The sequence below is a fragment of the Pseudoliparis swirei genome, chromosome 23 (assembly GCF_029220125.1).
Source record: "Pseudoliparis swirei isolate HS2019 ecotype Mariana Trench chromosome 23, NWPU_hadal_v1, whole genome shotgun sequence".
In the NCBI taxonomy this organism is placed as follows: domain Eukaryota; kingdom Metazoa; phylum Chordata; class Actinopteri; order Perciformes; family Liparidae; genus Pseudoliparis; species Pseudoliparis swirei.
Window position 1 is genome coordinate 19,254,593 of NC_079410.1, and position 60,948 is coordinate 19,315,540.

General features: G+C 46.8%; 5 protein-coding genes and 1 non-coding gene across 6 annotated transcripts; 2 read left to right on the plus strand and 4 right to left on the minus strand.

Annotated features, from left to right (window-relative positions):
• The first annotated feature begins 19,806 nt into the window (after window positions 1-19,806).
• s1pr5a (sphingosine-1-phosphate receptor 5a) lies at window positions 19,807-22,965 on the plus strand. Its single transcript, XM_056407114.1, has 2 exons — window positions 19,807-20,037; window positions 20,691-22,965. The coding sequence occupies exon 2, from the start codon at window positions 20,985-20,987 to the stop codon at window positions 22,188-22,190; it is 1,206 nt and encodes a 401-aa protein (XP_056263089.1). The 5' UTR covers window positions 19,807-20,037; window positions 20,691-20,984; the 3' UTR covers window positions 22,191-22,965.
• A 2,293-nt stretch (window positions 22,966-25,258) lies between these two features.
• spc24 (SPC24 component of NDC80 kinetochore complex) lies at window positions 25,259-27,520 on the minus strand. The gene is made up of 6 exons (XM_056407533.1): window positions 27,503-27,520; window positions 26,851-27,025; window positions 26,509-26,653; window positions 26,273-26,377; window positions 25,770-25,846; window positions 25,259-25,689 (listed from the first exon to the last, which is right to left on the minus strand). Exons 2-6 carry the CDS (start codon window positions 27,014-27,016, stop codon window positions 25,583-25,585), a joined length of 600 nt encoding a protein of 199 aa, XP_056263508.1. The 5' UTR covers window positions 27,017-27,025; window positions 27,503-27,520; the 3' UTR covers window positions 25,259-25,582.
• A 2,678-nt stretch (window positions 27,521-30,198) lies between these two features.
• LOC130188977 (uncharacterized) lies at window positions 30,199-32,398 on the plus strand. Its single transcript, XM_056407560.1, has 3 exons — window positions 30,199-30,337; window positions 30,670-31,042; window positions 31,182-32,398. Exons 1-3 carry the CDS (start codon window positions 30,233-30,235, stop codon window positions 31,823-31,825), a joined length of 1,122 nt encoding a protein of 373 aa, XP_056263535.1. The 5' UTR covers window positions 30,199-30,232; the 3' UTR covers window positions 31,826-32,398.
• A 475-nt stretch (window positions 32,399-32,873) lies between these two features.
• On the minus strand, window positions 32,874-39,619 carry kri1 (KRI1 homolog). Its single transcript, XM_056407561.1, has 18 exons — window positions 39,443-39,619; window positions 39,233-39,291; window positions 38,761-38,863; window positions 38,574-38,673; window positions 38,313-38,370; window positions 38,178-38,227; window positions 37,990-38,098; window positions 37,839-37,916; window positions 37,635-37,750; window positions 37,311-37,539; window positions 37,037-37,207; window positions 35,787-35,859; window positions 35,445-35,539; window positions 35,157-35,325; window positions 34,932-35,062; window positions 34,134-34,198; window positions 33,951-34,046; window positions 32,874-33,858 (listed from the first exon to the last, which is right to left on the minus strand). The coding sequence occupies exons 1-18, from the start codon at window positions 39,516-39,518 to the stop codon at window positions 33,279-33,281; spliced, it is 2,358 nt and encodes a 785-aa protein (XP_056263536.1). The 5' UTR covers window positions 39,519-39,619; the 3' UTR covers window positions 32,874-33,278.
• Window positions 34,330-34,429, minus strand: LOC130189412 (Z30 small nucleolar RNA). The gene has a single exon (XR_008830792.1). It is a non-coding gene; the product is annotated as a Z30 small nucleolar RNA (small nucleolar RNA).
• Window positions 39,620-44,045: 4,426 nt separating the features above from the next.
• On the minus strand, window positions 44,046-58,994 carry ldlra (low density lipoprotein receptor a). Its single transcript, XM_056407303.1, has 18 exons — window positions 58,762-58,994; window positions 56,228-56,353; window positions 56,011-56,133; window positions 55,543-55,926; window positions 55,321-55,443; window positions 55,093-55,215; window positions 54,859-54,978; window positions 54,494-54,619; window positions 53,003-53,174; window positions 52,682-52,909; window positions 52,440-52,558; window positions 52,192-52,331; window positions 51,964-52,105; window positions 51,078-51,215; window positions 50,643-50,936; window positions 50,430-50,510; window positions 46,271-46,434; window positions 44,046-46,154 (listed from the first exon to the last, which is right to left on the minus strand). Exons 1-18 carry the CDS (start codon window positions 58,817-58,819, stop codon window positions 46,098-46,100), a joined length of 2,718 nt encoding a protein of 905 aa, XP_056263278.1. The 5' UTR covers window positions 58,820-58,994; the 3' UTR covers window positions 44,046-46,097.
• Window positions 58,995-60,948: the final 1,954 nt, after the last annotated feature.

The window sequence follows — 60,948 nt, forward strand, 5'->3', positions numbered from 1 at the left end:
CGAGGCTGAGGAATGAGTTTCACCTCAGAGTGAAAAACCACGTCACACACACGGACATTTCTATTTCTTCTCAGAGGGAGGCGGGGGACCATGAGGGCTGGATCGAGTTTACATCGACAGCAGGGAGGTCAGCGCTCCTCCGGGACAATGTGAGGATATGAGCGCTTGATGACAAGTTGCGATACGGGACTGTGTGTGTGTGTGTGTGTGTGTGTGGTAACAGGAGCCAGGGCAGCCAACCCTTTTCTTCACTCGCCTTTTCTGTTTCACTTCATCCGTGGATCAGATCGTTCTGTTCTGCTAATCACAACTCATGTTCCGATCAGTTATCAGAGGTGAACATGTGACTGTTTCCCTCATTATGTTTTTGTGATTGCGTACAATCCTCGCCGTCAGCCCGCTGAACGAGAGCACGACGTTTATTTTTTGCATTGCGCTCAAGTAAACAGTGAAACGGAGACGGACCATTAGTGTGACTGATGAACCAGATCTGAGTTCATTTTGAAAACTGAAAGTCTTTGCACATGAAACCCATGAATATGCACAAATACCTCGAGAACCCCGGATGATACTGGGGGTCAAAGTTGAACCGGGGGGTCAGTATGTATGATGGACTCACCTGGGCGGCTTTTAACTGCATTGTGAGTCAGTGAGCTGGAGTCTGGATGTCTAGGTGGTCATCAGGGAGCAGCTCAGGGGTTTGTATGTATATATATATATATATATATATATATATGTGTGTGTGTGTGTTGTCGGACGCATTAACTGTCCTGGGGCCCAGACAACGAGCCGCGTGACAGAAATAGTGAAGGACACACGGCTGAGAGGTGAAGCAGCAACAACCCGCCGCTTCCTCCGCTCCTGAGGACACATTCCTTCTGCCCTCCGAGGGCGATGACGAGGGTCAAAGCGCTTTCAGAGGTGACTCATCGTTGGAGCCGCACGGCGCCGTGCGAGTGACCAATCAGAAGCCAGCCTCACACACTGAAAGCTCCTGGTCGACCTCAGTTCACGCTCTCCTGCTCTGGTGGCTTCTGTCCACACGTTCACCCAAAAACAAACACGAAATATAAATGACAGGATAATTCAGACGAATGTGAAACCACAACCTCAGACCTGTTTCCTGTGCTGATCAGAGGAAGCGAAGGGGGCTCATCGGCGGTCGGCCATGTGTTTCCTGGACGGCTTTCTAAATGATGAGCACACACACTTCCTCCTGTTGGCTTTTTATCTGCTCCCAGGGTCCACATCAAGGACTCGGACCCCTCCCCCCCCCCCCCCCCCCAAACAATGGGCTCAGGAATCCCTCTCTGGGCTCGACGAGAGAGCGGGCCGCAATTGAGATAGCCGTATCTCTCTCGTCTAGACACGCGCGGCCCGTCGGCGTGCTATCACCTGGCGGAACAATGCAGCGTTAATTGCTAATCGAGTGACCGCAAGCGAAACAACAGCCCCCCGCAACGGGGACGGGAGTTTAACTTAGTTTAAACGGGATTAAAACCTCTGATTGCTGGTGTTTGCTCTCCACTGTGTCTGAGATCTCAAACCAGGTGAAACATTTACAACTCGTCTTCTAAGGAAAAGACCCGGGGGCGAGAGAGAGAGAGAGAGAGAGGACCAAACTATTCTGGCTTGTGTCATGAGGGGGATTTCTTTTTTTTTTTGGGTGGGGATCAAATGTATCAGCACTAAATAATCTAGCAGGTCAAGAGACACCCACGCCATTCCAGCCCCCCTCACAGGCACGTAGTAAATAACGACTTCCTGTGAAAACACAGCGCTACACCACTTCCTTTCCATTTCTTCCTTTTGCATCTTTCAACTCGATTTGGAAAGAATTCCCAAGTGGACGTTTTTTTCTCTTCTTTTTTTCTTTTTTCTCCGACAAAATTCCCAGAGCCGAAAACCGCGTTTTTCGAGTCGTAATTAGTCGAAGGAGAAGTAGAGAGAAGGGGAGGAGGTGTGTGGTGGGCTGGGGGAGGTCAAAGCGGGGCATGGTGGGTAATTCTATGGTTCTCCGGCTGTAATCTGTTGAGAACCTCTCGCGGTTAACCTCCCTTCACCGACACTAACCAGTCCACGGAGAGAAAGTCTGATCTTCAGGTTTAACTTTATACATCACAAAGATAAATTGCTACCTTCCTATAATAAGCAGGAAAGCGGGGGAGGAAGAGAAAGAGAACTGAAATGATTGTGGCGGTCGAAAAAAAAAAGACAAATGGAGAGTAAAGGGAACCATGAGGGTCCAGGAATAGACCGGCGCTCCCAGGCCTCGGTTCAGGCCTGCGTCGTAAATCTTTGAGTCATAAACAATAGACATAAACAAATATACATGAAGTCTGGGAGGACGGACAGTTATTCCTGCAGCGATGAAACCTGATGTCCAGATGCGGGCGGCCTTTTCATAGCAGAGAGCAGTGGAGTCATGGGAGGAAAAGCAAAGCGACACGCCCACCTCCATGATGCTATTATCAGGCTCCTTCAGGAGAAAGGCATGCTGGGCCACGGGGATCCGCCCACACAAAGAAAACAGCTGTTTGATTTATTTATACAGTATTTATGCTTCGTGAGGAAATGGAGGGAAAGTTGTGCAGGGAAAGGGAGATGTGGGGTAAAAAAATGAAAAAACGGTCGCTCCCGGTGCCCCTCTGGCTGTTGTGTAAATTTATGGAATGTGTTGTTACGCAATGGAGCAACGACATGGAAAGGGTGACATATGCCCCATTTACCGCCACAATGGAGACCGGTTGGACCGCAGTGTCACGACCTATGCCAGTCCTTTAGGGAGGGATGGGGGGGGGGAGGCCAAAGACAGAGTGTTTCCATAATGACTGAGATGTTTTATGAATGAATGAGTTTATTTATTTCAATCAGCAAAATAGGAATTATAAAAAAGAAGAAGAAAGATACATGTGGCCGAAAGGGTTCAGGCTGAAGCTATCTCGCTTATAAGTGCCCTGACTTATGATTGCTTTAAAAACTTGTTCCGAAGAACCTTATAGATATAAAAACAAAACAAACAAAACAAAAAAATCAGAAATTCAAGCATTTGTTCCCATAATCCGTGACTTCTTAATAATGCTTTATCGATCCCGTCAAGTCTACTTCTCCAGTCTTGTTTTTTAACTTTTTTTAAAACTGCACCAGATTTTTACTTTCTTAGATGTCATCAGTTAATTATTCCACTGCTTCACACAGACATACACATGCTTTTTCACTTGTATGAGCAATTGGTTGTTTCAAACTCCACTGAGATGTTTTAGGATTTATATATTTCACAGTTTAAAAGGTAAATCAAACATGTACATTCAAAAAAAAATTCTATATAAAAGATCACAGCTGATTATTTATATTTTGTTCTGGTGTCGCCCCAGTGCAACACGGGGAGACTGCAGGAAGTAACGGTTTCAGGCCAATACATAAACCCCATGATGCATTCAGGGGATCTGGACGTTCAACGGACAGCGTCCCGTTCATTTCTAAAAATTTGCTCAAAAAATCTCTCTGGATTTACTCACGCTTTCAAAATGTGGATTATAAGGGTACACATATATTTGGGTTAATTCGTGACAATATTTCAGCCGCTCCAAAGATTGTATTTTTGAGAAATGTTGAATTATTAAACAAAGCTACGCTTCAGAGGTGCTGGAAGGTGGATTATGTTGTGACGTTTCCCCGTTTCTTTTTATGCTAAACTAAACTAGCTGGCTACTGGCTGCATCTCCATATTTACTGGTTGTAACTCTTATCATCAAACTTTCTCAAGAGAAAGTGAAATGAACACATGAATGTCAAACATTTTACGTGAGCATTTTCCTGTTCCTCATTATGAATTAAGACTCAACGGGAATTACCCGCTCCCACAATTATTTCCTCACTGCCACAACAAAACAGAGAGCAAACTCCAGCTGTTCTTTATAGATCCAGACGTGTGAGGTTTGAGCCACGAGAGCAGTTCACTCACATTTTAGTCGTTAGCTGCCGATCTGCCAGCTCAGCGTCTTTCTTTATTACCTTCTTTGAAACTATTTTCCTTGTTTATGATCCTCTCTTCTTCTTTTCAGTTTTCTGCTCTTGCTTTTTTTTCTTCTTCTCTCATTTGCTTAGTAATTACATTTCAATTCATTTTAAGAATATCTCATGAATTTCCATCTCTTTTTGTGAGCGTTATCTTGATGCACATTTATAATGTGAAATAAAATGTTTTGGGGGGATTGTTCATGGCCTTGAGATGCCATGTATATATTAACTATTCCTATTGGAATAGTTTTACCACAACTTAACTTTGAGAATGACTTTTTTTAGACAATGTATGTCGATTTTTCCCGTGAAAACAACATTGGGGAGGGAATCCCTGTTTTCAAGACGGCTCAGTGAAAACATGCATTGTCTGCAGGAAGTGGTTCTCGTGGGAAAAGTCTGCCACATGATGCACATGGAGGAAATCCATCAAATGGGTGAAATAACAGGAAACTTTGACTTGATAAAGCTGAGTGTATGGTGACCCCCTATATATAGTGAGTATATATATAGTAGGGCTGTCAGCATTAACGCGTTAATCTATGCGATTAATTTGGCCACGTTAACGCACTAAAATATTTTAACGCAATTAACGCAATTTTTTTTTTTTTAAACCGCGGCAGTACGGTTTGACACTGTTTCCGTTTTTAAAACAATTATTTCTCCGCGAAAATAAGGAGCAGTTTAACTCGTGGATGAATCAGTCGGGTTTCCTCCTGCTCCTCCTTCCTCCCGTCTCCCCCTCTGAGACACAGAGGAACGAAGGGGCGACGTGTCGGGTGACGCGGCGCGGAAAGAACTTGACACACGAAACCTTCAACGTGATTTGTCAATCCGTTTGTCTGTCAACATTTCGGGAGAAAAAAAAACCAATTAACACTCAGTAAATCACAAAGGACCTCCCACCTCACAGGTAAGGCTCATTTAGCAGCCTGTCAGTCAGAGAACCAGAGAACAGCCTCAATTCAGAGCTGAGATTGTTCTGGAATGTTTGATGTATAACACGTGGGGGTGTGTCACATGCAAAAGACTTTAAACGGTGAATTTAATTTATTTTGTAAAATGTATCAAATGAGCCCAGCCTCCAGAGGGTTAACGTGACATATGTGAATGTCAGTCAGTTATCAAGGCCACTGGTTCTGCTGTGTTCAATGTTAAAGATGACAGGACCAATGGGGTCTCAATATACTTCTTTTTTTTTACTAATCTGTTTCACTGAAGAAACAATTTATCATCCACGATATTAAATACCTCGCTGGCACTGTATATGTAGGAGCCTCTTTGAAAACACAGCTCTGTGTGAAGTTTAGTCTTTAAAAAGAAGGAAACAACGTTTAAGTGCGATTAATCGCGATTAATTAATCGCAATTTCAAAATGTGCGATTAATTAGTTAATTTTTTTTAATCGATTGACAGCCCTAATATATAGATATATATATCTATATATATATATTACATTCTGGTGGTACAACCTGCTCATATTGGCTTTGTCACGTTTCCGAGGGGAGAGAGGAACGAAAAATGAAAAAATTAAAAAACTCTTGAACTTACAAAAAGTCTAACGAGACACAGGTGGAAACAATGAGGGCGGGGCTTGCAATCAGCGGGAAGCAGAGGAGTAACTGAGGGCAGGTGAAGGGAATGACCAATCAGGGACAAGGCAGACATCACAGGGACAGGAAGTAGAGGGAAACAGACGTCACAGGAGACAAGGACTTCAAAATAAAACAGGAAATAAGACACCAAAACCCAGACCAGAGACATGACCCCTGAGGTAAGGTGGTTTTACAGCTCATACTTATTTAGCTTTACTCAAAACTCTTTAAAACGCACATAACATTGTTCTGTAAAGTGTATTATCTGGTGTGTTTCTTTCTCCGGAGTCGTACGTTTCTTAAAGGCTATTCACACGTTTTTTTATCACGAGCGTAGGGCGAGGACACGAGTGCAGGCTGCGGTGTGATGTGTGTGTTGCGGTGTGCAAACACCCGCTCCACCCAGAGGACCTCAGAAGGGCTCCGGCAAGTTTCATCCTCATCAGCATTGAGCCGTGTGGCCTCAACGAACGTGCAGAACGCACTAATAAAGATCAGTTCTTGCATGCAGTAAAAATGCACGCGCGTTATTTTAAAGGCCGTTGGGGAACGCCATCGACAGCGATGTCATTGACTTCCTTCCTTTTCCAGCCGCGCCGTTAGCTTAAAAGCCTGTGAAGCTAATGCAGAGCACTCTGTTAACACTCATGTGTTTCTGCATCTGTGATTCTGCTGACTCGTGGCTTTCCACCCGCTCAGTGTTACGGCCCACACCTGCACCGTGATCCTACACTTGGATGTCCAGGAGTCCAGAAATCTGCCGGGGAAACCCGGAGCGTGAAGCCAACAGCTCGTCATCCAAATACTATTTTTACTGGCACAAAGACATGTCGAAAGGCTGAAAACAAAATCCTCTCTTTGTTTATTTAGCGCCAGAGGCCCGGTCAGCGCGGCTTTCTGCCTTTTCAGGTCCCAGGTGTGTCTGCCATCAGACATTGCAGCCGCAATGTGTGTCACTGAGCTTTTGTCTGTGCTCAGTGACACCAGTGTGTGACTCAGTGGCAATTAATGGAGTCTGGGACAATGAAGTACCAGCATGCATTTGTGTTTGTATGTGTGTGTGTGTGTGTGTGTGTGTGCCTGTGCAGACACTTTGGTTTTCTTACCCCCCCACCCCGCCTCGCTTGTGCAGCTGACCAATGGCTGTCCGGTGGTGAAGGAGTAGATGATAAAGGCAGGAATGTGTTGACAGTTAGTCGTATTGACCTTAGGGATGTGTGAACACATTTATTTTTGGTATTTTCTAGGAAAGTTTCAACGAAGTTTCACAAGTCTATTATAAATGTGAGAAAGTGATAACAATATGCAACTCCAGAAAGAGTCGCCTTTTTTATGCTTTTTTTTTTTGGCAAAGACTTTCCATTTACAGAAACACACAGAAGAGGGTGAAGACGTGTGAACAGAAGAGAACAGAAGAGGGCAACCCCTCCTTCCTGAGGAAACGCCCACGTCACGGCCTGCAAACTTCCAGAAATGTTTTCTTCCCGTCTGATTCAGACTCCCTGCTTCCCTCACAGCGGCCCTCAGCAGAGGAGCTGCAGGGGGGAGTCCTCCTCCGGCCGAGGCCGAACACTCAGTGCGTTTACATGATGGTATAATTCTAATCTTGCTTTAGTCGGACTATGCTATCTTTTGGGGGATCTGCTGTTATCCCAATATACATGGCAGTGAGTAATTCCAATCATTGGCCGAAAGCATGTCATATCCGATACGATAGGTGGCGCTGTTTTCATTACAACTCGTGGTGATACAGCCATTTCCGCTTGACCTCTTCACCACTACCAACAACAACCAACAACAACAACATCAACATTTCGAGAAAGAACCATGAACTTTAGTATGTTCAACTCCTTCAATACATGAAGCATAAATTCTGTCTGCTCTTCGGTCCAGAAATGTGTGGTGGCTCTTGTGTTCTCCATAGCGTTGTTTGTTTTCTCCCGGCAGTGACAACTTATCGTCTCTTTCGACTTCCGGGTCACGACATGGGAGGGAGGGGGAGGAGGGCGGCGGGATCTCAAGCATGCGCATAGATGCAAAGTCCAGTTCCTAATCCAATTCACCGTTACATGCCGCGATAGTCGAATTATCAACCGGATCGGATCGAGTTATCCAGGGGTGTTAATCTGATCGTAGTCGGACCGCACAGTCGAACAAAGGTGTTTACATGAAACGGATAATTCGATTTCAGTCCGACTAAGCCAGTTATTCAAATGCATGTAAACACGGTCACTGATCCGACCGGTGCATCAGAACTCCATCATTCCTAAAACTACGTCACATATTAATGTTAGTTAGACACTTCCTCTTTAGTAGGAGAGATAAAAGAAGTAATGTGAGCCCAACAAGAGGCTCTCAGTGTCACCAGATCTCATTTCATATCTTTGCACTTTGCCAGCAAATATTTAACTTACATGACCTGTCAAATAATAAATGAGAGTTCATGTGCAACTCTTACGGACATGATAAGTAAACGATGGAGGCTTTACGAGGCTCAACTTTGATAACGCGACACGCTTTAAAACATCCAAAAACATGGCCGCCTCACTCTTAACCCCGTAGTCTGTGCAGAGGAAGGGGGCGTCGTCAACGTGACGCCACCTATCGGTTTTGCAGGACTCTTTTGGAGGCTCGAGTTCGGCCTTCCGTCCGTCGCCATTTTGTTTTCTTGCAACCAGAACTGACACCAGAGGGCGGAGCTTAAGTCGAACTGGATGCTGAAAAAAATAATTTTTTAAGGCAACAAAAAGAACTGAAAACACACTTTCTCTGTGTATACCGCTTGTTTTTCCAGCCTTGAATGGCCCGGCTCCATATCTGTGATCTGTTAAGTCGGAACAAGGCCCTTCTAATGGAACCAAATCCCGACTCGTCCACAAAGTTGATCGGGCTTTTGTTGTCCGAGCCCCTAATCTGTGAACTCGCTGCCTGAGGAGCTGAGGGACGGCTGACCCAGTATCTGCCCTCAAGACTCTTTATCTGACTGCTTTTCCTTCACTGTTGTTTCTTTTTTCATTTGTTTATGTTGATACATGCTTATCTTGTTTGTTTTGTATTCTTGTAAAGCCCTTTGTGACTGTGTTTGAAGGGTTCCCTAGAAATGAAGTTAATATCTGACTATGAAACACTCCCCCACAGTATCCCCCCTCACACTGATTTCGGGATAGAGTGACGACATTAATCATCCAGCTGCTCGTTTCCTCCCACAGATACCGAGTGGCAGGAGGAGCAAACGGAGTGAGCGCTGATACCGGAAGAGGAAGAGCTCGCTGGGGACCGTCTGTTCTGGAGAACCAATGACCGTCAGAGACATGGCGTCCAGGAGGAGCTCCGTGTGGCGCCCTGACGCTCTTCGTTTGTCCGCCACAATACTTAAACCCTAACAACACAAACATGGCAGCGGGGGCTCTGACTGCCTGAGCCGGCTGGAGGCCGGATCATCTCACGAAAGCCGCGGGTTAGCCAAACAGATCGCATACCCACCCCCCCCCTCCCGCTCCGCTCAATCATCTCCCTCGTGGGCTTTCCAAACCAAAATCTTGCATTTAAACAATAAACAAACAAATAAATACCCCCTACTCCATCCGATCGTTGAACCTCATTCGACTTGAACGCAGCTCAACGCGTGACGCGCGGCGAGGACGGCGGGCCGAGGGCTCGGCGGGGGGGTGACGGGATTAAATTGATACAAGACGAGGACACCGTTTCCGTTTCCAGAGGATCAGACTATAAAGGATGTGGAACCTCAAAAAGGATAATCAGGGCGATAGTAACAGCAGCCATGTGTTCAAATAAATGACCTCCTCACAGCTCATCATGATAAACAACGGGGCCAGATGAGACTGTCTCCCCAAGAGTATCACAACAACAACAACAAGAAAGGAAGAGAAGTGTTACGCAATCTGACTGCAAGGAGCCGCGACTCTTCTTCGTGAGAAGGCAGGCGATGAGGAGGGCTTTGGGAGAGTGTCGGTGAAGCTGTTCTCATGTGAGTTTACAGTCACTCGGCCCCCGAGGGCCCCAACAAACGGCTGGAAATAATATACTCCTGGTGTCCTGGTGAAGGTTTTACAGTGGAATACCTCACATAACTCCACAGCCAACAGCAACACAGGCTGGGCTCCAGCCAGCGGGGTGCTGGGGTCCCCCTAGCCGCCATGTGCCTGGGGGGTGGGGGAGGGGCTCACCCCCCCCCCCACACACACACACACACACCCCCGTCACAATTATACGGCCTGGAGTCACACAACAACTGGGGTCCCGCAACTGTTACTTACCTGCTGCGATACATCATGGGACGGCGACAGGCCAGCAGCCGCCGTGCCCTCGCTGCATTCTTCAATTTAAAAAAAGATCTCATAAAACGACGACCTTTGACCTCTCAGTGTTGACCTTTCAGACCATGCGTTAAGGAAGCGATCTCGCTACCTGAGAGTTAGGGAGCTCGTTTTGGAACTCTTTCTAAAATTAAATGATGCGTCCCATGGAAGAACTGCCGGGAGGAAGTAAACAGAAGAGAGAGAGAGAGGCTTCTCAAATTATATTCAATTTCCTCTTATTTTTGTGGTACTGCTGGGATTCCAAAGCCACACTACTTTTTCAGACTCCTGTTCCCCGTGTCCCATCGCCGCACCAGCCGACACCAGTTCCCAGTGTCCCGTCGCTTCTGGGTCCAGATCCCCGCCCTCCGCAGCCTGGTCCCCAAGTACCACGCTCTCCGGAGATGTGTCCCCCGTCCCACCCCCGGAACTGCATCTGCGTGTCCCGCCGACCGCAGTTCCCTGTGTCCCGTCTGGGTCCAGATCCCCGACCTCCGGGGACCTCTGGAGACTTGTCTCCCGTTCCAATCCTCCAGCCCACCCCCGGAACTGCATCTGCATGTCCCGTCGCTGCACCAGCCGACTCCAGATCCCTGTGTCCCGTCGCTTCTGGGTCCAGATCCCCACCCTCCGGAGCCTGGTCCCCAAGTACCACGGTCTCCGGAGACTTGACCCCCGTTCCAATCCTCCGGCCCACCCCCAGAACTGTCACCACACCAGCCACAGCAACTAAGCCAACTAAGCCACAGCAGCTATTTAAAATATCTTTTTCACAGTACTTCAAGTTCTGTTCTTAACCAAAACTACAAAATTCAATTCTACAATCTGATTCTTGAGGCACTGCTGGGATTTGAACCCCAGATCTCCTGTTTAGTAAACATGCATTTTCAACAACTATGCCACCCGTCTAGATAAAATTAACTTTTCACAGTACTTCAAGTTCTGTTCTTTACCAAAACTACAAAACCATAAAATTCGTAATGTGTCCACACATAATTCACTCATGAGTCGGCGTTCGGTTCCCACGTCTCAAAGTCAATGTTTTTCTATTTTATGGGTCTTTGGTTAGATGCCTGAAATAAGAGTCTGTTAGTGACGCTTCGGATATTTTTGTTGTGTTTTGTTTCACAAACAGAAATACGTCCGTAAGATATAACATGTGTGTGCGTTTGGTGCATTTTGAGGCATTCTACAAAACGCGTATTAATTTTTGCCGTGACACTTTCTGGTGTTGGTCGGCTTTAAGGACGCCGGCTTTCTGGTGCTGTTTTATTGTTAAAAAAAAGAAGAAGTACTTTAAAGTTTATGACAATAATGAGTTAGACTTACTGCTTAATGCTTGATGCATTAAGTGTAGTGGTCTTAATGCGTTCAGCACTGAGCCCTCTATACTTAGTGCATTACGTTTTAGTGTCACTGGTTCCTGTTCTCTGAATGAGATTCACCAACAGTTACATCACAAATAAAACAATAGGCTCATTAGTTTCCTATAACATTTAGTTATTTTTGCTTCCTGCAGAAGCGTCAGTGTGAGGCTCACACACCGTGTGTTTGTGTGTTTGTGTACACGTATACAGTAAGTGTGGCGCTGTGAGCATTCACACTTTATGATTATGTGTGTGAGTGAGAGAGTGTGTGTGCATGTGCGAGAGAGCGTGTGAGTATATGTTTGTGTCTCTGTGAGTAAGTGTGTGTGTTTGTGTGTGTGTGTGTGTAAGTGTGTATGCGTTTGTGTGTGCCTCTGTCTGTGAGTGAGTTTGAGTGTGTGCGTGTGTGCCTCTGTGTGTGTGTGTGTGTGTGTGTGGGTGTGTGAATGTGTGTGCGCGCCAGGCTAAGCTGGTTATAATAGGTTCCAGAGTTCGGCCGCGTGTGTCAGCCAATAAAAATACGAGAACCTACAAGATGCGAAGCGTTTCACTTCCTGTAGCAATGGGTTTGTTTATCAGCTCTGCGGGTGCCAGAGGACTGTGTGTATGTGTGTGTGTGTGTGCGTGTGCACCACGTTATTGTGTTCGCCCTCGTCCACATTTCTTAGCCCCGGGAAATGACAGGCGGAAAAGGGAGAGTCGGTGCGACGCAGACGGATGAAAGCGATCCGACCGCAGAGCGAGAGGCCGACTGCTCCCCCGTAATTACGCAGACGTCCTTATCTCCTCCTTATTACGGTGATTGCACCGACCGAACACACTTCACATGCTTCAAAGTGGAGCGTCGAAGCCCAGAGACATTTGAAATGCATCCAATAAGCCTCCACCACCCCCCCTCCCCCCACACCTCTTTCTCTTTCTCTTTCTCTTCTTTTTTTATTGATGACGGCCGTGAAACCAGAGCGGGACTAACAATACTTTTGGTTTCAGTTAAGTACAGGACGAGTGGAACATACCCAGAGGCCTCAGCGGCGGTCCAGGCGAGCCAAACATGTCACATGACATAACGTCTTCTCGTCTTTCGGAAAAGTCACAACAACAACTTTTCTTCCAAATGTGCTTTTTTCTTTCTTTCTTTCTTCTTTTCATTTATTGATTTGAACAGGTACCGTACACGTCGATCATCCCAGGGGTAAAGGTGTCAGTCTCAGGCTACATTTCAACCGTTGTCCCATGGCCAGATATTACAAGAAGAATCGTAAAAAGCAATAAACATAGAGGCTACGATCAAATACAGGCCTCCTGGTAATATCATTTAAAAAAACATAATAAAAAGCAATAAATACACAATCGCTGAGGAGGGAGTCACGATTCATGCTCACACATCACAAGCCAGCTTCAATCCACCAAAGTTTAATCAAATAGTAATACAAGTGTTGCTCTGTCTGCACTGGCATAGAGAATATGTGTGCAGATGGTTTATAGCGTTCCCATCATGTGCAATAAATCACTTTCACGACAGCGTCAGGCAAGCGGCACCAAGTAAATGTCATAATGTACCAAAAATAACCTCCTAAAGACTCTTGAAGAGGTCCGTGGCACTGCGCATCATCTGTGTTTGTTTATGTGCTGCAGAGCGGGGGAGTGATCCCGAAAATACACCATAAATAGACAAAGGAAATGATTTCATCGTGGTATCAGGAAAATGGAGCCTGGGTTCAATCTTGAAAATAAATAACTGAATGAATGAATCATTTAAAATCCTCTCATGCAGACAGGCCCGTGTGGCGTGAGCCAGGAGCGGCCTGTAACCTCGCTACACCTGTCAAACGTTGTGTTCACGACGAGGGCGTGACAGATTTAACCCGCTAAAAGGCTTTTTTCAAACAGTCGGTCTTTGATTTCAGACAAAAGAAGCTTATTTTTTCTAACTGGCGACCATAAATGGACTCTTTGAAACAAACTGTCACTGTCGGGTCTGATCGGCTGTATAGAGCTAACGTTGGCTCTATGGGTCGGGTTTATTTTGGGTCTAAAGTATGAAGAACAAATGTTTTTGTCCCCCCCCCCCCACACACACACACACACAAACATAGACAATTTGGCTTCTTAACTTACACACTTAAATCTCATCGTGTCACAAGAGAAAGAGGCTTGAAGTTTGAGGAGCGACCCGATGTTTTGACTGTAACACTATCTTGTGTATTGTTGCCGATGGTTTGCTGGAGGTTAAACGTGCACACATTTAAAATGTGCCCAGCGGACGCTCAACAGCGTGCCAGCAGGCGGCAACAAATGAAACTAGAATGGGCACTCGGTAGAGTGCATACCTTCGCATATCACAAGATTGGGCATTGAATTATGAACATTTTGGCATTAGTTGCATGCCAATTGGACAAAAATGTATCGTGCTATGGTAAAAAAAGAGTTTGACCTTTCCATGACCTTGACCTTGACCTTTGACCCGATTGATCCTAAAATCTAATCAAATGGTCCCCGGATAATAACCAATCATCCCACCAAATTTCATGCGATTCAAGAACATTTTGACCTGTTCATGACCTTTGACCTTGACCTTTGACCCGATCGATCCCAAAATCTAATCAACTGGTCCCCGGATAATAAACAATCATCCCACCAAATTTTATGCGATTCGGTTCAATACTTTTTGAGTTTTGCGAATAACACGCATACAAATAAATAAAAATAAATATAAATAAATACACGGCGATCAAAACATAACCTTCCGGCATTTTCAATGCGAAGGTAATCACAGCTGAAGTGTCTTAAATAATTGCATTCTTCCTAACGGCCAGTAGGGGGCGACTCCTCCGGTTGCAAACACAAGTCAGATTGCATAGAAGTCGATATAAAATGACTTCTCTCTTGATGTATTTCCTTAGAAAACATTGTAAACTTGAGATTATGTCTCAATCTCTAGTTTCAAGTCTTCTTCAATACAGCGTGATGTTCATGTGATAGATTATGGTCCGTTTATAGTCAAATAAGCCATAACGCAGAGTATGATTCAGGGCGGGGCCACCTAGTGATTGACAGGTGCTTATTAACAAGGCGTTGACCGTGTTTTCATCAGACAACTTTAAGCCGTTTATATGAATTGCTTTTAGCTTGACAGACCTACCGTGCGGTTGCTAAACTACGCTGTGGTTTTGTGAACGCTACATTTTTATGCTACAACCGTCTGAATAAGGCAAAAAAAAATGCTTAATTTTAAGGGATCACAAGACAAAAGTAGTGAAGTGTAATCTCCCCAATGTGGCCCCTTGAAGGTTTATTTCCTTTTTTTCCCTGAAAGGGTTTTATTTTATTTCCTGGGAGTTTTTCCTGATCCGATGTGAGGTCAAAGGTCAGGGATGTCGTATGTGTACAGATTGTAAAGCCCTTTGAGGCAAATTTGTAATTTGTGATATCGGGCTATACAAAATAAACTGAATTGAATTGTTATCAGCCATCTTGCTTTAGCTGCATTTGTCAGAGTAAAGACTTTCCGGTAGGAAGTCGGACTCTCGGGTTCGGCCTGAAATAATTGACAGCCTTATTTTTATTGGAGGTGAAAATGCTTATACAGTCGTCCAAGTGAATAGAAATGTGTGTGAGGCGACTGGCCCATGTGTGTTGGAAGGTAGAAGTTATTGCACTGAGACAATGGAGGCTTGTCATCGGGTATTTTTAACCACAACGCTAAGTGCCCTTAGAATCCCGTTTACCTCATTCGCTATGCGGCAGTGACGTAAACTCCATTTGTAATCCTTCTGTGGGCCTGATATCTGAGACAGTTCCTGAATACGTATCAGAACGGCTATTGTGTTACTAATCTGCCCGGCGACGCAGCCGTTCATTTACTGAGTAACACCCCGGTGAAAGTCATCCATCACTTCATGCTCGGGGAAATAAAACTAGACGAGTAAGGACCACGTGTGAAACGTCCCATGTTTGATCTCCTGTATCCCGAGGTACCTGAAGCTCACACAGCGACCACCGGATCCGTCCCAGAAAGAGATGTGGAATCCCCCACCCCAATTGGCATGCACACACACAAGATGTTTATTACCCCCCACCCCAACATTGGAACATTACAATGACACACAAAGATTACACCCCAAATTGCCGAATGCCCACGCTCCAGCAGCGTGGAAGTGGAGAGAGCTCTTCCGAGAATATGCTGACCCTCGACTGAGAGAGAGAGACAGAGAGAGAGAGATAGATAGAGGGGGGGGGGGGGTTTTGTGTCCGTTATTGAAGCAGTTTGAATAAATCTCACAGAGGCCGGTTACTAATTCTCATGACTCACCCCCACCCGTCACACATCCCGCCCACGCCCCCCCCCCCTCTCTCTTCTTCCCCCTCTTTTTGTGGGAAAGTTTTTTTCCTCTTCTTCCATTCTATCCTCCAAGATGAACTCATCCCAAAACCGCTGCTTATACGAACAAAACAAGTCTTCATGAAAACTGCCCATTCACATCCCCCCCCCTCCTTCATGGCAAATGCGGGAAGAAAAGAAAATAGGTATGAAAGCATGGGCTATACAGTCCGTCATGGCAGCCGATGAATTGTAAATGAGCGTCTCTGTGGAGGATGCTGTCACCGTGGAAACCACTCGCATGCCAACCTTTGAGGAAGCGGCACACGCCCCCAGAGAGGCCATCGTACATGTTTGACGTTGCACACTTTTTGGTTCTGTAACGCGGGGTCGCGATGACGAGGCCCTTTGATGGAGGTCAAGGCATGAAAGCCCCCCACAGAGGTACCGCATTAGGAAAGAATGCCTCTCTATCGAAGGGTGACCCGTCGCCTTTTTGGGGTTTTATCAGTGAATGTCTGGGCCGGGCCGAGGGTAAAGGGTGGAGGGTTAAATGTTAACAATGTGGGAATGTGGAGACAGAGCGAACAACACGTCTGAGAAACGGAGCGAGACAAAGCCTCCATGGTTGACGGACGATAAGAGGAGCGGAGTTGTCACCAGTGTGATCGGCGAAAATGTTGCTTTAAATGTAATTTTTTCTTATCGAGCTTATTTATGTGCAACAGTGTGACGTTTTGAGAAATAAATACTCTCTTTGCTTTTCTTGCAGAGAGGCGAGGAGATCGATACCACACACATGACGATGCAGCGACAGCCGGGAGATGACGAGCTTAGCGTAGCTTAGCTTAGCTTAGCATGAAGACCAAAAACGGGACGAAACAGCAAGCAAGAAACACGTCATCCATCATCTGCTGCTGGCTGGAGCTTTGTGTTTATCGTGCAGATATGATAAGGGTATCAATTTACTCTCTCCGCCAGAAAGAAACATTAAAGCGTTCCAGATGCAGTGGATCTGCTCACATGTTCCACATTGTTGAGGTACACAACTCTCCCAAAGGTTACACAAAGAATCACCATGAAACTAAACACAAATGCAAAAACAGAGTCAGCCCTGTCACACCAGTTAATGTGAGCGGAGTGAGAACAGAGGTTTCCAGAGGGAAGGAGGATGTTTGTCTTTGCTTAAAGACACAACTGACCTCCACATATGTGCTCCGGCTTAAGTCCAATAGCAGCATCTTCCTGTGTGTATTAGACAAGAAAATCCCTCTACTCACTTCAACCAACCACTTGGAAGTAGATGTGTTTATTTTAAACATCTTTGTTTAAAAAGGGGGATAAATGAGTGTATTTGCTGAGCAGAGACTCTCTATGAAGGCCTCTTTGGCTTCGACACAAACAAACAAAAACGTCAACTGTGTTTTCCTTGTAAAAGCATGAAGCCCACTGCACACAGCACACACGATGTGAACGTCTCTCTTTAGAGCCCTGGAAAAAGAACAAGGAAAAAAACACAAAAATGTCATGGAAGAGAAAACACAATTACAGGAGAAGCAGCCGCAAACGGATCTGGATTGAGAGGCTCTCCAGTGCAGTCGGAGAAGGAAAAGAGCGGGGACGCTGGAGACTCGAGGGGCGAGGGGTGAGGGGCGAGGGGTGAAGGGCGAGGGGTGAGGGGCGAGGGGTGAGGGGTGAGGGGCGAGGGGCGAGGGGTGAGGGGCGAGGGGTGAAGGGTGAGGGGTGAAGGGTGAGGGGCGAGGGGCGAGGGGCAAGGGTACGGTAAGCTGGCACCAATGGCGGAAATGCATGGAAGCAAAAGGGGGAAAGAAACATGTCCGACGTTAACGTATACGCTCTTCCCATTTGCCCTCATTCGGAGCTGTGGAGGTGAGCTCGCTGCCCGGCACAGCTGCACATGGAACAGGGACAACAGTTTATTCCTGGTGCCATAAAAACTCCTGTACTGGACACGACATCACAGCCTCTCTCTCTTTCTCTCTCTCGTTTTTTTGTTTTTTTAACCATGGGGCTATGGTGTAGACTATTTTTCCATCTCTCTCTCGCACACAAACACAAGTCATGACCTCCATGTGACCTTCACAGAAGTCAAACGTTTGAGCCGACCCTGTGTGACTGCTGATTGAGGCTCGCCGCCTCGTCCTCAACGTCCCCCCGCGGGACGCTCCCGGCTCCAGGAAAGGTTCCAGGTCTCCCCGAGTCGCTCGCATCACGTCACGTGAGTCTATCTTCCAAAGTCTAAAAAGCTTGAACACGTGATGAGTGAATTAGAGACGTGTGAAGTCCTTCTATTGTCCTCGTGGAGCAACGTTAAAGCAGAAAGGCCTTGAAGCTACCGAGAGGCCACGATCTCATTCTCAGGTGTGATTTTCTGAGAGCGGTTGTGTTTTTTGAGTGCCGATTGAATCCAAAAGTTCTCTGGGAAGCAGAGAGCCACGACTCACCGGCCCGGGTCCCAAGAGGAGGGACACAGGGGGGGGGGGGGGGGGGAGAACACACTGAACACTAGAACCCATCCCCCCCCATCCTCCTCCCACCATGGCAGAGAGACGACTGGGTGGGTCCCAACCGGTCACTCAGAATGTGGCCTGTGGCCCGAGGGGGGCAGAGGCAGTGACGAAGGAGACCCCCCCCCCCCCCCCCAGACAGAAAAGACAGAGCAGAGAGCCCTGCTGTCACGTCTTTGTGTGCTAACTAACCAGAGGCGGCACGCTGGGGAACATGTCGCGGTGTCACTGCAGGGGGGGGGGGGGTTAACTGTCGAGATAGAGGAGCAGTCCAACCGGGGTTATCACTCTTGGGTGGGCCTTTTTTGGGTGGGGGGGGGGGGTGCAGGAACAACAAGACGAGTCAGGGAGCAGCAGCACTTGTCCGTGATGGCGCCTAAAAAAAGGCGACAGACCGTGACGGAGCAGGTGAGGTGGGGGGGGGCTAAAATAAGTACAATCAGGTTGAAGGAAACTCACAGAAGGACCACCAGGGGAGAGCAAGGGGGCAATAAAGTGACGTGGGCACATCTAGTAAAATCCCCCATTAATTACTACTGCGGAAGTGAGTAAGTTGTTAATCATGTGTGTGTGTGTGTGTGTGTGTGTGATTTTGGCTGCACGTCACCCTGTAGTCACAGCTCCGCCCCAGTGTGTGTCAATTCCTACCAGTGACCTCATCTGTGTGTGAAGGATATCCCTCTCCTCTCCAGGCACAATGAGGCAGCTTCCTGTTTAGAGAACGGCTCGGCCGGCCTCCGCTCGCCCAGCCCGACATCATTTCCTCCCTCCGTCCCTTCTGCTCGCGTGCCATCAGCCAAATGTGCCTTTTGTGGTTGTTGTTGTTGTTGTTTTGCTAATTATCTAGAAATGTTGCTTTCCATTTGGGCTGAAACTTAGAGCGAGAGAAGTGGATCTTCACTGTGAGGTGGATCTCTCCTCCAGCTGGGTTGCTATGGGGATGGAGGGAGATATGAAGTGTTTCTAAACTTCAGTCTTTTGGCCTTTTGTTGAAGTCAGAATATGGCCACCCAAAGAAACCACACACACACACACCTTCACTCAACAGTGTCACTGTGCTCCATTTACATGCATGATATTGTTTACTATCGTCTTGTGTCGGAAACTGAGAATGAACTTCTCTTCAGGGCAGCAGGAGACGTCTCGAGTCCGTCTGAGAGTTTATTTTGTCAGAAAAAAATATTTGATTCTTAGTTTTTCGTGCACGTTTTCTTTTCTAACGAGGCGATTTTTAAAAAAATACACAAATTATTATTCAAAACAGAGAAAATGTTTCTCTAAGTGGGGAAAAGATCTATACTGGTAGTTTATAAAGATACACAATATAATTAACAGATGACGCCTATCTGACTTGTTTATGCGCTGAAATCTGGGTTATGCTGCAGAGAGAGAGAGAGAGATTTACACATAATCTGTCAAACCTGAAGAGCAACCTATAATTACACGAGCATATTAAACACACACAGCAATACAAAGACAAGAAGAACCACCTGAACGCAACCTGAGGGCAAACTGAACGACAAGGAGAGAAACCACACACTGTCTTCATCTCCTAACACACAACACATATCGATCTATCAGTGACCTCTAATCCCTCCTGAGGACGAATCAGCTGGAGGAAGAAGAAAAAAAAAACACAAACAAACTTAAGGGGTCATGCGAAGGAGGGAGGACAGAGGAAAAAGGGCACCAACTCCATGGACCAACCCACTGCGTGTTGAGTCCTGCCCCGCGCTCCGCTGCGCACATCGCACTCACAGCGCGCAGTGATCCACTGAACACCGCGTCCTCCTCCTCTTCCTCCTCCTCCTCCTCTCCGGCGGTGGGATCGCTACTGCTGCAGCCCCTGCTGAGGGCTTCACTGGATATTGGCACGAATGTGTTCAGGTGCGTGGGAATGTTTCTTAAAAGTTACGCGTCGGTTGGTTACGATGCGTAAAGGGTCGTGAAACGAGTCCGCGCTGCTCCACGGTGCCATGGTGTGGACTCGTCTGTGGACTACTGGTCCGTTTGACCTCTAATAACTTATATAGATGTAACCGTATACTATATAACCCCAGATTGTGTTTGATTGTGTGCATATCAATTAAAAACAGGACGTATGTGTTATGAAATGATCCAGCAGTAAACTAAATCTGATTGTTGCGAGTTAAATGTGCCGATTTGTACACTATATGCATGCGTATTTACGCATTTGGACACATAAAAAGCTGAGAATGTGTCCCTATGTGTTGTGTACCACGTTTAATATTGTAAAAGAAGCAACGAGAATTTAAAAAAAATGTTTTAACTGTCAAAAAGGTTTAAGGAGAAATAATAATTCAAACTTTGCTTTTGACTTTTAAAGTGTTTTCCTTATTTTACTCCCAGTGTCGAACTCAAGCTCTTACTGCAAGCTATGACGTCATGTTGCGAACGTCGATGTATTGAGCAGTTGGAGATGGCTTTGCACATTGATCCATTACTCCACTTCCTGTCGATAAGTACAGTGTTTATTTGTTTGTCATCTCACGCGCTCCTCTCCTCTCTGTATCGCGCAGGCTGCTGCCTCTCGACGCCTCCTAGCGCGCGGCCCGGGCACTACAAAAAAGAAGAAAAAAGAAGAAAAAAAGAAGGAATTTGTGGAGGAACATTTTCAAACCACATCCTACGTTTCCCCTCTGCGTCCAGAAGCTGACCGCTTCTGACCTAACGCATTTTTTTTAAATAAGGAAAGGAAGAATGCCTAGCCAGAAGACGTCATGACACCTTGGATCTAACCTTGAAATATACATATTTATTTTTACTTAAAGAAGAAAAAGAAAGCATTTGCCTGTCGTACCCCACAAAATAAAATGACCACGGAGTCCTTCCACGCGGCCTACGCTGCGGTGGCCCCGTCCGCCGTCCCCATGGCATCCTCCTCGGGGAACCTGCTCCGCATGTTCCGCGCGTACCAGAGCAACGCCGTCATCCTGGAGCACTACAACTTCACGGGCAAGCTGCAGGAGAACAAGTACAAGCAGGGCATCAAACCCGAGGCCATCGCCTTCCTGCTGGTCTGCCTGCTCATCGTCGCCGAGAACGCCGTGGTGCTGCTCGCCATCTGGAAGAACAAGAAGTTCCACGTGCCCATGTACTACCTGCTGGGCAACCTGACGCTCTCCGACCTGCTGGCCGGCTTCACCTACATGGTGAACATCGTCACGTCCGGCTCCAACACCATGAGCATGACCCCGGTGCTGTGGTTCCTGCGGGAGGGCGGCGTCTTCATCATGCTCGCCGCCTCCATCATCAGCCTGCTGGCCATCGCCATCGAGCGCCACGTCACCATGGTGAGGATGAAGCCGTACCAGGGCGACAAGCAGGGCCGGATGTTCGCCCTGATCGGCGCCAGCTGGGTGCTGTCCGTGTTCCTGGGCGTCCTGCCCGTCCTGGGCTGGAACTGCATGGGCCGCCTGGACCAGTGCTCCACGGTGCTGCCGCTCTACGCCAAGAGCTACATCCTCTTCTGCATCACCGTGTTCAGCGCCGTGCTCATGGCCATCGTGGTGCTGTACGTGCGCATCTTCCGCATCGTCAAGTCCAACACCCAGCGGCAGGCGTCGGTGCCGCAGCGCAAGGGCCTCTTCCGCAAGTCCCAGAAGTACATGGCCCTGCTGAAGACGGTCACCATCGTGCTGGGCGTCTTCATCGCGTGCTGGCTGCCCCTCTTCATCCTCCTGCTGCTGGACTTCTGCTGCCCGGCCAAAAGCTGCGGCGTGCTGTTCAAGGCCGACTACTTCCTGGGCATCGCCATGTTGAACTCGCTGCTCAACCCCATCATCTACACGCTGACCAGCAGGGACATGAGGAGGGCCATCCTGAGGCTGCTGTGCCGACGCTGCCTCATGACCAAAGACGGGCAGGTGAAGACATTCGGGATGCCGTTCCTGGAGTGCAGCACCAGCAAGACGGACGGGCCCTCTCACCGGCTGGAGGGCATGGAGACGACGGTGTCCTCCGGGAACTGCACGCCGGCGGCCGTCAAAGCCGTGTACCCCAGGATGTCCACGACATGACCGAGGGAGGACGCAGCCAGAGATGCGCTCCGGCTTTTTTTGGGGGTGGTTGCATGCACTCTGCCGGGGTTCTAGTATTAGGCCGAATGAGCTCGATGTGACGGAAGTCCACGTTTTTTGGGAGAAAGAGGAACTTTTGAAGTTGATCTATAATCACGAAAAGGCACCTTTAGTAGCAAGCGGCAGATGGTTGTGGGAAAACTAGCATTGCTTTAATCTTTTTAAGACAACAAGATCAGTATTTATCAGAGGCTTTTCGTGTGTGTGTGTGTGTGTGTGTGTGTGTGCAGAGTACATTTACGGCATACATCTGACAGACACGGGGCCAAAGCCACGGCAGCAGGAGGGGGACCCGCGTCTCCTCCTCCTGCGTCAGCGGGTAATGATACGGCGTTGACGAAACTACGGCGGCGTCCACGCCCTGAAAAAAAGTCGGCTGCCAAACCCACGTAATGTGTGCCATGTGAGTTTTGGTCAGCAGCGGCGGGTAGTCCCCCCCCCCCCCCATAGGGCCCCAGATCAGAGGCTTTTCTTGCGGCCCTGGAGGCCCCGCTTGCAGCGACACACGATGAAGGACTCGACGGCATTAAAGCAGCGAACCGCTGACACGTGTGGACAAAACGAGGTTTTTCTTTTCTTTTCCACGCCGGCGAAAACAAAACGTTCGACGTGAAACGATGATGATGATGATGAATGCGCTTCTCTCCGCGATGACATCATCCCGTCCCACAGAGCAGCGATCTGTCGAGGCCCCGACGACAGAGGAGGCTTCAAAGTGCTGTACAAAAATAAGATATTGTCTATTTACTGTTTTGTATACTTTGTAAATATATATATATATATATATATAGAGCCTTCTCTGAGCTTATCAGAGATGCATTTTGCGTTGTAAAAACCTCACTTAAGTTATGATGTCTTCCTTTTTAATATGTGCACTGAATAAAACATGTGAATGAAGTTTATAATGCAGCCATGAGTGTATATATATATATACACATATATATATAAATATATATATATACACATATATATATAATATATATATATATATATACATATCGATGATGATGATGATGCGCTTCTCTCGCGATGACATCCCGAGCGATCTGTCGAGGCGACAGAGGAGGCTTCAAAGTGCTGCCTGGGGACTTTTTACAAAACATGAATGTAAAAAAGTATTTACTGTTTTGTATACTTTGTAAATATATATATATATATATATATAGAGCCTTCTCTGAGCTTATCAGAGATGCATTTTGCGTTGTAAAAACCTCACTTAAGTTATGATGTCTTCCTTTTTAATATGTGCACTGAATAAAACATGTGAATGAAGTTTATAATGCAGCCATGAGTGTTCTTCACCGGAGAGGCCTTATCTCAGAGGGTTATATATATATATATATACATACATATACATATAAATGTGTAAATATATATATATACACACATATATATATACTTGTGTAAATATCTAAATATATATATATCTATATATACATATGTTCAGCTCACTCACTGATTGACGTTTCCGTTCGCTGAGAACCAAACATAAACCAAAATACCCAAAATAATATCAATAAATGATACATATATCACATTCAGACCAAAATAAATAAATAAATGTTTTCTGGGATTTCTGCATGTGTGATATTACCTCAGGAAAGCTTAATAACTGCTGACGTGAAACTAAATGCTCCGCAAACAGCAACACTATTAAATCTATTAGGTCTGTTGTTTTATTTTTCTAAAGTAAAGAAATGAACTATTTTGCTCAAAACAAACACATTCAGGTTTATGAACGTGGATCCACTCTGAGTGAGCACAACGGCCCGCAGTACAAATCATGTTCTTGAGACGGTTAAAAAGTGAAAGGTGTGTCGACCCAGAGGCTCTTCACTCGTCTTCAGGCCCACCAGGTAGAACACACCTCACAGGTCAGCGGATGTTTAGGACTAGAGCTACACGACTTACGACTAGATTCAAATGAGCTGAACTCGAATGGTGACATTTATGTTTTAACTGTATGGTCCCTTTTTAAATAAAGACATCATAAGATAATCATAATAGCCTAATAACGACCAAGTCGAGTCTCATTAGTGAATCGAATGAAGCCACGCGCTGCTTCAGGATGTGGAATATTGAGAAAAAACAAAAGTACAAAGCTCATTCAAACACGAGGGACTTTGACAAGACAGATGAAAGTTAAATAAAGAGCGACGTCATGACCCCACCTCCCCCTCCTCGCGTGCCAACCACGTGTTAACCAATCGGTAAGAGGTGCGACGTGTGCGGCTGAGGTCGAGCAGCAGCAGCAGCAGTTTACCGTAAAGGAAACCTCGCGTGGGAGAGCGAGTCCCGTCCCGCCCGCCGCGCGGCCGTGAGAACGACTGGAGGCAGTTTCGGTTCTCGGTGTTGCCGAATGGGCTTCTGGGTAAAAACACAAGGCTGCACGCGGTGTTTCACCAAAGCGGCACTCTCGGTGGCGCCTGGGTACGAGTTTAGATTTGAGCATTTGCTCTCACTCCCGGTGGCCCAATGCACGACGTGAGCTCAGCTGACATGGCGAAGAAGGGAACCGCTGGGATAAACTAGAGTAACATCGTCTGACTCAGCATCGGTTTAGAAGTTAAGTTCTGTAAAACCACGTCGACGCTTATGAAACACAACACGGCAGCGACACCTAGTGGCCGACACCCAAAACACCCCGACGAGTCAATGAGGCTCACAAAGCATTTAGAGAACTAGAACGGGCACTCGGTAGAGCGCATACCGTCACATATCACAAGATTGGGCATTGAATTATGAACATTTTGGCATTAGTGGCATGCCAATTGAATAACAATTGACCGTGCTATGGTAAAAAGAAGTGTTTGACCTTTTCATGACCTTGACCTTTGACCCGATCGATCCCAAAATCTAATCAAATGGTCCCCGGATAATAACCAATCATCCCATCAAATTTCATGCGATTCGGTTTAATACTATTTGATTTATGCGAATAACACGCACGCATACAAATACACGGCGATCAAAACATTACCTTCCGCATTTTCAATGAGAAGCTAATAACTACTAAGGAGATATTTTATTTTTAAAAACAGTATATGTCTATTGAACGGAAGAAAACAAAGAAAATGTACAGACAAACAAAAAAAACGACGCACAACAGAGACAGAGGGAGACAACGATCTCTCTCCAGAAACAGGAAGTGCCCAAGGTCCATCTCGCGGTGGAGGAGTCGTTCCCGGTCAAATGACCGAAAATGAGGACCTCGAACGATCATTCATCTGCGGATCTTGCTGTGGTTAGGGGGGAAATAAACAACGTTTGGGGCCACTGAGACTATCCACCCGCCTTAAACACCAACTCAAAGTCCTTCGATGTTAGGTGGGCTACCACTCGGTGCTGACGAAGCCCCACAGCTGGTCGCTCACGTCGCTCCGAGACCGCGTGGAGGTGTCGGTGTTGATGGGGGTCGCCAGGTCGGCGCCGTAGTGCACTGCAAAGAGAGGAAAACAGACCGATGCCCTGAAGTCGTCTACGGACCAACGGAAACGACGACGGGGGACAAAGCCGTACCTCCTTTCAGGATGTTGGGCTGCGTGTCGTATTCCCACTTGATCTTGGTGATGAGGTAAAACAATTTAGCCACAAATCTGTCGAGAGAAAAGTCAACATTTTAAAAATGCATCAAACGAAATCGCAACTCCCAAATATGACTGCTGTCACACAGGAGCAGCGTAAACTATGTTTTCATTGGCGTACACACTAAGAACGTATGTGTTTTCATTGGCTTTTAATGAGCACTTCCTGTCTACACAGGAAGCTGGTTTCAGAGTCATCCATGTTTCTCCATGCAGAACGGAAATCTCTCTCTCTCTCTCTCTCTCTCTCTCTCTCTCTCTCTCTCTCTCTCTCTCTCTCTCTCTCTCTCTCTCTCTCTCTCTCTCTCTCTCTCTCTCTCTCTCTCTCTCTCTCTCTCTCTCTCTCTCTCTCTCTCTCTCTCTCTCTCTCTCTCTCTCTCTCTCTCTCTCTCTCTCTCTCTCTCTCTCTCTCTCTCTCTCTCTCTCTCTGAGACCCACATGGCTGACGGGATGACCTCGGTCGTGTCTTCCTCCACCTCCGTCTGAAGAGTCTCAAGCTCGTGCTCGCCGTTTCTCAGACTCTCCAACTCTCTCTGAAGAAATCTGGAGGAGGATTAAGGAAGCCAACAAGGAAAAAAACTAAAAAACAAGACAGAAATCACCGTGACACTGAAGAGATGTGGAACGCCCGTCGTTGCACTTTCCATGGAAACACGTCTTAGAACAAAAGATACTGCAGTTCTGCGTCGGTCATCTGGCTCTTGGCGGTGGCCTGCCTCAGCTGCTCCCCGAGGCTCTCCAGCTCCCTCTCCTGTCGCATCTTCTCCTCCTCCATGTCCATCAGCATCTGGCCCGCACTCTCTTCAATCTCAGCCACATCTGGGGGGGATGGAGCAATAGATAAGACATTGCAGGTGGAAATCAAAGGGACCGAATCCAAGTCTGAACATTTTGTATGTGATATGGGATGATAAATGGATTCGTTCTAAATTGTTGCTGACATTAGACAATATCCAGGACCACATAATCTCAGATATACTGTCACGCAACGGATCGTTAAATGTCTGATGACTTGCCTTTCAGAATCGGTGTCACAATCTTTTGAGTTTCTATGTGATTGTCAAAGAGAGCGTGATGCTCATCTTTCACCAGTCTCACTTTCTCCAGCTGGCTGCTGTTGACGTAGCCCACCAACACCTCGCCCGTCTCCTCCAGGTACTGGAACTTATCACCTTGAGCCATAGTGGGCAGCTAGAGAGCACACGAGGGAACAGATTCAACGTCACATCGTCAGCAGCAATAATAATAACAACAACATCACATAAACAGAAAAGTCCCCACAGGAGGAGGACATACTGGAGAACGTAACGGTCCACGCAAGCAGAACATAGCACGTATTCAAAGTACTCATTTTGATTGATACTTAATATAAGTGACACATACGTATTGTAATATTTTATTTGTGTGTATTATCTTTAGCTGAAGATACATTTAAACAAGTATAACATCGTGTTGAAGGTCACAACTGCCCTCGCGTTAAATGTAGGTGACTGTGTTTACAGCTGTGGTTCTACGTAAACCAACCGTTAGCTACGCAGCTAACTAGCTTAACGAGCTGCGGACACACAAGACAAGTTACCAACACTGTGGTCGAATCTGTGACTAACTAGTAGGTCGTGTTTATGAAGAAGAGATAAGCTATTAGAACTTCAGTCACAGAAAACGTACCGTGCAGGTCTTTCCGGTAGATTCAAAATCAAATCTTGAGCGCGCGCCTCTTCTTCTTCTTCGGCGGTCATTGGCGGAGGCTCACAGCGCCCCCTGCCGCACAGGAGGGCGATGCCACTCTGCAGCGGTTCATGTGCGACCGCTCAGTATCCACGTTTGGATTGACGTGTTTTGACAATTTGAGTAATTTTATCTGGGATTGTATAATTTAAATTAAGAATACTGTAATGCATTCCCCTCCCCCTGATATTTTAAAGAACTACATTATTAAATAGACTTTACTGCTGGTGAACTTCTTTATTTCCTTTCTTTCGTTGTATAAACATTAACCAAAACTCTTGAATAAATACCACCTTGTCACCACCGTAAGAGCATTAGCCTCATACGGGTCCATTAAAACTATGAACTTTATATCAAATGCGCATCCGTCCGTAACATTTAGCCGTACCGTCAAGTTTGTATATTAACAAAAAATAAAGATGCGCTTCCTTTTAACATTTCAAAACAAATGTCAAATTTAGCTCAAAGCGGAAGTAGATTAAAACATATACAAAATCATTAAAACCAGACAATATAAAAAGGCATACATCAAAACCAATGAAGCAGATACAAAACAATACACCTTTTAAGGGGTTATTTACACTAACATTTCCACCCGCGCGGGCACCGGGGATTCTTTAGCTAAACGGCCCTAAACAGCTTCCCATTCATTCTCTATGGCGGTGTCGAAAATCGCCGATGTAATATATCTCTGGCCACTCGCAGCTCAGTGGCGCTATAGAAAGCTCCTCCCCCTCCTCCGTCTCATTCAGTCTGCTGTGAGAAGGACCGACTGCACGTACGGATCTCTGGAGCTCTCCACTGTTGCATCCAATAGTAAGTCGTTCTAACTTATTACAATGAACTAACATGTAATGATAATTAGTCTTGACAGTCTCTTGTTCGCGCTGTAAAGTTGGTTGTGTTTTTTCAGTTTGGTTTCTCCGTGTATGTGACTTGCTTGCGCTGTTGAAACGGGAAGTTAACGCGACATCATTAAATAAATAATGCTGTCGGAATGACCATATCAATACAGTGGATATGACGTTACATGACCATATCAATACTGTGGATATTACGTTACATACACGCTGTGAAGGAACGGTAAACTAAACAGGGAGTCACGGAGTTTCTCTTTTTATTGTCTCTCGTTACAATTCTCCTCGGTTAACGTTGCTGATGAAGATTTACTTTAACATATCACGTATATTAACTGCTCCATATGTATTACACTCAACTAATAAAGGTGTAATTATAGATTAAACGACCAGCAGCATATTAAAACAGTAGTGAGTAATTGTAACTTTTACTTTTATTTATTTTTTAATGCAGGACCACCATGTGGTGGTATTAATATTTCTATTTTTACTGAAGTAGAAGTTCTGTATACTTTCTCCACCACTGTTAAAACAGAGAACAGCAGAATGTGATACGGTGTTTATATAAAAGTATACTCATAGTCTGATGCAGATATTTTTGGGATGGTCACAAGGGAATGGAGATCATTTCTTGATAAGACCCTTCACACTTCATTGTTACTTGAGTCACATGACTGTTGGGAGTTCACCTCCATGTACTTTTCCACAAGATGTTCAGGGCACAGGAGATGGGGGGGGGGGGGGTAGCCTGCCTGCCTGCCTGCCACTGACATGTAAATAGTGTGCCTCAACAAAGGACTTAAGGTTCAGAAACTATATTGTTTGGAAACAATGCCTGTCTATAGCGTATTAATATACTTACTAATATACTCTACTCTTTTCATAACAGGAGAGATGAGCAGACATGTGTTTTACCCTGGGAGAATGGCTGTTTCATTCCTTCCGCTGGCTTCTGGAGAATGACATTTGATACACCATCTACCTCATCAGGAACCAGCAAAGAGAGGAAGCTGCAGGAGTGTTCATGGCAGCGGGGCACAACAAGGACAGCCTCCTGTCCTTTCTCAACTATTCCCTCATGTTTGGAGGAATCCAGTCTCTCCTCAACTATGAGGAACACAAGCCAGTTGTGACAGCAGCAGCATCGGAGGATGACCAGCTGGTGGGTTTTGGGACTCGTGCCTACAGCACCTGGCGAGAGGTCTGGGAGAGCAGGGAGGATGGCTATGCATCCTTCATCCTGAAGAAGAAGAACTGCACTGCAGGCACAAAGATGCATAAGCTACAACTCTACCTCAAGAAGAAGCTGCAGCCACCCACTGTCTCCCCTCTGATGTCACACACCTCACCTGTGATGTCACACGCCTCACCTGCTCCTGCTGAAGCCATTGGTGAGTCTGGTGTCTTGTCAGGGATCTACATGCAAGTCATACAAGCACAAATGCAAGAAGATATTTCTTTCTTTCTTTCTAACTTGTTTGTTTGCATCACAGTGATGGATGAAGATGAAGAGCTGGAGAGGATGATGCTGAGCATCTCTCCTTCAAAGCAACATGTGCAGAGCTGTGAGTATACATGTGCTCTCTTTTATTTCTTTGTTTCCCCTCCCTGAAGATTCACAATCGTTTACAGTTCAGACGATTTGCTATTAATCCTGTATTCTATTCAGCATATTTGATATTGTTTTGTGTGTGCTTTATAGCTGTTTCTGCATCTTCGTCATCCTCCTCATCTGCCAGACGACGAGAAAGAGGTCTTTAACCCAGAGCACCGTGCCGACCGACACAACTGGGACCATGAGTTCCTCTCCCACATGCAGCAGGACTCGTCTGGTGTCGGCCGTGTTCTGGTCCTGTTTGTCTTTTGGTGTTCCGCCTGTTGTCCTCGTGACGATGAATGGACTCCGGTCCTGATGAGGGTACGTATCCATCTTTGTTTTCTGATGTGCATGACAAGAAACTGCTGTGCTCCTAACACCTGTTGGCATGTGTTTGCTGTGTGTTTGAAGTCACGGTGCTTCCCCTGCCTAGGTGACATAGTGATGACTGGCTCCTGAATATTAACCCATTGCAACATGAACACATGTGTATGAATGAAATATACTCTGTACGTAATCATGTTACAAACAGTCTGATTGATTGGATTTGGCTGAACAAAGCAGGTGAAGTAAAGATACTTTCTGCCTTTACTAACAGCAGTTTTTGTGTACTGTCAAAGTATAAATAACAAACAAAGGTTTTTCCGTTGCAGCAGCCAGGCGTTCACCTCCCAGCCGTCTTTGATCCTGCATTGATGGCCCAGCTCAACGCAGCCTCCGAACGGGTGTTGGGACAGATGAAGTATCCAGCACTTCATCTCTCGAGCACCGACACTGGAGAGAAGTTTGGTCTGCAGTACGTTGAGCCTGGTTGCCGCCCAGTTCCTGTGGACTGGGACAAGCACAGGACCAAGTCGGACTCTGCCCCCCCGGCCCTGAATCCACCTCCTCAAAGCAGCGTGCCTACTGTCCAGTCATCCTCACCCTTCATGGCACCACAGAAGCTGTTCCAGTTTCCTCCACGCCCTCCTGTGGATTCTGCTGCTGTCAAACCAGACGTGACTCCCGGGCCTCCGACAGATCCAGGTAACATCAAACACACAGGCATAGTAATGGACCAGACTTTAGTTAGTAGGAACTGAATTTTAATCATATTCATTTTCAGGAGGTTTCCCCTTCTGTAGATCTGAATAACTTATTGTATCCTTTGTCTTTGTCTTCGTAGAAACATGTCGGCCGTCTCTGCCGCTGCTGTCCTCGCCGACTGCCGCTCGCACTGGACCTGTGAAGACAGGGGGGAGAGTGTTTGTGTTGGACCACAAGCGGTGGCCGGCCCCCATGAAGGCAACTATTGACAACCTGCTCAATAAACACCGTGGCATGAAGGACATGCTCAAGCTAGTGGACCAGGACTATTCTGCTCCAGTTCACAACTCTTGCACAGACCCAAACAACATGCTCCACCCAACAACTAAACACCACATCTTACTATATGTTAAACACCTCTGCAAATTACTGAACACCAGCTCGTCTTTAAACACCAGCCCCGAAAAACTGCAAGAGCGGCAGGAACTCTGGCACGCTCTGACAAAGGGCAGCGAGGCGACCCGGGTGCCGGTTGTAACAATGCCTGTTGCAGTCGTGAACCCACCTCCACCTCGTCAGACCCTCACTAAAGCCTCTATTGAGCAAATTGTGCAAAATATTATTGAAAAGCAACAACAGCATCAGCAGCAACAACAACAACCAGTGGCTTCAAAGAAGCAGACAAAAACGTGCCTTTCCTGTGGTCAGCCAAAGTCCAGGTATGAGAATGATGGTTACTCCATCCACTTCTTCTACCAGCAGATACTTTTACTGCTCCACTAAAGTTTTTAAAGCTTACGGTGCTGAGGGTCTGACAAACCCAAAAATGCCATTTAATGACTTTGCAGAGTTCTTTCAGCAGGAACTGTCTGCCACAAAGAAAAGGGTGGAGGAGAGAGGCCAGCAGAAGAGGAAGAGAACTGAATCCCAGCACAGAACCCCAGAACACTGGTCCAAGGTGTCGCTTTTGTGGGATGGGACTGAAGCAGGGCCCAAACAGCCCTCACATTCACACCGGGTTCCCGGGGGTAGCAGGGAAGTACGTTTATTGTCCTGCCAAAGTATTTTCCCTGTACAGAGACCAGGGCATGGAGAAGGAGATGACGTGGAGAGAGTTCCAGGCATCTGCCTTCTATGAGACGGGAAAAACAGATGGGCCGTTGACAAGAGCAAATAAGAGATGGGCAGTGTTTTGTCATGTATATATCTTTTCTTATTTTAATAATTACATTCTTTTATGATATAAATTATATTTGTTTTACTATTTTTATTGTTTTTATTGTTTGTGTGACCTTGCACTATGGCCTGTGTGTTCAATATTTACTGTCCTTGTTGTGAATAAATATATTTCATGGACTAATGTCTACATGTGTCATTAATATGTGAATCATTTTAGTGAACAGTCAAGACATATTTAATTTAAGTAATTGCAATTCAAATGTTTATGAGAAGAAAACTAATATGTTACATATAGGTTATAAATAAATAAGTCAAGTACTGATATAATCTGTCTGCCACTGGGATAAAGTGACACTCAGAAAATAGCAAAGTAGGAAACACTTTTCTTGATAAACAGCCCAACTGAGTCTCGAACCCGCGTCCAAATGTGGCTTTTCAGGACATTGGACAGCGTAGATAATACTGCAATTTCATTGGCTGTCAGTGAATTCCCACTATCCACGTCTTGCCCCCGCGGAAGCAATGGGAATAACTTTTCTAAACCGACTCCTAAATGAAAGCAGCTGGATTAAGACACAGGTACAACTTTTTTCGGTGTTGTGTTGAAGACATGAATGTATCTTTGGATAGGAATAAAACCGTAACCAACTACTTATATGCATTACATTCATGTTTTATTATCTGATTGAACAGCTGTTTAAGGATACAACATGTTTGCTGATGCGAATTACATTTCAAAATACTTGACTAAAATGTCCTCTTAATAAGCATCTTCGGACTTCATAAAGTTTATCTAAACGCCTTAAAACAGTGCTATTTTTAACAGTTTGGTAAATATAAACACAAAATGAATGTAGCATGATAAATAGATTTTGGGATTGATAGACAATTTATTGTTGTATATAAAACAAGTTTTAAGTATAAACAATTGAAACAAATGTCACGAATTCAACATTATGTTTTTTTAAATTAAAACTTAAAGAACATAACTTATGAGTTTAATTCTTGGACCATAAAAATCGACGGATTGTGCCGTCGACAGTTAACAGACGGCGGCTCACTCCTTGCTGTTCCGCTTCTCCTCCTTCTCCCGTTCTTTCCGCTTCTGTCTGCCGAGCTGTCTGAAGAACAGCCTCTTGGGGTTCAGCCCGTAGGCCTTCAGTCTCTGTCTGCTGAACTCACGGCCGCCGATCGTCACCCCCATGGAGCCGGACCCTTGGCGTCCACCGGTGGCATTTCCCCCGGTAACATTGAGCTTCTTCTTGGGCCATGTTGGCCTCTCAGTCCTGGTTTTCACCTCAGCCTTGTCTGCTGCCTCCACAGCGGTGACTGCCACCTGGGCCTCCTCTTGCAGTTCCACCTTCTTCTTCTTTGGTTTGAGAATCTCCTCATCGTCCCCTGACTCTGCGAGAGCTTGGGCTAGCGTCCCTCTTGGTGAGTCCACGTGTCCGCCCTCTGCTGCTCCGTCTTGAGTCTCTCCATCCTTCAGACGATCGCTTCTCGTCTCTCCATCCTTCAGACGATCGCTTCTCGTCTCTCCATCCTTCAGACCATCGCTTCTCGTCTCTCCATCCTTCAGACCATCGCCTCGCTTCTTCCCCGCCTTGGTCTTAGCATCATCCAGTTCTTTACGCTCCCTGTTGATTTAAATCAAATTAAAAAGAAAGATTACATCTGGGTCCATTCCTCAACTCATCATCAGGGGTGTAGTGGATTGTGTTCTACTCACTCAAAGTACATCGAGCTCAGGATCTCTCTCTTCCGCTTATGATTCTGGGCCTTGATTTGATAGTTCTTCAAATCACTCTTCTCTTCCTTGTCAGACCTAAGAGGACAAATAAATGTTGAAAAGTGTTGAAAAATGACCAATGCAACTGAACAGAAGAGCCCCCTTAACATGAAGATCCCGTACCTGAACATGCAGGTCTTCTTCAGAGAGCACCAGGTGTTCAGCTCCTTATCGTCGGCGTGTAAAATCTGAGGGAAGAACCAGAGCACTTAAATTAGTTTAAAACAACTCGAGCATTTCGGACACACAAAAACACATTTTGTGAAACCAGCATCGGCTTCTTGAGCGTTGGCCCGTGTCACGTCAGCCGCTGTGTGGTCTGCTCAGAGAGAAGATTAAGTCAAGGTCATTCCCTGGTCAGAGCGCTCCCCGAAGGGAAAAGCAATACCAGATCAGTCACTCAAGGCTCATCACTGCAGCCAACCGACATCCAGTCGGCCACTGACCGTTCCCCTTAGAGCCCGCCCCCAAAAAACAATTGTTTAATCATAGCGGCAGTAACTCGGTACAGGGTTGGATTTCTCCACATCTTAAATTTGTGTATGAAGCTCTCGAGTTTAAGCTCTGTCCCGCTCATCAGAGGGAAGTTTAAACTCCAGCAAACAAGAGAAATATTTATCAAACAGGCTCATCGTAAAATCCTTTGAGCGGTTTTGAGAATACGAGTCTATTGAGCCATTACAGGATCGTGTTAGAGTGACGCGACGGCGTCATCTCACCGTCTCATACATAGAATGCGATGACCTACGACAAACTTCCAGCTCAGCTTTTCCAAATGAGCCGACAAAATGTTGCAAACCGTAAATGAGAAGCTGCTGAAATGTTTTAATCATTGAACCCGGACTGTAAAGCCGCGGGTGACCTGCGGCAGTAAAGGGAGGCGGGACTTAATCACTCAGGAGGAAGCGCGGGCGCCCTCACCTCGTCGGTGCTGAGGCCGAAGTCGTTGGCCAGGACCTGCCTGTAGCGGAACCGGCACGGGAGGTCGTCGATGATGTCCTCGTAGTCCAGCTTGTAGTACTCGTCCAGGTACTGCTCGAAGCTCTTCTCCTCTGAAACACAAACCGCCTGCGGTTACACACCCGGACGCAGGCGGAGCCAGGAGCGCCGGCGAGCTTCCGTGGCAGAAGGTGCAGCGACACCTACGCGGGTCAAACACCGGCTTGCTTTTGGTGACGACTTCAGCGAAGTGAGACTTTTTCCTCTTTTTGCCCATTTGTGGCAAATCGTCTTTCTTCATCTTCTTCCTCTCCTTCTGCTTCTTCTTCTTGGCCTGGGAGGCGGTCTGCTGGTTGGGGTCGTAGTCGGCGTCCATCTGTTTCAACACGATGAAACGGTTGATTTCTTTACCAGAACCAAAACACTCCAAAAAACATTTTAGCCGATAGTATCTCGGGATGAAAGGACGCCGACGGTAAAAGTCAAAGTGCTCACAATGAAGTTGTCGTCGTCGCAGTGCGGCTCAGAGGCGCCATAGTCGTGGTGCTCCCCCCGATCCTCTCCCGTCCACGTGTCCCAGTTCCAGGGCTCTAACGGCCACACACACACACACCACAAGCCATGAGTGACATCCTCTATGATGCATTAAGGCAATGAACTCAACATTGTTGATACACAACGGTTCAAACCACCCCGACTCGTCTCTGCCGACTGGTTTCAGAGTTCAAGAAAACCTTTTGAATTGTAACACGGTGAGGTGGAAGCACCTCTGCATTTACATCAACACATGCAGGTTACAACACCGGTGCATCGGCTAACAAGAAAACACCGGCTTACCCTCAAGCTCTTCGTCATCAAACTGAGGCTTCTCCTCTTCTTCTCTCCCGTAGTATTCATTGCCAAAGAATTTCTGCAAAAAAACAACAACAAAAAACAGAAAATATTGCAAATGAGATTAAATGCGACTAGAAACAGGACAAAGTAACTTTGCGTTCTTAGTGAGAGACGGCGGCGGTCGTCGTCTTTGGCTGAAAAACTCTAAATTAAGAGGAAGCTGAACACACCGACGTCCCACGAGGACGAGTCCAATTAGCCAAACACCCCCCCGCTGGATGAGTGCACTCGTCTTGTGAAAGCGGTGAGTAGCGGTGAACCATGAGGCTGCAGTGTCTGTCACTCGACTGGAGCGACAGACCAGAGCGCTTCTTATTGGGAGGGAAGCAGGACGCACAGCTTCCTGGGAAAGCTAATTAGCTACTAATCAGCTGGGAAACAGCAGCCCTCACTCAGACATTAATTGCCCAAAAATCTTGTCTTTTGTATATATATATATTTGTTTACACTGAGATTAGCTGCAGCAGGATGAAGAGTCAATGCAGAAAGAAACAGATTGAAGCATAAAGTTTGTCAGATGGGATGGAAGTGGAGTTTGGAGGGAGTTCTGGTGGCGGACCAGGATGGGCGTGGCTGCTACACGGCTCTGTTGGTTTCATCGGGAGGAGGGCGCAGAATGTCGTTGGGTAGGTTAGTGAGAACAGGATTACACACAGTATGCACACTCCAGTACAGTAGGGGGAGGTATGCGCCTTGGAAAGTTGGTTGCGATCTGCCATTTAAACCTCAAAGAAGAAGAAGAAGCTGCAGCAGGATAGGACTCAATATGTTGGTTAACTCAACTAATGTAATCTAATGAAGAGCTGCGTTTACGACTGGAGGGAATTGAAACGTTTGCAGTTTACGTGACAGCAGCAAAATAAACCTTTTTATCCATTTATTATTCTTTTGCTTGTGTTTGCAGTTTAAAAAAATGCTACAAGACAGCAACTTAAACTCTTTAAATACCACACACACGCACACACACACAAACACGCTTCAACTTGCATATTCTACAGATACAATTGCTGAGCTACGATTGGACAATCACTGTTAGAGGTTTAGCTATTGGTCAACTGAACGAGTAAACAAAAAAAACAAGGAACAATTTAGACTGTCCTGCACAAAAAGTGTGTGTGTGTGTGTGTGTGTGTGTGTGTGTGTGTGTGTGTGTGTGTGTGTGTGTGTGTGTGCGTGTGTGTGTGCGTACCCACCTGCATGAGCTGGTCGTGTTGCTGAGGATCAAACTCTCCCTCTAAGTCGGTCTGATCGAAGGCGAGCTGCTCGTTGCCCGTCAGCTCCTGGAGCTTTTTCAGCTTCTCCATGATCTCGTTTCTCTTCAAGTTCTTCAGCTGCTTCAGGTTCTCCCGCTTCTGCTCTTTCTCCTGAAAAGGGAAAGGGAAGCGGCAGAGAGAGAGCAGTTGGTTCGTATTAGCTAATGGATGAGAGAGGAGTGGTCGAGAGTTTTCTTTATAACGTGATTCACACCTTATCCTTTCTCTCTTTCACTTCATCCCTTTTCAGTTTCCTGCGCTCGTCTTTGGAGCGCACCGACGTGGCGATGCTGCGCGGGTAGGTCTTGATCTTCTGCGAGTCGGGCTCTTCGTAGCGGAAGTTGTATTTTCTCTCGAAATCCTCCTGCTGCTCTAAGAAAGTCTCCCCTTCCTCCGCCGAGTCCTCCACGTCATCCTGCAACACCTCCTCATAGGTCGGGATCCTGAACATACGCGGAGTTCACATATTAGGCTTCGTCCTCCACTTCTCGGCACACTGGAGAAACAAACGCTGACATCCCCGCATGCGGCAACGCACCGATCGTTGCCCCCCTCGGCGTCCTTGTCTAGGTAGCCCTTGTTGAGGAAGTAGTCCCTCAGGAAACGCTCCCTCTCGTCCAACGCCGGGTCGTTCCAGTAGTCCCGTAAGTATTTCTGTCCCAACACACAAGTTTTATTACTAAGAAAGACTTTTATCCAAAGTTAGCCGTCTTGCATCCCCTCCGTTATATTTCACACTCACCATGTCCTTCACCTCCTCCGGACCCTCGAGGTCAGTATGGCCTTTCAGCCAGTCCACATAGTCCTCCTCCTCTTTATCCTACAGACGGATGAGAGTTTTTAATCCTGATCTGTGAAGCTTTGAGTCTCAACTTCATAAAACAGCGTCTGACCGTCTCCTCCCGCGTTTTGATCCTCCTGGTGAGAAACCCTGATTGTCCGGCTCCCTCGCTGGCCTCTTCTTCTCCCTCATCCTCGCTGTCCTGGATGAATTTACGAAAGCTGAGGAGAGGAATTAGTGTCCGTTAAAAGTCTGTTTTATTAATACCGCCAGACAGCTTTTAGATGGTTCGAGTCGTACCCGTCCTTCAGCTCCCGCTGCTCCTGAATGTAGCTCGGAGAGGCGGCTCTCTGCGGGAGACAAACAATAACGCTTAATAACGAGAAGCATCTCCACGTTCCTCGAAGAACTGAACTATCCTGTGAAGGGGTCTACCTCCAATCTCCTGGCTGCCTCCTCTTCGTCGTCGCTGTCGTCCTCATCCTCAAATTTACTGAGACGCAAGAACAAAGAGATCAGAGATTTAGAACGAAAGATAAAACAATTGGAAAATAGCAATAGTCGGCTTGACACACAGAAACAATACCGATATATCATATCTAACAATAAGACATATGTTGAACGTAAGGTAAGTGGAATAAACACAAACTGATCTTTACGCTCATTGTTACCGTAAACGACCAGCAGCTCACTCACCCCTCCTTCTCCAGGATGACTTTGCGCTCATAGTCCCTGAGATACATCGGCTTCTCCACTTTCTTCGAGGTCGAAGGCTTCTCATCACCGGTGGACGCATCTGAAAGATTTAGATATTTTCTGTTTACACATATTTATTTCCCCACAGACCGTGAAGGCAACACCAAGCATAGCAGCACACACTCACTTTCCGAGTAGAACTTCGCGTCCGCCTGGTAGATCTTGGGGTCTTTCTTCTTCAGCAGCGACAGTGTCCGGTAGAAGTCCCTCTCGACTTCAGGGTCCAGTTCCTGTGAGGGTAAAAGCAAAAGTCAGTCGGTGTTACGGTTTAAGAAGCGACCGTGTTAAGTGGCGACTTTAACCGAGCGCGTCCGTTGTTGTCGTAGTTACAGACAGCTGTTGAAAATAAGAGAACATGTAGCTGCCCTCGTGAATTACGCATTATTTAATTGGTATAGTATATATTATTATGCATAGGGTTTGACACCATTATAAAATTAGAGCAAGCGGCATTCACGAGGACAGCTATACGTGTTCTCTATCGCATTTGTTTAACGGCCGTCGTAACTACTCGCTTCTTCAACCGTAACACCGGTCAACGCGCTGCCGAGCCGCCGTCAGCTGTTGCTGCAGAGGGTGAACAAAGCCTCCATGCTCACCACTTCACTGTCCCCGGAGCTGGACTCGGACGACTCCTCGTCTCCGTATCGATCCTTCACTGTGGGACACACACGCGGATGTTAGCTACATGCCCCACTCACAACACCGTCTGGTAGACAGCAACTGGCGGCTAGCTGACGCTACTTCCCCCCCACGCTGGGTCGTTAGCTCCACGGCTAGCCGCCGTTAGCTCACAGCGACACACTTACGTCTCTGTAATTCTTCTTTCTGACGATATCTATCATATTTCTGCGCGAATTTTGAGTTTACGTTAAACTCCGACATGTTTTTTTAAAATAAACAAGTTAGCGCTAAGCTACTGTTATAAAAACTACACGCTGGTCAAGGGAAGTCATTCCAGCCGCTGCATGCGAGTGTGGGAAGCGGAGTCACGTGGTTTCCGGTGCACGGGTCGCAGATTACATGCCTTGTCCAGCAGGGGGCGCTCTAACACAGAGGTCCACGAGTCACAGCTTGATCGTGTTGTTTCCCACGCACGCTTTTAGATATTATTTTCTTCTGTGGAAGACGAAACGAGGTCTCTCCAGAATATGTTTTTGATTTTCTTGTTTCATTGTGAAAATAACTTTATTTATAACATTCACACTATTCTGTCTTATATACTTGTTATATTTTATTCAGAATCAGAATCAGAATCAGAAAACGTTTTATTGCCAGGAATGTTTACACAAATGTCTGTTTTTTATAATTATTTAGTTTTTCTTATTATATATATTATATTATACTGTATGTATGTTTTAATACTGTTGAATGAGAAGCCAAACGAAAGATTAGTACTGTCAGAACAGAAATAGGCATTGATAAATGAATCTCTGAAAACATGAACGCACGTACAGTACAGAGTTTACACTCACATACACACTAACTCCAAAAATGGACAAGTACTCACAAATTGTTCAACTTCATAAAGTCAATGAAGAAATGTTACTTTTCGTTCAATTAGCCAACATGCCAGACAGCTTGTCGAACACCCTACAAAGGGTCAATAATATTACTGATTAGTAAAGTGAGTCTGCTTATGTAATCACTGATTGGATAAGGACGCTGTTTCTTCACCAGTTTATTGGGGAAGCTGTTTACCCGGAGTGAATTTCCCAATTAACTTGTGAAGAAACAGCGTCCTTGTCCTATCAAATGCCCGTAAACGGGATGAGCAAGATCCCGGAACAACCCGACTTTACTTTGTTTGTGTCAATATAGACCACAGACATCAAAGACGTCCCCGAAGCAGAATGCAGCTCATACGTAATCATGTTGGCAGACAAACACATACTTTTGACCCAATTCGTCGACTGAATATTGGTCCATCGCAGTCAGCTCTGATGAAACGACAGCAAGATACAAAAACATCTGTCTGCCCGTTGTGACGTCCCCGTTAACACACATCCAACCCCGAAAAAACATTATTGTCCCTCAGCCACCAAGCCAGCAGCTATAACCCATTTGTGTCCGACCATTATACTTTTAAAAGTTGCAAATAAAGTAATTTAGCAACTGTAAAATTATCTTTACACAACCATTTCTTTTGTTTTCAGTTACAGAATACAGTTTGGCAAACTTTCACCTCATGTAGCAAATATAATGTAGGCTTTATAAAGAGAAGTAGATGGTGATTTGTTCTCTTTGGGTGTGACTGTTGTCTAACAGGGGGCAGTGCATCCAGAGGTGTACCTCAAGGATCAGTGTTAGGCCCCCTGTTGTTTGGCCGGTATATTGATGATCTTCCACAACAGTGTCACAAATGTAAAATGTGTGTATATGATGCTGTTGTATACGCTAGCAGCTGTGAAGACGGAGGCTCTTACATGGGGACTAAGCTTGGTTACTGGCGAGAGAAAAAATTACGATTTTTTTTCTAGCACAAAAAGAGTGACGTAGTCAGAAAGGTTTCATATATTTGCGTAATCGGATCCAAACTCAAATTTGTGTATTAAATAACAATATTTCCAAAATAATGGTAACACCATTGAAACGTTTGAGATAAATTCAGGTCGTTCAGAAAAAAGACGATAAATCGTTAAATTCCGTCATTTTGCAGAATTCTGTCATTAATTCTTTGCACGTCATTGCACTCTTTTAATTCCCTATAAAATAAAAGCATACACGACGTCCCAAAAATGATCACATTTGATAAAACCGGAGGATTTTATGAGGGGGATGTGATTAACTTCTCTTCAGAGTACAATGTAAGAATTCATTGAAGAAGCTTTGAGCAAATATTAGTGTGCCTCCTAAAGGAGGCGTCTCCCAACATCTGAGCAAAGGTCAGCGAGACTCCAGCTGATTGGTTTTGTGAATCAGGTGAGCAGTAACGTCGTATCCTCACGCTCTGGGAACTCGCATGTCTGAACATCAGGTGAAAGTCAATGAAACCGAAAAGTAAATATGCTGCAATCAGAAAGATGTATTCAGTAAACTGGATGTGAAGCATTTCCTCTCTGAAACGAATAACACGTCATTAAAGTAAACACTCCGTGACCTCTGCAGTATCTTTTCATTCTATCCGTCTGTGAAAGCAACCGGAATGATCCGGCCTGCGTGTGACCTTTGTGTTTAAATGAACGATTGATGACGTCAAGATGAAACTTTTTCTTTGAAAAACAGATATTTTCTGCAGTTCGTGCAAACAGGAACAAATTGTTCTGCAGCGGCCTCGATAACTGCTTAAAATCGGTGATGGGGCCGTGCACATAGCTGTGTTAATAATCAGTATATGGGAAAAAAGGGCTTTTGTGCACTCCGCACACTCATAATCCTGGAATATGATTCAGAGTAATTTAAAACTCAAAGAACTGATAGCACTTACTGCTTTTAAATATAAAATGAAAGAAATGGAGGCAGGTTCACAAAAATGTCAATGTTTCTTAAATTAACTCTGTTATGTCTCTGTTAGGTTTCTTTTAACTCGTCTTGTTCTTTGTTTTTTGTTTGTCTTGGCCAGGTAATCTGCGAAAAAGAGATTTAAATATATATATTTTTAAATCCTTTAAGAGAGAGATCTAAGAGTCAGCAGGAACTGCTTGTTTTCTTATCTGCGTGTTTCCTCACGTGTCCACAGGTGCATCTTCTACTCTTCAGCACTTCCTCTCTCCCTCAGCCTTGAACTTTGCACACGTCACGCCGTCGGTGGTCTGACCTCAGATCTGTGTGTTATCCCTCTCTGCTCAGAGAGATGTTGTTCCGGCTTACTTAATTACTTAGCTACTGTAAAACATGGATTTAAATGAGAAATGAAATATGTATACGTCCACAAGATGGCATCTAAACACATTACAAGTGATCATAGATATGCCCACTAAGCTACCTTCATGTTCTTCTTTCTTTCTAAGCTCTAACGACTCTGTTGGATGAGTCACAAGCACATTTTTGTAAAATAATTCCCAGATGGGTTAAAAATATCTTTCACAAATGTTTGTATTAAAAACATTCAGAGTTACTACTTTTCCTGGCTGTGGTCTCACAGGGTTTGAGGATTTCTAGGAAACTGTGGTTTCGCCTTTCACAGTGACGGCCTGACTTTCTAGGAATAAGTTCTCCTTTTCCAGGCAGCCACACAAACACATGTGCCTCCTCCCCCCTAGAAAAGAGTGGGAGGGAGGAAAAAAAACACAAACCCTCATTTCACGTTTTCTGCCATGTCTACATTCCAAAGCTCTTGGATGAAAACAGTGGAACACGCTGCTATACAAATGTTTTCATCTGCCACATAAGCAGCATTTCTAGCCACATATGAGGGAGGCTATGGGTCAGTGGTTAGCAGGTCCGTCTTTCAATCAGGGGGTTGGAGGTTCAATCCCCGCCCTAGTTGAGCAAGACACTAAACCCTGAATTGCTCCCTGTAGCTGCGTCTACAGTGTATGTAACAGGATTGTAAATCGCTTTGGATAAAAGCGTCAGCTAAATGACATGTAATGTAATATGGTTTTTTTTAAAGGAAGAGAGGAAAAAGGAGAAAGTGTTGCACCATTCTAAAAAAGGAAAAAGTGGCAATAACATCCAAATAGTTCCAGAAAGACCTTTCTGAACAATTGATGAATAAATCAAAACCAAGTCTCTTCACTTCCAGATGAGATCCACTAAACTGAAATGGATAGAATAAAAATAGGTTAAAATATATTTTTAAAATCTGTTTCTTACCCTGTACATAAACAGTTTAAATAGTTAGGTATAAGTAATCAATATAAAGATGTAATAATTAGCTAAAAGTAATCAATAAAGTTGTAATAGTAAGCTAAAAGTAATCAATATAAAGTTGTAATAGTAAGCTAAAAGTAATCAATATAAAGTTGTAATAGTAAGCTAAAAGTAATCAATATAAAGTTGTAATGGCTAAATAGGCTATAAAGTAATAGTTAGCTAAAAGTAATTAATATAAAGTAATAGTTAGCTAAAAGTAATCAATATAAAGTTGTAATCGTTAGCTAAAAGTAATCAATATCAAGTTGTAATGGCTAAATAGGCTAAAAAGTAATAGTTAGCTAAAAGTAATCAATATCAAGTTGTAATGGCTAAATAGGCTAAAAAGTAATAGTTAGCTAAAAGTAATCAATATAAAGTTGTAATAGTAAGCTAAAAGTAATCAATATAAAGTTGTAATAGTAAGCTAAAAGTAATCAATATAAAGTTGTAATAGTTAGGTAAAAGTAATCAATATAAAGTAATAGTTAGCTTAAAGTTGTAATAGAGTGAGAAGAGGAAACGTTCACGAGAACATTTAGTTTAGTAACTAGAGCGAACTCAAGGGTTAACTGTTACGCATTTAAGTTCAACTTAAAAACTGAACCCAGACAGTGTTTCTAAAATAAATAGAAGCATTTATTTATGTACAGAAAATGTTTAAAGTTTACAACAGAGTTTAAAACATTACCAAAAAAACAGTTAAGAACAAATATGTACATGTATGAACACTATATTTACACACTTAATCTGCACTGTGAGTCTGTTACTGTAAAAATGACATTATATAGAGCTTCACCTGTCAACGGTCATAAACCACACCTACACCCCCTCCATTAATGCACTGTAAACAGATGGTGAGCGGATACATATCCACTGAGTTCAATAGAACCAACATCAACATGCAAACATCATTTCCTAAAAAAAAAAAGAGGCACACATTTGTCAGCGATGCATTAAAAGGGTTAAAAAAAGCTGGCGAGAACTGCGTTTTATAAAAACCATGACTTTCTTTCATCAGGAATGCTGGAGGCGAGTTCAAGTGGTGGTCCTGAGGGAGGATGTGAGTGTGCCAGGCAAAGAGCGTTAGACATGACCCCGCTGTTCACGTGTGCATCAAAGCTTTTCGGTCTTCGAGGAATGCACTGCCCCCCCCCCCCCACCCCTCACATTTAAAGATAGCCCTCCGGTGCTCAGATATGATCATAACAAGCTATCGAAGAAACTCCGCCACTGAGGAATATTGTTGTGTGGCCACATGGCGGTATGTGAAATCTGAAGGCCGCCACAGAGTGTAAACCACGTCACTGACACACTGTGCATTCTTCCCGCTTAACAACAGAAGCATTGTATTGAGGTCACGTTGGGTGATGTCTTTGCTCCTCTACAGAGGCAAAGACAGCATGGTGTTCAAGTCAGACTTATTGAGACACATCGAGGTCACACCGACAGATTTGCCATTATTAGTAGCCGATATTCCCCTTTCTGTATGCCCCACTTTTTAATTTGAGTAAATATATTTGCCTTCTCGCAGGCCATTGATTCCAAACTCTTAGATGAGTTGAGTTTGGTTTAGCTTCGCACTAGAAAAAGAGGGAAACAGCTAGCCTGACAGCTAGTTAGCATTCGCATAATAACTGGAAAAAGACGGCAACAGCTAGCCTAACAGATAGTTAGCATTAGCATAATAACTGGAAAAAGAGGGAAACAGCTAGCCTGACAGCTAGTTAGCGTTAGCATAATAACTGGAAAAAGACGGAAACAGCTAGCCTAACAGCTAGTTAGCGTTAGCATAATAACTGGAAAAAGAGGGAAACAGCTAGCCTGACAGCTAGTTAGCGTTAGCATAATAACTGGAAAAAGAGGGAAACAGCTAGCCTGACAGCTAGTTAGCGTTCGCATAATAACTGGAAAAAGACGGCAACAGCTAGCCTAACAGATAGTTAGCGTTAGCATAATAACTGGAAAAAGAGGGAAACAGCTAGCCTGACAGCTAGTTAGCGTTAGCATAATAACTGGAAAAAGAGGGAAACAGCTAGTTAGCGTTAGCATAATAACTGGAAGCCACAAGAGCCTGGCTACAATCGGCCAACCAGCAGCATCTCTAGAGCTTCTAAATAAAACACTTTATATCTCGTTTATTTATTCTGTACAAAACAAAACACCTCGTAAAAATGTTTATAAAACCACACATCCTCACATGGCGAGCCGTTTCCCCAAGCTGAGCTCATCTGAGCTAACCATCTGCCTGTGGTATCTCTATATCGACCATGCAGGCATTAGAGTGGACAAAACAGCAAAAAAGCTTTGACCATGTTCCATGAGAGGAAACAAAAAAACAGTTTTCTTTAGCTCGGCCTCTTTTTTCTTTTGATGCATGAAAGACAAGACATTATATGGCAGTGACACATCAGTTGTATCATCAGAGTCACACTTGGGATAACGGGGAAGCATATTTAGATTGAGGAATCCATCATTGCTGATTCAGTGAGGGATGGATTGTCAACCATAATAATAGGAAAAACATGTTCAACCTGAAAAATAATGTTTCACCCGGTTTCCTTTCCACCGCAGAGCGCTTTTCTGCCTGTGAGGAAACAGAGGTTCTGATCCTGCTTCCACTTCTTTGACATCCCATGTAGCTTCTCATCGAGGCTCATCTTTCCTTCAGTTTTCTGTGAAGGCTGGATTCTCTGCCTCTTCATCCAAGCTCACAACTTGCCTCTGAAAGGACAGAAAATAAAAGATGTCAGACGTGCACAACGCTGTCGTCTGTGTGCGCCGATTACAACAACATGTGCTAAATGCAAACAGTCTGAAGTGGAGACGGTGAGACTCACCTTTGGGTAGGAGTAACCGTCCGGGCTGTTGCTCCGAAAAATGTGCACTTGGTCCTCGGTGGTTTTCTGGTAGACGGGGTTGTCGAAGTGAATGGTGCTGGTGTTCTTCAGCCTGTAGTTCCTCCACAGCAGAGCGCCGCCAACAGCCACCAGGCACACCATCGCTACAGGGAGGCGGATGGAGAGAGAGATGAGGGGTGAGACACGATGAGGAGTGAGACACAATGAGGGGAGAGACACGATGAGGGGTGAGACACGATGAGGAGTGAGACACGATGAGGGGTGAGACACGATGAGGAGTGACACGATGATGGGTGAGACACGATGAGGGGTGAGACACGATGAGGAGTGAGACACAATGAGGGGAGAGACACGATGAGGGGTGAGACACGATGAGGAGTGAGACACGATGAGGGGTGAGACACGATGAGGGGTGAGACACGATGAGGGGTGAGACACGATGATGGGTGAGACACGATGAGGGGTGAGACACGATGAGGGGTGAGACACGATGAGGAGTGAGACACGATGATGGGTGAGACACGATGAGGGGTGAGACACGATGAGGGGTGAGACACGATGAGGGGTGAGACACGATGAGGAGTGACACGATGATGGGTGAGACACGATGAGGGGTGAGACACGATGATGGGTGAGACACGATGAGGGGTGAGACACGATGAGGAGTGAGACACGATGAGGGGTGAGACACGATGAGGAGTGAGACACGATGAGGAGTGAGACACGATGAGGGGTGAGACACGATGAGGGGTGAGACACGATGAGGGGTGAGACACGATGAGGGGTGAGACACGATGAGGGGTGAGACACGATGAGGGGTGAGACACGATGAGGGGTGAGACACGATGAGGGTGAGACACGATGAGGGTGAGACACGATGAGGAGTGAGACACGATGAGGGGTGAGACACGATGAGGAGTGAGACACGATGAGGAGTGAGACACGATGAGGGGTGAGACACGATGAGGAGTGAGACACGATGAGGGGTGAGACACGATGAGGAGTGAGACACGATGAGGGTGAGACACGATGAGGGTGAGACACGATGAGGGTGAGACACGATGAGGGGTGAGACACGATGAGGAGTGAGACACGATGAGGGGTGAGACACGATGAGGGTGAGACACGATGAGGGTGAGACACGATGAGGGGTGAGACACGATGAGGGTGAGACACGATGAGGGGTGAGACACGATGAGGGTGAGACACGATGAGGGTGAGACACGATGAGGGGTGAGACACGATGAGGGTGAGACACGATGAGGGGTGAGACACGATGAGGAGTGACACGATGAGGGTGAGACACGATGAGGAGTGAGACACGATGAGGGTGAGACACGATGAGGGGTGAGACACGATGAGGAGGTGAGACACGATGAGGGGTGAGACACGATGAGGGTGAGACACGATGAGGGTGAGACACGATGAGGGGTGAGACACGATGAGGGTGACACGATGAGGGTGAGACACGATGAGCGGTGACACGATGAGGGGTGAAACACGATGAGGGTGAGACACGATGAGGGTGAGACACGATGAGGGGTGAGACACGATGAGGGTGAGACACGATGAGGGTGAGACACGATGAGGGTGAGACACGATGAGGAGTGAGACACGATGAGGGTGAGACACGATGAGGGGTGAGACACGATGAGGGGTGAGACACGATGAGGAGTGAGACACGATGAGGGGTGAGACACGATGAGGAGTGACACGATGATGGGTGAGACACGATGAGGAGTGACACGATGAGGGGTGAGACACGATGAGGAGTGACACGATGAGGGGTGAGACACGATGAGGAGTGACACGATGATGGGTGAGACACGATGAGGAGTGACACGATGAGGGGAGACACGATGAGGGGTGACACGATGAGGGGTGAGACACGATGAGGAGTGACACGATGAGGGGTGAGACACGATGAGGAGTGACACGATGAGGGGTGAGACACGATGAGGGGTGAGACACGATGAGGAGTGAGACACGATGAGGGGTGAGACACGATGAGGAGTGAGACACGATGAGGGGTGAGACACGATGATGGGTGAGACACGATGAGGGGTGAGACACGATGAGGGGTGAGACACGATGAGGAGTGAGACACGATGAGGGGTGAGACACGATGAGGAGTGAGACACGATGAGGGGTGAGACACGATGAGGGGTGAGACACGATGAGGGGTGAGACACGATGAGGGTGAGACACGATGAGGAGTGAGACACGATGAGGGGTGAGACACGATGAGGAGTGAGACACGATGAGGGGTGAGACACGATGAGGGGTGAGACACGATGAGGGGTGACACGATGAGGGGTGAGACACGATGAGGGGTGAGACACGATGAGGGGTGAGACACGATGAGGGGTGACACGATGAGGGTGAGACACGATGAGGGGTGAGACACGATGAGGGGTGAGACACGATGAGGAGTGACACGATGAGGGGTGAGACACGATGAGGGGTGAGACACGATGAGGGGTGAGACACGATGAGGAGTGAGACACGATGATGGGTGAGACACGATGAGGGGTGAGACACGATGAGGGGTGAGACACCATGAGGGGTGAGACACGATGATGGGTGAGACACGATGAGGGGTGAGACACGATGAGGGGTGAGACACGATGAGGGTGACACGATGAGGGGTGAGACACAATGAGGGGTGAGACACGATGAGGGGTGAGACACGATGAGGGGTGAGACACGATGATGGGTGAGACACGATGAGGGGTGAGACACGATGAGGAGTGAGACACGATGAGGGGTGAGACACGATGAGGAGTGAGACACGATGAGGGGTGAGACACGATGAGGAGTGAGACACGATGAGGAGTGACACGATGAGGAGTGAGACACGATGAGGGGTGAGACACGATGAGGGGTGAGACACGATGAGGGGTGAGACACGATGAGGGGTGAGACACGATGAGGAGTGAGACACGATGAGGGGTGAGACACGATGAGGGGTGAGACACGATGAGGAGTGAGACACGATGAGGAGTGAGACACGATGAGGAGTGAGACACGATGAGGGGTGAGACACGATGAGGAGTGACACGATGAGGGGTGAGACACGATGAGGAGTGACACGATGAGGGGTGAGACACGATGAGGAGTGAGACACGATGAGGGGTGAGACACGATGAGGGGTGAGACACGATGAGGAGTGAGACACGATGAGGAGTGAGACACGATGAGGAGTGACACGATGAGGGGTGAGACACGATGAGGGGTGAGACACGATGAGGAGTGACACGATGAGGGGTGAGACACGATGAGGGGTGAGACACGATGAGGAGTGAGACACGATGAGGAGTGACACGATGAGGGGTGAGACACGATGAGGAGTGACACGATGAGGAGTGACACGATGAGGAGTGACACGATGAGGAGTGACACGATGAGGAGTGACACGATGAGGGGTGAGACACGATGAGGGGTGAGACACGATGAGGAGTGAGACACGATGAGGAGTGACACGATGAGGGGTGAGACACGATGAGGGGTGAGACACGATGAGGGGTGAGACACGATGAGGAGTGACACGATGAGGAGTGACACGATGAGGGGTGAGACACGATGATGGGTGAGACACGATGAGGGGTGAGACACGATGAGGAGTGAGACACGTTGAGGAGTGACACGATGAGGGGTGAGACACGATGATGGGTGAGACACGATGAGGGGTGAGACACGATGAGGAGTGAGACACGATGAGGAGTGACACGATGAGGGGTGAGACACGATGAGGAGTGAGACACGATGAGGAGTGACACGATGAGGGGTGAGACACGATGATGGGTGAGACACGATGAGGGGTGAGACACGATGAGGAGTGAGACACGTTGAGGGGTGAGACACGATGAGGAGTGAGACACGTTGAGGGGTGAGACACGATGAGGGGTGAGACACGATGAGGGGTGAGACACGATGAGGGGTGAGACACGATGAGGGGTGAGACACGATGAGGAGTGAGACACGTTGAGGGGTGAGACACGATGAGGAGTGAGACACGTTGAGGGGTGAGACACGATGAGGAGTGACACGATGAGGAGTGAGACACGATGAGGAGTGAGACACGATGAGGGGTGAGACACGATGAGGAGTGAGACACGATGAGGGGTGAGACACTCACCCAGAGGAATCGCAATGGACAGGGCGGTCAGGGTGGGGGAGGCGGCGGCGGGTCCAGCGGAGGCAAAAACATGTCGTAAATCTGAGGGAAAAGTAAACACCAGAAGACGAGTTAATGATCCACGGAGCTGAGGACATCACAGTCAACCAAACCAACTCTGTACAACGGTCACCAGTCCACACAATTCAACCGGCACAGCTTCATGGTGCTTGCCTGGAGAGGTGACCGGAGCCCCTGTTGTGGTCTTGGGTATTTCAGGTTTCGCCGGCTTGGGTGACGGGGTCCGTGGTTTAGGTGTGGTGGTCCTCGCAGGAGGCATGGTGCTGCGTGGCACCGGCCGCGCCGCAGTGCTGGTGATCACGATGGGCACCGTGGTGGTGCGGACCTGGGGCTTAGTGGTGGTCCGGATCGGGGTCTGAGGTGTGGTGCTGGGTGGCCTTGGTGGCTGAGGAGGGGGGGCAGTATCTGGCTCTTGCGGCTGCACGGGAGCTGCAGGTGTTGGAACAGCTGGGGAACAGAAACAGAAGAGGAGGAGGAGGAGGAGGAAGAGGAGTGACAGTCAGAAATTACTTGAACTAATGAAAATGTTTAATTTAAATGAGATATTAATATGTTGTCCTTTTCTTCTCGCTGTTTGCCGTTACGCACCAGGTACACATGTCCTCATGTCCCTGGCCAGCATCATGCCATCTGGACACACACAGGTGTACTTCGGGGGATGTGTGCCCACTTGAGGGGCTGCCAGGCACAAGAATTCACACCCGGATAGCCGGCACCAATCCCTCCCTGCAATGGAAAAGAAGACGACATTTTACTATAATTGAAGCGCTCTACAAGCAATAGGTAGACATTCTTTGAGAATAAGCCTCTTTCAAAAAACTTTTCAACTATTCCTTTAAAGTCACTGATTTGTTCTCTGATGTTTATTCTGACAGTCTCTCGTGAGCGTGATGGGTTCAGACGCATTGGAGTCTTGCCATTGTAATCCAAATCAGTGCAAATAAGTAGGAGTAAGACCACAGGTTCCCAAACAACCCACTGCAATAATAGCACTATAATATTTGATCATATGTCATAATGATAATAATAAAATGTTGTTCTATTTCTTTTCCAAATAATAATGTTTCCCAGTAAATGGTCCTGTTCTTGTAAAGCACTAGTCTTACGACCATTCAAAGCGCATGACATCATTCACCCATCCACACCCTGGTGGGAGGGGCTTAAGTTGCACCTGCACACCAGCAATAACTAACATTCACACACATTCACACACCGTAGGCACACAGGAGCAAGAGGCCTGAGGGTTGGGTACTTGTAGGTTAGAGGGGCCGAAGCATGTAATACTTGAGTGTGTTCTGGTCTTGGTGACATACATTATAAAGTCTAAATCTAATCTAATGAATAATATTAGTGACAGACTAATAAACATTACTGCAGGTGTTAGACACTAAATGTTACTCTGCCAATATTCAACAATAAAAACGTTTGATAATGATCTCACATGTGAACAGTGTGTGGCAGTGGTGTCTCTTACCAGCGGGCTGTTTGAGATTATGGAAGAGAATGATGTCATCGGGGGATGACAGGTGCTCTGCCACCGGTGTGATGTCATCGCCCGTCAGCCGGTTTGCACTGAAGATGGCGTTGTTACCGACGTCGGTCCAGAACACTCTCTCCTGGAGGGAATGAAACAGAAACAGAGCGTGAGCATTTTAATCGCCGGCGAGGTGGTGAGAACCCCCTCCGGTCTGTGTGACCCCACCTCAAACACCGTGAGGCTCAGCGGGTGAGCCAGCTTGTGCTCGTCGATGATGAGGGTGCGTCGACCACCGCCCTGCGAGTCGATACTGGAGAGCGTGTGCAGCTTAGAGTCTACCCAGTAGAGCCGCTGGTTCAACAGGTCTGGGGGGAAGGAAACAGGCACAGGTGTAGAGGGGGGCGGGGCAACCAGTCAGACCACTGTGAACATGTGAATAGTTAAAAACAACAACTTGCAACCAGAGGCTTTACCGAGGGTAATTCCATTCGGCCACTCGATGTTGTCAGTGACCAGAGGGGTGCGGTCTCCTCCGTTAAGCCCCGCCTTCTCAATCTTAGCGGGACTCCCCCAGTCGGTCCAGTACATGAAGCTGGGAGGGCACAGACGTGTGTTGCCATCAATACATTTAGTTTGTACACGGCATGGAGAAAAAAAGAGAGTCAAGGAAGGATTTCGGCGTCGCGGCACGATTCGAGTGCTATTGGAGACGTACTTGCTGTCGGGGTCGAGCACAATGGCGCGAGGTTTGATTAAGTCTCGGCGGAAGAGCGTCTTGCGGTGGCCGCCGTCGGCAGCCGCCACGGAGATCGTCCTGCGAATGCTGTCCGTCCAGTACAGGTTTCCGTGGATCCAGTCGAAAGCGATGCCCTCGGGGGCCGCCAGGTCGCTGCCGATCACCACGCGGTGGTGCGCGGGGTCTTCGGCCGAGTCGGCCGGCGCTCTGGAATGACAGCGAAGAGCTGGAGTCAAGCCTGGGGGGTCGGGTCGAGGACACGGGGAAGGCCGCTTTCATTCAGGCGTCATTCTCGCTCACCTGTAGATCTTCTTCTGGGAGATGTCCGACCAGTAGATCTCGTTGGCGGCGATGTTCACGTCGAGGGCCACGACGTTCTTCAGCCGGGGGATCACGCTGGTGTACTCACTTCTGTCCAACGTCATCTTTCTGACTTCGTGGCGGTTGGTGAAGAAAAGGTAGGCTATCGTACCTAGAAAATCAGAGTGGGCAGGTGAACTCGTGGGAATGTCTTCAGCTACTAACAGCCGATAGCCGACACGCTCAAGGAAACCATCTTGTTTCATCGTTGGGTTCTACAGATCTGAGACGAGCTTCAGGTAGAAGAGCCCCATGGAAGATGAGAGCTCGGCTGCAACTCCGGCTCTACAATGTCAGTCAACCGCAGTCTGAGGCCTAAAGCCAAGATACTGCTTCCAAAAATAGGAGTCCATGAAATAGTTGGATAGAGGATGCACAATAGCTACAGTTTCATTGATTTCATTCTGGTACAGTTTAAAGTATACCCAAAAGCAATACTTGAGTAAAAGTAATCATACCTTACTGGAAAATGACTCCAGTAAAGGTAAGATTCACCTATGAGAATATACTACTTGAGTATAAATCTTAAAGTGTCTGATATTTATTGTACTTAACCCTCCTGTTACCTTAGGGTCAATTTGACCCCATTCAATGTTTAACCCTCCTGTTACCTTTATATTTACTGACATATTTTACCCTCGGGGTCAATTTGACCCCAGCAATTAAAACCTCCAGAAAATTATTAGAATTAATATTGTTTTCCAAGTTTAAGTGTGAGGTACTTTATGTTTGTTTGTTGACTACCTAAATAGCCCTTTAAATATATTAAAAAGTTGATATTTCTTATATGTTTGACACAGTGAAAAACAGCCTGGGGTCAAATTGACCCCAAAGAACACCGACATTAAACATTGAATGGGGTCAAATTGACCCTAAGGTAACAGGAGGGTTAAGTATCAAAAGTATTGAATGTACTTAAGTATTGAAAGTAAAAGTAAATGCTGTTAATAAAAAAGCAAAGGGTCAGAATTTTGAGACGTATGAAGTTTATTCTTTTAAGTGCTGTGGCACCAGGACCGAGGAGTTGTATTATAATAATTGTGTGATCCATCCAGGAGCAACAATGCTCAACATAATATATTATACATACATATACTTTTGCATCTTCTATACTTATCATCATAATTCTCAGAAAAGCAATATGACACGATGAAGTAGTTGTATAATATGCTCATTGCGACAAGAGGATGTAGAGGTTAAATGCTTAATATTAAAAATATCAGCTTGATGCATCAGGTCAGTGTTCTGAGAAAGGAAACCTGCTTGGTGAACTCCTTATGGGCCGGATTTGAACACAATCGGCAAAAGTTTTGCTCAAGCTGAATCTGCAATTGGGCGACTGCTACCATCATAACCATGGTTACTACACACCAGTGCTATTCACCGGAACATCTACATGCTGTTGAAGGAACTCTGAGAACTCATATTCACCGATGGCCTTGCAGGCTTTGGTTGCCGGGTCGACTTGGTAACCCTCCTGGCACTGGCATTTGTAACTGCCGATCTGGTTGACGCAGATCTGACTGCAGGTGTCCGGGTCGGCGCACTCGTCGATATCTGGATTCCGAGAAGAAGGAGAAATCATGATGAAACCACCAACGCATGGCAATGCAACAGAACAGGACGGAGAGTTCATCGTTTTCCAGAAGGATTACGGGATCCCGTTTGATCGCGGTTGCGTCAGAGTAACCGGATCGCAACATCCTTCGTTCATCTCACCGAAGTGTCTCAGATGAGAAGGAGAACACAAACCATGCAACAGCGACTACTTCTTATTAGTTTTGGCAGGGCGTTACCTTCACAGCGCTTTCCCTCCAGCAGAAGGTACCCAGAGGGACACAGGCACTCGGAGCCGATCTTCAGGTCATTGCAGATATGAGAGCAGCCGCCGTTGTTGTACAGGCACTCGTTGGAGCCTGAGGGGGAGAAACGAGAACAATCATTCTTCTATGAAGCTGCAGACACCCTAATTAAGTTGACGAGAGTCGTAATTAACCAGACGGTCGTGGAGGAGAGACCTCTGGACTCACCACAATCCCGAAGAGGCTCATCGGACCAATCCCTGCAATCACGCTGACCGTTGCACACCTTCTCCATGCTGATGCACTCCCCGCTGCGGCACTTGAACCTCCTCGGAGCCTCGCAGTGGGTCGCTGTGGAGGAGAAGATTCAGTTCTATGGCCCATGCAGACCAGAGGTTTGGGCCTTTAGGCTTCTGGCAGCCAGGATCGGAAGGGGCCGAGGGAGGAGATCGGTACCGTTGACGCAGCCCGTTTCGTCGCTCATGTCTCGGCAGTCGTACCGGTGGTTGCACTGGCGGCTGCCGTGGATGCAAGTGCCATCGCCGCATTCAAACTCATCGGGGCGGCAGGTGGAGCGAGCTGGGGAGCGGGGGGGAAAAAAAGGGTCGACGCGTGAGCACGAGAGGCGACCGCTCGGAAAAGAAGAAACGAGGAGGAGCGGACGATTCCGACGCGTACCGCAGGCGGCTTCGTCCGACCGGTCGAGGCAGTCGGCGCCCCCGTCGCACTTCCAGCTGCCGTGGATGCACTCCCCGCTGCCGCAGAGGAACTCCAGGGACGAGCACCGATGGGCGGAGGAGGCGGAGTCGGGCGCCTTCGTGCCGCAGCTCTGGGGCCACTCGTCGGAGCCGTCGGAGCAGTCGAGGTCGCCGTCGCAGGCCCAGAGGCGGGGCACGCAGACGCCGTTGTCGCACTGGAAGGAGGCGCCGCTGCAGGAGGCGGGCGCGCAGGACGCCTCGTCGGTGCCGTCGTCGCAGTCCGCCTCGTCGTCGCACAAGAAGGCGGACGACACGCACTGGCCGCTCCCGCAGCTGAACTCCACGTCGGTGCACTGCCTCTGCACTGAGGGGGGAGGACATGCCGGATCACGCCGGAGGGAAGGAAGCGGTGGAAGGAGACGCATCACATGTCATGAAGGAAGCTTACCACAGCTCTTCTCGTCAGCGCCGTTCTCACAGTCGGCTTTTCCATCGCAGTGCCAGGTGCTCGGTACGCACTGGTTCAGGCGATCCGCGCAGCTGAACTCTGTCGGCCGACAGGTTTTGGCCACTGGGAGTGACGTCACGAGGGGAAAAAACAAACGTTAACTGAGGACGACGCCATCGTCGCAGTGAGGCGTCCGCCGTCGCGCCGCCGGACTCACTGCAGGTAGCGGGAAGTTCATCGGTGCCGTCGCCGCAGTCGTCGGTGCCGTCGCACGCCCATCTGACCGTGAGGCACTTCCCGTTGCCACACTGGAACTGGTCGGGTCCACATGTTGCCAATGCGTCTACGACAGAGACAAACACACAGCTCGGCTAAAAGGGCCAATGTTCTCGTGATCGAATAAATCAGGGGCCAAGACAGGAAGACTCTCCAAATGAAATCTCATGGAATAATACGTCAGCAGAGCGCTATCGACCGAGACTAAAGAGTCGAATGTCGTTCGTTTTTTGCAGGTTTTTGGGTAATTCCAGTTGGCGAACCTCGATTTGCGATACTCCTGTGAGAGGTCTAGAGAGACGATGGTGCTAGATTCAACTTCAGAGGATTCCCCCCAGTTATTACAATGCATCCTAATTACGTACGAATGTCCGTACTAAGTTCAATTGGCAATGTATTAAAAGTTGTTGAGAAATGAGTTGGTGCTGGAGAAAAAGTCAGAGGATCTCCACCAACGCCTGAACCCAAATCTTAAGGCAATCCATCCAAAAGTCTTTCAGCGTGGACCAGTCGTGTTTCTGTTTCAGAGACGGGTAATGAACTTGATGCCAGGCGACAAAAGCGCGGGAGGTATATACCCACACACACACACACACACACACACACACACACACACACCTACGCCTGTTGGTACTTGTTCAAACCGGGACACTCTCGGTGCGTAAGCCTTTATCAGGGCGATGCCGATTTGGCAAGTCCCACGACACACACCGTAAATCTACTCTTCATGTCTGCTGATAAGAAAACGCCTCCTTCTGGAGTGGGTTCGAACACCGAAGACACAGTCGCCCCCCCCCCCCATGAAGGAATGAAGCCAATGAACCAGAAGGAGCAATTAGACTCCTGTACATCGGAGAGACAGCGCTTCACGGGAAAGGCACTAGGGTTAGGGTTAGGGTTCCCCCCCCCCCGGGTAGAGGGGTGGGGGCAAACTCCCGTATGGCCAACTGTTTCTGAAATGGGGTCGAGGGTAGGCGTGTACCATCATACAGCGTGTGGAATATTTGCTATTTTGTTTGAATTCAAATTAAATATTGATGTATAAGTATTTTCATAAGTTAGTGCCCTGTCTGATTGGATGGGGGGGAAAAGATAAATCATAAATCATGAATGGCTGACAGCGTAGTAAATCATAACAGCTTCCTGTCTGGGGGCTTGGGTCCTGGTTGATGCTTCATTTAAACAAGGAGAGCTTTTATTACTTCACCTGCAGCTTCAGGAGATGTTGTAGTATTTCTTTTATGCTGAATTTAGGGCGGTCATATTATAGCGGCTACTATAATGATACTAAATCTACTACCGTCTGTTGAGCCATTCATGTCTTTATGGCTCCATGTAAAAGAGATCGCCATAAAGATTCCATCGGTTTCACGTTGACGAACCCGATCTCATCACAGAGAGATCATGAAACACTGGAAGGGTTTAATTGAGATTTTTACTTTCTAGATCGACTCCCACATCCCCGAAAGTTATGCTTAGCCCAGGTTCAGGGAGGTTGTTTACTTCCAGGGCTCAGTGGTCAGAGCCAAATGGCAGCGTTATTGATCGAGTGCTTTATCTTCCTCAAATAAAGTCCCTCTGTCCAAAAAGGAAACGTGTGGGAGGCCGTTTCCCAACATGGGGAACTGGACACGTTTCAGCTCTGCACATGGTGTGTTATGGCGGAGGGGTGACAACCAACCAGTTCCAACATGTCTCACCATTTTCCACACACACACACACACACACACACACACACACACACACACACACACACACACACACACACACACACACACACACACACACACACACACACACACACACACACACACACACACACACACACACACACACACACACACACACACACAGAGGTCTGACGGTGACTTTGGTGTCTGTGTGTAACCACAATTTGAGGAATGCTGTTTGAAGACAATGTTTGCAGTGGAGGATGAGTTGGAGGGCCTCCCATTCGGTTTGAACTAGGGCGTTTCAGGTGCAACACGATTTGAGAAAGAGAGAGCGCGCGAAAGAGAGAGCTATTGCCATCATGTGGGAAGAATAATACTGGTCAAAAAAACTAAAGTGTTTTATAAAAACATTTAAACAGTGATTAAAATGCAAGTGGCGCCATTTCTCACATTAGAAATAGTCAAAGCTTCTGAAAAAAACGTCTTTTCAGAAACCCCGCGTGACATCTTCACACACACTGACGTTCACACAGCTCGATCCTCATTGGCTGAGCAACCTGCTGCGAGTTGAGCGCCACACCAAAAAAAGTTGAAAAGGCATGGCGTGGATGAACAAAAAAAAAGAAGAGGGAAAAGGAAATATACACCTGAAAGAAGCACTTATGGATAGAGGATTTGAAATGACTAGGGCCGAGGTATGAAACATTCACGTTAGAGGAGAGATTTGACCTACATTCTGTGAATTATTGCTGTGAATTTCTGTGGAAAGTTTATAAATACTCATGTTAAAATGAGAACTCACTTGTCTGCGCAAGGCAGCAGAGGAGAAACCACAACAGTAGTGCGTGACACCGTGCCATGCTGCTCGCTGTCCACGCGCGTCCACCGGAGGCCGGCTGGCTGCGTCTCTTCTGGGGGTTATCAGCTCTCTTCACCGGGCGGCTGCTGGTCGGACCCCGGCGGGGGGGAAAGCTCTGGTCGTGCGGCTGTAATCAGAGATGCTCCCGCTAGCGCGTGAGGGAGGCTCGGCAACACTGTTCTGTTTGACAACAACTAGAGACCCATTTCAATGTGGTCCAGCGGGGGGCGGGGCCTCGGGAACCGGGCGGGGGCTGCGGAGGAGGAGGGCGGGGTCCGGAGTGGTGTGATTTCTGAGGCACAACAGACCCAACAATTGGGGGGCGGGGCCTTTTCTGCGGGGATGGATTTTACTATGAGAGTTTAACCCTTTCAGGGAGGCGCGCGCGCACGTGGATGGAGACGTTGCGTAAGCTCCATTCCCCGAAAGCGAGCCGACCTCCACGCTGTAGATACGCAGGGGGGGGGTGGGGGGGGCTTTAGGAGACCTGCATCAAGTGTTTCTCAGGGGTCATGAAGGTAAAGATCTGGGAACGGAGGGGTGGGGATAATCTGATTTTGAGAAAAAAGTTGAATTATTACTTGATGATGTGCTATAAAAGTCATGATACATCAAATGGAGGATGTATATATGTTATAATGTACACTGCTGGTTACTATTACTAAATGTGTTAGGAAAGTACTCTTCTATGGCAGATTGTGTGAGTAAAGGAAGAGAAAAGTAATGATAATGACAATACAAATAATAATAATAATAATAATAACAATGATGTGGCTTTTTTGATTCCCATAATATAAAAAAAAATGAGTAATGAGTTGTTTCTTAAATCACAATGACTTTTTCCCAAATAACCATTTGACTTTTTGACAGTTTTTCTAGAAAAAGAAGAAAAAACATCCCCCCCCCCGCCCCCTCCCTGGCAAGTAAATAAGATCCAAATCCCCCGGTTTGAAGTCCAGAAGATGTTCCCGGATGCGTCCCGGCTCTATAAGACGGGCAGCTGGCCGACTCGTTCAATATCTAAATAATAGCAAACAACGCGGTCTCCACAAAGCGGAGGCGTAGTTCATATACTGTTATGACACCAGCCATGTCGTTGTGGGGGAAATGAATAATTGACTTATTGTTATGTAATTATTTGTAATCTTCTAGGAAATAAAGAGGTGTACCACTGGGTGAAACCTCCTCAAGCAATATTAACAACGGCCCATAAAGTCATTAGCGCTGCGTTCATCTCCATATCACCACTTTTGGAATTCAGGTTGTTGACCTCTCGTAAAAATAATAATAATTTTTTAAAAACATGTTTTTCAAGGTTCAAAGTCTCAAACATTGCCAGGGTCCATAAGATAGTTTACGATGAGATTTACATCACAGGAGGAGATAAATACTGACGACCTTGACCCCAGAGCAGAGAGCGTCAGGACTACAGGTTATATGATTTGTAATGAGGAACAGATCAATAATAATCCAGATGTTTCTTTTGAGGACAACAATGGAAGAGTCGCTGCAGTCAACATTGGTTTAAAAAACCCAACAATGACCAGAAATTAAAGCACTCTGGGGGAAATACCCCGTAGGTCACAGTGTGTTGACCCCGTCACTATCACGGGGTCGCACACTCATAAACACGGAGGGTTCGTATGGGCCGAGTCCAGTTTATCATACGTGACCTTCGAAATGTTCCAATGAGCAAAGAACATGTTAGAGTGACAAAGACACGCCAGGTGTTCATTTTATTTCTCATTAATGTCACTCAGCGCCCCATCTGGACAGAAAAAAACCGAAATGTAGAAATTGTTGCATATTTATTAAAAAAAACTGAAAATGTATTGAAGTTTCATCGGTAAAAGTGCTGATTGTGCAGGAAGAAAAGAAAAAGTCCCCTTGTGATGTCAGAGAGGAGACGTGACATCATGGTCAAGACTGACATGAACGAGTCAGCGGAGCTGGTTTTTAACCACTTCAGGTCGGACGGTCCAGTGTGTGTGTGTGTGTGTGTGTACTTTTGCAAAAAAAAGAAACCTTTTCCTCCTCAAACCGGTATTTAAATGAGACCATCTGACAGCTTGGAGGGGGAAATGTATCTTTGATGGAACAACCAGTAACACAGCAGTGTATTGTATCTGT

Bases quoted from the DNA above. Each gene is read 5' to 3' on its own strand.
- s1pr5a (XM_056407114.1), top strand. From the start codon at position 20,985: ATGACCACGGAGTCCTTCCACGCGGCCTACGCTGCGGTGGCCCCGTCC.
- spc24 (XM_056407533.1), bottom strand. From the start codon at position 27,016: ATGGCTCAAGGTGATAAGTTCCAGTACCTGGAGGAGACGGGCGAGGTG. The intron at 25,847-26,272 runs GTGGGTCTCAGA...TTCTCTCGACAG, and splicing joins GAGGTCATCCCGTCAGCCAT to ATTTGTGGCTAAATTGTTTT. The intron at 25,690-25,769 runs GTACGGCTTTGT...CTCTCTTTGCAG, and splicing joins GCCCAACATCCTGAAAGGAG to TGCACTACGGCGCCGACCTG.
- LOC130188977 (XM_056407560.1), top strand. From the start codon at position 30,233: ATGCAGCAGGACTCGTCTGGTGTCGGCCGTGTTCTGGTCCTGTTTGTC. The intron at 30,338-30,669 runs GTACGTATCCAT...TTTCCGTTGCAG, and splicing joins GGACTCCGGTCCTGATGAGG to CAGCCAGGCGTTCACCTCCC. The intron at 31,043-31,181 runs GTAACATCAAAC...TTGTCTTCGTAG, and splicing joins CGGGCCTCCGACAGATCCAG to AAACATGTCGGCCGTCTCTG.
- kri1 (XM_056407561.1), bottom strand. From the start codon at position 39,518: ATGTCGGAGTTTAACGTAAACTCAAAATTCGCGCAGAAATATGATAGA. The intron at 35,860-37,036 runs GTGGGTACGCAC...GTTTTTTTGCAG, and splicing joins AACACGACCAGCTCATGCAG to AAATTCTTTGGCAATGAATA. The intron at 35,063-35,156 runs GTAGGTGTCGCT...TTTGTGTTTCAG, and splicing joins CAAGCCGGTGTTTGACCCGC to AGGAGAAGAGCTTCGAGCAG.
- ldlra (XM_056407303.1), bottom strand. From the start codon at position 58,819: ATGGCACGGTGTCACGCACTACTGTTGTGGTTTCTCCTCTGCTGCCTT. The intron at 55,216-55,320 runs GTACCGATCTCC...TCTCCTCCACAG, and splicing joins CGAAACGGGCTGCGTCAACG to CGACCCACTGCGAGGCTCCG. The intron at 52,910-53,002 runs GTGAGCGAGAAT...CTGTCATTCCAG, and splicing joins TCCCAGAAGAAGATCTACAG to AGCGCCGGCCGACTCGGCCG.